General features: G+C 43.9%; 3 protein-coding genes across 4 annotated transcripts; 2 read left to right on the top strand and 1 right to left on the bottom strand.

Moving 5' to 3' along the window:
- Nucleotides 1–2,802: 2,802 nt before the first annotated feature.
- On the top strand, nucleotides 2,803–13,024 carry LOC103020063 (glycine receptor alpha 4). The gene is given in 8 exon segments (XM_007198491.3): nucleotides 2,803–2,873; nucleotides 6,801–6,931; nucleotides 7,217–7,284; nucleotides 7,914–8,137; nucleotides 8,265–8,347; nucleotides 10,078–10,218; nucleotides 12,715–12,987; nucleotides 12,990–13,024. Coding segments are annotated over 8 exon segments (1,026 nt in total).
- Nucleotides 13,025–25,000: 11,976 nt separating this feature from the next.
- On the bottom strand, nucleotides 25,001–48,808 carry TMEM31 (transmembrane protein 31). The gene is given in 3 exon segments (XM_007185130.3): nucleotides 25,001–25,439; nucleotides 26,002–26,126; nucleotides 48,651–48,808. Coding segments are annotated over 2 exon segments (507 nt in total). The 5' UTR covers nucleotides 26,104–26,126; nucleotides 48,651–48,808; the 3' UTR covers nucleotides 25,001–25,034.
- MORF4L2 (mortality factor 4 like 2) lies at nucleotides 47,893–60,635 on the top strand. Of its 2 annotated transcripts, none has more exons than XM_057538195.1 (4): nucleotides 47,893–47,967; nucleotides 50,718–50,806; nucleotides 57,431–57,534; nucleotides 59,082–60,635. In XM_057538195.1, exon 4 carries the CDS (start codon nucleotides 59,106–59,108, stop codon nucleotides 59,970–59,972), a length of 867 nt encoding a protein of 288 aa, XP_057394178.1. In that variant the 5' UTR covers nucleotides 47,893–47,967; nucleotides 50,718–50,806; nucleotides 57,431–57,534; nucleotides 59,082–59,105; the 3' UTR covers nucleotides 59,973–60,635. The 2 variants fall into 2 exon arrangements, with proteins under 2 accessions (XP_057394178.1, XP_057394177.1); XM_057538194.1 differs by lacking the exon at nucleotides 47,893–47,967 and adding an exon at nucleotides 49,148–49,293.
- Nucleotides 60,636–71,903: the final 11,268 nt, after the last annotated feature.

The following is a 71,903-nucleotide window of genomic DNA, read 5'->3' on the forward strand; positions in this document are numbered from 1 at the left end:
GGACACACAGGGGGCGAGACCTGAGACAATGGATCAGTCCCCAGGGGCCTGTGCCTTCCATTAGCCTAGAATCCCAGATGACTGAAGGCGACGCCTCAGGACTAAGGGGCAAGAGAATGAAAACTGTTTTCTCATTTCCCTTTATTACCATTCCTTCATGCCGGCTCTCTCGCTCTGTGTCAGACTCATCATTCTCATTTGACAGAGAAAGATGCAGAGGCACTGGCTTGGGGAAGTATCTCTGGGTGTCCAGAATGCATCTTAACAGATGTTCACTAGTTGCCTGGAATGTGCCAAGCTCTGGGCTGGGCCCTGGGGTTTGGGTGGCTCACGTGTCTCTGCCCTCAGGAAGCTTGAGAGGTCTGTAGCCGGAAGAGAGTCAAGTAAGCGGGCGGTTTTAACGGAGTGTGATGGTGCTGTGAAGGGGAAGGCGAAGGTCCTGTAGGAACACATTGGAGGGTCTCCTAACCCAGATCTGAGGGGTGACAGGGGCAGTTCAAGAAGTCTTCCTTGAGAGGCGGACAACAAAACTTAGTCCAGAAGGATAAGAGTGGAGGGAAGAGTACTCTGGCAGAGGGAACAACTTGTGAAACAACGTGGAAGCTGGAGAGACAGGGATCTCGAGATGCATCAGCTGAGGAGCAGAGTGACCAGGTCATGCAGCGCCTTGAACTTCAACTTGAAAGCAATAGGGAAGAGTTGAGGAAGGGGAAGTGACAAAATCAAGCTTGTCAGAGGGAGTGAGTTAAACAGGATCAAGTGCTTCTGCTGCCCGCCCCCCTTAGTGCCCTAGCCTGCAGCTCTGCCCTGAGAGGTGCTGTAAGGCTTGGTTCCTGCCCACGGAGTGGGGATTGTGATGCTTACAGAAAACACGGAGGGAGGGTAAGCAGGTGAAAGAGCTGCTAAAGATATTTTCAGGAAAATTAGTACTTTGTATTTTGTACTTACTGACCATATAAGCATGATTTCAGGCTTATAATGTTTCCAGACCCAATTCCAAAAGCCCAGCTCCGCCATCAACATTTCAGTGCGTAATCTTTAAAATTATCTTCTTTCCCCTTCATTGGTGGTTTAAAAATTCCTCTTCTTTAATAATAACACAACCACAAGGGAGATGCAGCACAAGTTCTACCCATCATTGCCTCTAAGTGGGTCCCTTTGAAGAGCTTGCAATCCCCACACACCCTTCTCTGGTGGGGCTGAGGGGCCGCAGTCAGCGCTGGAATTGACCCCTATAAAGTGGCACCAACCCCTCCCCTGAGTACACACTCAAGAACTCAGACGAGCTGTTGTGAGAATTTCCACTGCAGAATAAATGAAAACATTTTGCTTCTCACGTCGTAATTTAAAAAGAGAGAGTGAGAAAATGGAGATGATGGGAAGTTGAGAGAGAAAACAGGAATGGAGAGAAAGTGAGGGTGAAAGAAGAGGGGGAGACAGACACAGAAGGTGAGACCCGGAAAAGAAACAGGAAGGGAGATTAGAGAAGAAGAGAGTAAAGATGAAGGAAAGCTTCAGGGAGAGAGGGAGGGAGGCACTCGCGGAAGTCCCTGAGGGGTTCAGGTGGTGCTTGAGCAAGTTTGGGGAAAGGTGGACAGGAAAAGAGCTGCTCAAGCACCTGGATGCTATAAGCAAATGGGCAGAAGCAAGGGGATGGGGACCGGCCCACCCTCCCTGCCTCTCTACTCCATCCTGGGCTTCGGGGTTGCTGGGTCATTGCTCTTGGCCCCCTTGACTCCTCTGAAGCTTGCAAAGCCTGCTGTGTGCCAGGCCTGCCCTGCCCCTGCCAGGGACACCTATTCCTCCTCACAGCCTAGCCAGGCTGGGGAAAGGGGGTTTCAGAGAGCCCCCCAAGCTCAGCAGAGATGAGCTAAGGGAGGTAAGCAGGCAGGAAAGAGGATGCACAACTACAAGGATGAAGATGGGTCATGCAGACAGACAGATGGACAGACTGATAGGCAGGCAGACATAGGAGAACTCTGAAGTTCCTCTGCCTTATCTATCCCTTGTGTCTCCACCCAGAGGGTTGAGGAAAAGCCACCCCTGCCCTCTGCCTCCTCCTCATCTCCTCTCAGCCCTGAAGCTGTCAGCTGGAGGAAACCCAGTGGCTCCGCCTAAACCCTCTCAGGTTTTTTTCCCCCTTACAAAAATCATTAAGCCTTTAGAGTTCGGCCACAGCTTGGCTCCAGGCTAAAAGGGGAACTGCTGGGGAGGTTGGGGAATCAGGGCAGCCTGCATGCACTCCTCCAGCTGGACAGTTAGAAGCTAGACAGAACACCTCCGGCCCTCTCCAGGCTGCAGCGGCAGCCCAAGCTCCTCCCCAGCACACAGGCTCACTCGGAACCCCACTCCAGCTGCTGGCGACTGTGCCTTTAAATTGCTGCTTTCAGAGGGTGCATCTCAGGGGGAGGTGGGAGGGAGGGAAACATCTTCCTACAGTCTCCCTCTTCCCTCCCCTCCAAGACTCTCCAGGGTTTAGAGAGTGATTGCTGCCTAAAAAGAATCTCCTTCAGCACCCCAGCAGGCAGGGCTGAGGCCCTCCGGAGACCCAGGCGAGCCAGAGCAGGAGCAGGTTATCTGTGTCAGGATCACTTCCAGGGGAATAGTTCTGGCCCCTGACTGGTAAGGACGGGACAGAGAAGAGAGAAGAGGAGAGAGCGTGCAACTCCTAGCCCGGCCCTCCTTGGGTTCCTTGCAAGTGGCCCAAGTAGGAAGAAGGCTCTGTACTTTCGGCGTTCCCACCCGGATACCCCCTCTCACCTCGGCAGCCAGGCTGAGAAAGGACTCCAGGGTCCCCGCAGAATGACAACTCTTGTTCCAGCAACCCTCTCCTTCCTTCTCCTCTGGACCCTGCCAGGGCAGGTCCTCCTCAGGTGAGCTGAGTGGGGGTGAGAAGGAGATGCATGCAAATACCGGCCGGGGGTAGCAGGGGCTCTGGCACAGTTTCCTTGAAGTTTACAAAAAGCCCACAGTCTGGAAGGCTGCAGGGCAGGACACAACCTCCCCCAATCAGATCCCAGGAGACTTTCATAAAGGCTGTCAAAGCTCCAGAGCAGGTGGGAAGGCTTCTGCATGGGTGAGACTTTCCTGGGCCAGGGTAGGGGCTAGGGAGTGAGCCCCGGGACAGAAGCCATCTGTCCTGCCATGCAACCCTATATCTCCCTACCAGCTTGGCCACACATTCCCCAGATCCTTAAAAATGACACCAACATCTGCCAGCTGCTCACCCAAGAGATTTCAAGGAGCAAGGATTTTCCCAAAACCATATCAGAATGATTTTGGCTGACCAAACCTTGGCCCTCTGCAGTCACCTTACCCTGCCCGGGGGGAACCTGGCAGCTCACTGTCCCTGGAGGGGCACTAAGTGGCCATCATTTCCTGGGCTTGGGGGCAAGACACGCTTTGGGCTCCTTGTAAATGGCCTCCCACCCATTCTCACTTTCTCATTAGACCAGGAGCCATTCTAGGTGGATAGGGTGAGCTGAGGAGGAAAGATGGCTGTGCCTTGGGTTGAACTGGTCAGAAGAATGCCTCCCAAGGTGGAGGCAGGTGAGTGCCACCGCAGTATCGTCCTCCTCCTCTTCATTCAAGGAGCACGCCAAGATCTGCTTGCCTCTCAGGAGCCTCCTGCCTCACTGCTGGCGGACACATTAGGGGGCAATCAGGCAGGGATGCAGTGGCTGGGGGGGGGGGGCAGTGATAAACTTCTTCAGAGTGAAAAGCAGCCCGAAGTGCAATGGCAGCTCAGCTGGAGTTGATAGGAGGATGCAGGCAGAAGGGGGCACCCAGCTGATGCTTGCTGGCCCTGCTGGAGGGGAAGTTGCCTCAAGGCCCAAGCTTTGGTGGCAGCATTCCCACTTGAGTGATTAGAGCAAGGCAGGCCCTTAGGAAATCTTTAACACTTTTTTTTTAATTGTTTTATTTATTTATTTATGGCTGTGTTGGGTCTTCGTTTCTGTGCTAGGGCTTTCTCTAGTTGCAGCAAGTGGGGGCCACTCTTCATCGCGGTGCGCGGGCCTCTCACTATCGCGGCCTCTCTTGTTGCGGAGCACAGGCTCCAGACGCACAGGCTCAGTAGTTGTGACTCACGGGCCCAGCCGCTCCGCGGTATGTGGGATCCTCCCAGACCAGGGCTCGAACCCGTGTCCCCTGCATTGGCAGGCAGATTCTCAACCACTGCGCCACCAGGGAAGCCCAGGAAATCTTGAGACCAAATCCTTCATTGTATTTACGGAAACTGAGGTCTAGAGAGGGCAAGTGACCTGGCCAAGGTCACTTAAGTACCCAGTAGCAGAATCAGCGTTCTCCCCTTACCCCACCCCAGGGCCTTCCATGAGAAAGATTTTCAGCTCTGGAACCTCCCTAGTCCTGCCAGTGTTTGGAACTTTCCAGGAATGAAAGGGAGCAAGGAGAGGCCGCACACAGTGACTCTGCTTTCAGGTCCGCAGACAAGGTAACCCTGGAAAAGGGGGGCTGTCACTGCAGTTGGGGCCCAAGACAGCTGAGCCCACAGCCAGTCCCAGGGTCCTGGGGCTGGAGTTAGCGGGAGAGGTGACATGAGAGTGAGGCTGAGGACGGTGGCAAGGGTCTGGCTGCTCCACCTGCAGGGCCACGTGGCCTCCCGGCAGGCAGGTGACAAGCGGCCAGCAGCAGCACCTGGCCAGTGTGGACGCCCCGTGGTGAAGCCATGGACTTCTGCTTGCACCAGCACCAGCACCCGCCTCCTTGGGTTTTCAGAGCCTGCTTAGGCCACCTGCTCTGGCCACCCCCGCTCGGGGCCAAGGTGGCCTCTGTTCCCAGGGTAAGAGCTTCCTCCTGCTCACGGGATTCAAGGAAGCAAGACTCTAAGGGTCAGGGTGCGGCTGCCACTGACCTTCCCCCACTCTGGTTCCTTGGCAGACCGCCCTGGGCTGCTTGCATCATGGTATTGCGGTAGATGGACTTAGTTTTGAAGTCAGTAGCTCTGGGTTGGAATCTCGGCTTTACCATTTAGGAACCGTATGATCATGAACAAGTCACTCCATTTTGCACTCCTCAACTATAGCTGGAGGATAACAAGAGTGATTATTGAGAGGACTGATGTGAGAACTATACTAGATAAAGCGTTCAGCATGGTGCCTCAGCTATTTGTATTATTCTATCAGTCACCGGCAGGTCCATAGATTCACTGGGAAAGAGGAGCTCGCTGGTTCAAAGGAGACTCAGACCCAGAAGGACAGCAGTCACCCCACCTCCCAGCCCCAGCATTGCAGCAGCAGTAGTGGCAGCAGGGGAGCTGGCTCTGGTGATGACGGCAGGATGGAGCAGGAGCCACAGGACCCAGCCAGGAGTCCAGCCTGAGCTCAGTGTGAGCCCCACGCCTGCCCTCAAGCCCTTGCTGAGCTCCTGGTCCCTGGTCTAGCTATTGGCTGGTAAGCAGACAAGCAGGCATATGGAAGGAACTTTGCTGCTCTTAGAGGGAAACTTGTCAGGGGAGAAGGGGGCTGGCCTCTAGGCTAGGCCAAAGCACACTGGCCCCCTCCTCAAAATGAAGCTCTTAGGAAGAAAGGATGGGAGTTGACCTTCACAGCATGGCCACTTTACTGGGAGGCTTTCCCATGCTCCTAGAGCCCTGCTTTCCTGCCTATTTTATTGCCAAGGTGAGATTACCTGCCTGCAACTGCCACAACCCTGAACTGAGGTTCAGCTCAGAATATAGCTTCCTGCTGGGGCAAACACCAGAAGCCAAGCTGCCCTCTCCAGAAGCTGGGTCCTAGCCCCTGAGGAATCAGCATGAAGGCCAAGCAACTAAAACCAACTCTCAGGGGTGTAAATTGCCCTTGAGCCCTTCCCACCCTTGGCTAGGCCAGATGTGCAAAGCAGTGCCACAGCCACATTATTTCTGTCACTCTTGTTTGAGTATGTTCAAGGCACCTTCAGAAAGAGAATACTGGATGAGGCCTCAGCCTTGGGTTCAAGTCCTTGTCCTGGGCCCTGTGTCACTCACCAGCTGTGAGACTTTGGGCAAGTCACTTTTCTTTTGGACGGTTGATCTATCTATCTATCTATCTATCTATCTATCTATCTATCTATCCGTTTAATAGATTCCACATATGAGATCATATGGTATTTGTCTTTCTCTGTCTGATTTATTTCATTTAGCATAATACCCTCCAAGTCCATCCATGTTGCTGCAAATGGCATTATTTCATTCTTTTCTATAGCTGAGTAGTATTCCATTGTATATATACACCACATCTTCTTTATCTATTCATCCATTGATGGACACTTGGGTGATTTCCGTGTCTTGGCCATTGCAAATAATGCTGCTATGAACATGGGGGGGGGTGCAGATATTTCTTCAACATAGTGATCTCGTTTCCTTTGGATAAATACCCAGAAGTAGAATTGCTAGATCATAAGGTAGTTCAACTTTTAATATTTTGAGGGAACTCCACATTGTTTTCCACAGTGGCTGCACCAATTTACAGTCTCACAGATTACTCCTTTGGAAGCCTCAGTTTTCTCACCTATAAGATGGAAATAACAGTTTTCACCCCCATCACGCTGAGAATTTTGAGGGCAAAAAGATCTAATGTATGTGAAAGCAATCTTCTAGGACTAACTATTGAGCTGCTGTGTTGGCTTATGGGTTTCTGTACTTCTCATTTTGCAAGTGGGCACCTAGAAACCCATCTCCTAATCCTCCTGCCTGATGGAGAGACCAGCCAAAGTGGGGAGGGAACAAGGAAGGAGAGGGTCTGTGATAAAGGCAGAATACAACTGATCTCAGTTATTAATTCTTTATCTCTCCTGTCCAGGGTGGCCTTGGCAAAAGAAGAAGTCAAATCTGGGACCAAGGTGTCCCAGCCCATGTCCCCCTCTGATTTCCTGGACAAGCTTATGGGGCGAACATCTGGATATGATGCCAGGATTCGGCCCAATTTTAAAGGTAAGAAGCATTCATCCTACAAAAAACCCCTCCCTCCCCACTTCTTTTGGGGACATATTGCAGAGCTAGCCCCCATTGCCTACCTCAGGGCCAGGAGGCTGGAGGTACAGGGCTGGCTCTCACAGCTCAGAAGGAGCGTCCCCTCCCCATCATCCATGGGCCTGTGTGCCAGGCACTGCCTTCTCCCAGCAGTACCCTGGCCTCAAGCTCAGGGAGGGAGTCTTGGAAACTTCTCCCAGATTCCGGGAATGCCCTGCCCATATGGCTGTGCTTTGCTACCCTTAGGCCCACCTGTGAACGTGACCTGCAACATCTTCATCAACAGTTTCAGCTCCATCACCGAGACTACCATGGTAAAGCATCGCCCTGCTCCCGCTTCCACTCTAGTGTGAATGGGTGAAGCCCACCAGATAGCAAGACTTTCCTCCCTCTGCCATCCTCTCCCTGTTTCAGGGTCATGGCTAAAGCCATGGGATATCCAAAGTCGGTCACTGGGAGTTTATCTTTCCCCAGCCCAGGGTTTTAGTGGCTAAAGGCAGACTAGCCTAAGCAGCAGATGGTCCAGTTTGGAAGGTAGCTTGATGCATAGCACAGGCTTGGAAATCAGATAAACTTGCATTCAAACCCTGACTCTACCATCTCTTAAGCAGGTTACTCAAATCTCTCTTTGTCTCAGTTTCGTCATCTGTAAAATGGGGATCATAACAGCACCCTCCTCTCAGGGTTGACATGAGATTTAAGTGAGATGATGCATATGAAGAAAGCACTTAGCAGAGAGCCTGGCACATAGTAAGTACTTAATAAATGTCTTTTCCCTTCCCTTCTTTGCCATATCAGCCCAAAGCAGGTTCCTTCTCCAGTGGAAAATGCCCACTGCCCCTGAGATGTGCTCCCAGCATTTCCTCCTCATGGCCCTCCTGCCCAGGTAGGCTTGCTAGGCCCCTGCAATAGCACTGCCTCTGATGGGCCCATCTCTGTTCAGGACTACCGGGTGAACGTCTTCTTGCGGCAGCAGTGGAACGACCCACGCCTGGCCTACCGAGAATATCCTGATGACTCGCTGGACCTCGATCCCTCCATGCTGGACTCGATTTGGAAGCCAGACCTGTTCTTTGCCAATGAGAAAGGGGCCAATTTCCACGAGGTGACCACAGACAACAAGTTGCTGCGCATCTTCAAGAATGGAAACGTGCTCTACAGCATCAGGTGCAGCTGGCGTACAGCCAGGAGAGCTTGGGGCAAGGGGTAGAGGCTGAGGGGTGGGCGGAGGGTTCCCTGTGCTGTACTGAGCCCCAGTAAGCCGGCCTAACTTCTTTCTTACTGTCCCTGCCAGGCTGACTCTCATTTTATCCTGCCCAATGGACCTGAAGAACTTCCCCATGGATATCCAGACCTGCACGATGCAGTTGGAGAGCTGTAAGTGTCCCTAGAGAGTCACAGAGTGAGGCCTGAGATACCAGCTAGTTAACCCCATGCCATAATATTCCAGACAGGAGAAGGGCAGCCCAGACTGGGGATGGACTTCCCCAAGCACACACAGTGAGCTCTTGGCACCGGTGAGACTAGAAGCCAGGGCTTGCTAACACTCAGCCCGGTGTGCTTTTCCATCCCCTCGCTATTGACAGGTCTGGCTGCCCCACAGGGCCGGGGGAATGGGAAGGCTCCAGCCTTACATACAAATGTGCTTATGCTGGATGTGGAGGGTCATTTGAGGGGTACCTCCTCTGTCCAGATATAATTTCCCTCTCACAGTGCCTGAAGTAATTCTACCTTTACTTCCCATGAGTTAAGACATTCAAGATGCCTATAAAAATCCAGAGTTGGCAGGGAAGGGGGGAGTCTTTGAACCCTGATTCCTTGTGAACACATAATTTTTTTAACTGAAGTATAGTTACAATGTTGTGTTAATTTCAGGTGTACAGCAAAATAATTCGGATATATATATATATATATATGTTCTTTTTCAGATCATTTTCCATTATAGGCTATTACAAGATACTGAATATAGTTCCCTGTGCTATACAGTAGGTCCTTGTTGTTTATCTATTTTACATATAGTAGTGTGTACAGATAGCTTTTGTAGAGAGGTGGGAGAGGACAGTTCTAGGCATAGGACAGTACCCAGGATAGCAAGGTCAGCCAAGGGCTACCAAGGGCAGGGGTGCCAGCCTGCAGAGGCTGCCCCAAGTGCAGAGAAGCTAAAGGATAACAAGGCTGGACCATCGCCCATGTCCATTCCTTTGCTATCTCCTGGGCAAGTGAGACTGTGGCATCAGGAGATATCCATTTGATCCTCAAAGAAGAAGTCTTGTCAGGCTGTTTCCAACATATAATAACAGTAATGGATAGAATATGTCCTATGTGGTCAGCTTTTTAGAGTTCATAAACCACCTTCACATCCAGGTCCTCATTACCCCCTCTGAAAAGTAGGTGGAGCATCTTACAGAAGGGGAAGCGACTTGCCCAAAGTCACAAAGCTACTCTGGGCCAAGGCCCTACACTGGACATCCGTGAGCCTTGGTGTTTCTGCTCCCATTTCTACCCGACGTGTGAGTATAGTCATCTATGTGGCAAGAGCCTTCGCGAACTGCTAGCTATCTGTGAGCAACTTGGCATTTTCAATGTTAGCTCTCAATTTGCCCCAGGTCAGGACTCTGGCTGGGAGTCTGTGGTATGCACATTGTCCCATGCATGACTGGCAAGGTATAAATAGCTCTTTCCTCCCTGGAGTGAGGTGGCAGAAGCCCCAGCTCTGAGGCTGGCTCAGCTCAAGACATGTGGTCGGTACACATGCTTACTCCCCTGGGTTTGAGATGGGGCAGGAGGTTCCCAGCTGGTTTCCTTGACATCTTTCCAAGCCTTTTGACGTGCTTTCTAGGTCTGCCAGAATAATTTCTCTTTGGGCCTTTCTAAAGCTTGAGAACTAGGTAGGAGAGGAATCTGGAATCTTTCTGATTTACCCACTTAGGCTGGGCCCATGAGGCAATTGACCCTCTTCCGAATGGTTTTCCTTTCCAAGATAAGCATGAAACTCCTAAAACCCAGGCCTTATTCCTCATTTGTTCTTTCCTGCCAGTTCTAACCCTCTCCCTACCCCTGTCCAACCACCACACTCTGCAGTCCTCTGCCATCTCTGTCACTTTCAGTTGGCTACACCATGAATGACCTCGTGTTTGAGTGGCTGGAAGATGCTCTTGCTGTCCAAGTGGCTGAGGGGTTGACTCTGCCCCAGTTTGTCTTGCGGGATGAGAAGGATCTAGGCTATTGTACCAAGCGCTACAACACAGGTAAAAACCCAAGATCTTTACTGGCTGTGGGCCACAAGAGGGCCTCCAGATGGGAGGGAAAGGGGCAAGGCAGCTGGCCTCTACTGAAGGTCCAATCTGTACCAGATGTGGTGCTAAGTGCTTCATATGTCTTATCTCATTATGGTAGGGGTGATCAGCCCCATTTCTCAGAAAGAGAAAACTGAGGTGCTAAGAAGTTGAATCAGTTGTCCAAGTCACACAGCTAGTAAATGGCTGATTTAGAATTCAAATCCAGATCTGTCTAATGCCAAAGCCCTTGTTCTTGTCCCTATCACACGCTGCAGAACAAATGGTCCTGTGCCAGTGAGTGGCAGGAGTGTTCCACCTGTCCTGGGGCCAACTTCATGTGGAAAGTGGGGAATCTACATCTGGGAGTAGTCAATGAGTACACTGAACCAGGAGAGAACAGAATTCAGGTCACCAGCTGGCTTACCGTCCACACCTACTACCACTGTCCCCACTGCCCAACTCTCATGAACTGGCTTGGTTTCCCAGGTGTGAAAAGCGTGCCAGGAAATGGAGAGGAGCTGGTTTTCCAGCCTGAGCGTCTGCCCCCTGCAGCTTCCCTAATCGCTGCTGGCTCCTCATTTCCCCCGGCAATTTGGCTGTGAAGAGCTATGACCCTGAGATAGAGGCCACAAGCTGAAGAGGGGAGATCTTTAGTCTGGAAGCTAAATTTGTTTCCCAACCTGTTGATCCAGGAATTCCACTGCCTGGAATTTATTATAAGGAAATATTCCAAAATATCATATTGACTTTAGACCCCAAGAGGCTTCCTGGGTCACGGTTTATACTAGCAAAATCTTGGAACTGCTCTAAATAGCCACCAATAGGGTGGAAGTTAAGTAAATTACATAGCGCATCTGCTTAGTGGGATATTATCCAGACGTTTAAAAGAACGCTTGCAAGGTGCTTATATTAACATGGGAAACTTCAAGTGGAAAAGGCTAAGATTCAAAGTTGTATACACAGAATGATTCTATTGTGATGAAAGAAACAAACCAAAAGCATGTGTTTAAAAACTCTGGAAGGAAATAGCACTAAGCGTTTCTAAAGCAGTATGATACAACAGATAAGAGCAAGAACTCGAGTCAGATAGAGCTGAGTTTGAATTCTGGCTGCACCATTTACTAGTTGGGTGCCCTTGAGCAACATAACTTAATCTCTTTGAGCCTCAGTATCCCTGTCTGTAAAATGGGAAATAATAATTTTACCTGCCCCAAAGAGTTGCTATGCGATTTAAATGAGATAAACTATATAAAGTCAGGGCACTTAGTAGGGGCTTGACAAATGTCAGCTTATGAATATTATTATTCTTTCTCTACTTCGCACTTTCGTTCTGTGCTAAACAAGTGTTAATTTTGTCATTGAAAACAAAACTGCTATCACCAAAAAAAAAAGGAAGGAAGGAAGGAAAGAAAGGAAAGAAAATATGGATACCTAGCCAAAACATGTCATGGCAAGAAGCCCAGGGTGGGTGGACTCAGGGAAGAGTAGGAGATCACAGCATCACACGGCATGTCAAAGCCACAATCAGTCATTGATGAAATCACTAATCTTGAGGCATCAGACATAAAATAATAATATACACATCCTCTGCTTTTTGCTTTGGTTATCCTAAGCGTCTGCTGCCAGAAGCTCTGAGCTTGTGTTTTCTTAGTCTTGGGGAGTGGAAAGCAGGCTAAAGTGAAGATGGCTGGCAGAGGAGGCGAGCATTGGTACACGTGCCTAGGGCCAATGCACTTTTTGTGGGTGGAATAGAATGCTGCTGCCAGATGCTTTCTGGGAACCCGCTGCCTGCTGTCCAGAGCTGGTCTCTGTTAGACATTGTTTCCAGATGTTTGCTATCCTGCTCTTCTGACTTGCTTAAGACACAGGCAGTGTTTATCTCAGTGAATCGTTGCCGGAGAGCTTCAAGGGTCCCAGCACACACAATCTAGGCTGCTGAGATTTGAGTGGAGTCTAAGCTCGTTTTGTTAATCATGATAATAGTACCAGCTACCTAGTGCTCAACACCTCAAATACATTATCTCATTTAATTCCTACAACTGCCCCATGATGGAATTGATATTGTTGTTACTCTATTTTACAGGCAAGGAAACTGAAGCTTTAAACGCTTAGGTGTTTTGCCTGAGGTCACACAGCTAGTGAGTGGAAGGTTCAGGATTCAAAGCCATACAGTCTGGCTCTGGAGCCCTCCCACCCTTAATCCTCTTGCAGTGCTGTCACGGGGAAGGCCTTCTGCTGGCAACTAAAGTGCTGGGAGCAAGAGGTCAAGTCCCCAATGGCTTCTCTGAGAGTTTCCTCAAAACATGCATCTGGTGCTCCCTGGGGCCATTTCGAAAGGCTCATTTTTTGGCCCAGGTTAGGTGCCCAGAGGCTGGCCCACAGAAATAGGGCTGCCCTAGTCCTGCCTCTCAGGCTCAGCTGCAGGCTGGGGACCTGGGGCCTGATACCTCACCTCTTTCCTTGCAGGGAAATTCACCTGCATCGAGGTAAAGTTTCACCTGGAACGACAGATGGGCTACTATCTGATTCAGATGTATATCCCCAGCCTACTCATCGTCATCCTGTCCTGGGTCTCCTTCTGGATCAACATGGATGCTGCCCCTGCCCGGGTGGGCCTGGGCATCACCACTGTGCTCACCATGACAACTCAGAGCTCCGGCTCCCGGGCCTCTTTGCCTAAGGTGAAGAGACATGCAAGGGAACTTGCTTGCCATAGAGTTCCCCATTTCCCATTCATCCCCTGTTCCCTCCTGCTGACTATTTTCCTTGGATTTAAGGTAGGGAAGAGCCATCGAGCAAGAGCAGGTGGCCTGCATTCTCTTCCCCCAGAACATACCGCTAACAACATTGCTAACAGTGTGGAGGCTTGGGTTGCAGATGCTGTCTGGCTGGGGAACGAGTAGAGACAGTGCTGACTTACTTTGACTTTCATCAGGAAATACTAGCATGTCCAAGATTAAAAGACCCTTAGCAAGTAGAAAGTCCCACTCCCTCACGGTACAGATGAGGGCATTACAGCCCAGAGAGATAGAATGACTTTCTCAAGGTCATGCTTCACAAGAAACAATCAAACAATCCGACATCTGTTTCTTGCTATGTCGGAAATCGGATACTATTACAAAGAACTCTAGAGACAATGTCCCTTCTTTTGGGGTGAGAAAACTTTGAGGTAGCAAATAGCAATTAAAGTCAGTAGACTTTGATCACCTAAGGCCTGGTGATATTTTGATTACACAGAGAGATTTGTGCTGCTGGAACTGGGCCTAGGTTCTCCCTGCCTCATGTCTTCATGTGCAGAATTTAGAGGTTGTCACCTCAATGTCCTTACAGTCAGCAAGGCTCTGAGAAAATCAGGGAGCAAACTCATTCATTCATTCAATAAATATTTACTGAGCACGTACTATGTACCAGGCACTGTACTAGGCCACGGAGAAATAATAGGAAACCAAAACAACACAGCTTTTGCAGATCTTCCAGCGAATATATTCCCTCTTGCTCTGTATTGATAGAAACCAGGCCCTGTGATTGCCCATCTCCCAGTGTTTATTTTTAAGAAGATTTTTACTGGGGACTTAAACAGGGGGTAATCCAGACACCCAGAGTGAATTTACAAATTTGCTATATGGTGGGGAGGTGGGGGTGGGGGTAATAGTGGTTAAGAGTAAGAGAATAGAGTCAGGTAGATTTTGATTTAAGTCCCTGCCTTGTCATTTACTAATGGTGATCTTAGGTAAATTCCTTAACATCTCAGTCTCCTCACCTGTAACATGGAAATATTACCTCTTCCATAGGGTTATTGCAAGTAATAAATAAGATAATGTATTAACACAGAGAACAGTGTTTGGTACATAATAACCGCTCAATAAATGTTAACTATTGTTACAATTATTAGGGGTCTAGGTAGAAAGAACTGGGTGGTAGACCTAGGCCTAAAGCAGCTGGTGATGTTTCCAATTATTTTTGAGTCACCAGGAAACCTTTGAGGTGGTCCTAAGCCCTCTAGGGATAAATAGTGACAAAATTCAGATTAGGATCTAATGTCCTAGGGGACGTTGTCAGAGATCACTTCCTATACAAGCATACTTCGTTTTATTGCACTTCGCTTTATTGCACTTCGCAGATACTGCGTTTTTTAACGACTTGAAGGTTTGTGGCAACCTTGCGTTGTCAGATGATGGTTAGCATTTTTTTAGCAAAAAGTATTTTTTAATTAAGGTATATACATTGTTTTTTTAGACATAATGGTATTACACACTTACTAGAGACTACAGTGTAGTGTAAACATAGCTTTTATATGCACTGGGAAACCAAAAGATTTATGTGATTCGCTTTACTGCAATATCTGCTTTATTGCAGTTATCTGGAACCGAACCCACAATATCTCCGAGGTAGGCCTGTAAATGTATTTTCTAAATGGACACGGATATTGAAGAGGCTCTGAGAGGCAGACTGGGCTTAGGCGAGGGCTTCAGGGCCAGGTGGGGCTTCGGTAGTGGCCTTGTATGAAAGCCAGAGGCAGAAAAGTAGTTCAGACCTAAGAACCCTGCCCTTGTTTATTGCCACTGCCACACAAGAAGGAGATTCTCCTCTATCTCAGGGAAGTGCTGCAATTTATGCCTTATTCTTGCTGAGAGAACTTCTTCCTCCAATCCCCTCCTGTGAGCAAACACAATCCACCTGCTCCCAGGAATCACTTTGTTTTCTCTTATGGAAAAAATGGACTTTGTTGGAGGATTGTTTGATTTGGTTTGATTTGGGGTGGGGGTTGCAGTATTTGATGCCTTATCAGATTTTGATGACCTTTTCTTTTTACGTATATATATTTTTATTGAAGTATAGTTGATTTACAATGTTGTGTCAATCTCTGCTGTACAGCAAAGTGACTCAGTTATACACATAGAGGCATCCTTTTTTCATATTCTTTTCCATTATGGTTTATCACAGGATATTGAATGTAGTTCCCTGTGCTATACAGTACGACCTTGTTGTTTATCCATTCTATATATACCAGTTTGCATCTGCTAATCCCAAACTCCCAGTCCTTCCCCACCCCCTCCCCTTTGGCAACCACAAGTCTGTTCTCTATGTTGGGGACCGTTTCTTGGCCTCATTGGCCAATAAGCAAAATACATAGGCATGCACCCCGAACTAAATAGCTTCATTGGCCAGCCCCACAGAGCAAGGGACTAAGTCAGGGAACTTCCGCTCACTCTTGAGTTTGTGCAACATTAGATTTTATAGGAGCCCCAAGGAAAAAGGTGGGGCCAGGTCAGGGGCTTCTGAAAGCCACAGCAATTCCACCCCCAGTACAACTCTAGTGTCCAGGATGAGAGCAGCAGAGGCTCGCTTTGTAAGGGGACTCAGCTGGGATGGCCATTCCCCATGCTCCCGGAAGCCACTCCTTCTTTGCGTTTATGAGGGCTAGGGCTCTCAAAGACACCCATGGCTGTCTCTTTGCCAGGTTCTTGATCTACACAACTGCAGGTGGCTCAGTGCATAATGGAAGGGTTAAATGGAAGTTTCTACCAGAGACTGACAGATTAGACCTAAAGTTGCAGTGGGGAGGAGGGACCCAATTCTTTCAAAATCTTGTAATCTAAATGGCTCACAGCTCTTGGGGCAAGTAGTAACAAGGAGGGCCAAGAGAGCAAACAGAAGCCAGCAGAGACGAATACAAACCATCCATCCATTCATTAATTCAAAATATACTTACTATGTGCCAGGCACTCAACTAGGAACAGTGAACACGATGGAAACAGTCCCTGCCACTGAAGAGCTCACAGTCTAGTGAAGGAAATAGCCAGATATATTTGATGGATGCTAAGAAGGTGTAGGTAACCTGAGCACATACAGTAGGGGCAACCAACCCAGACTAGGATGAATAGGGAAGACTTCTCAGAGGATATGGTATCTGAAGTGAACGTTTAAGTAAAAGTTATCGAGGTAAAGGAGAGATACAGAGAGAGATTATCTCCTTGGGAGACAACTGAAATTGATCATCATGGCAGGGTCATAGATTGCAAGGGGCGAGACAAGGCTGAAGTAGTAGGCAAGGGCTAGATGTCATGCTAAGGGGAGCATTGACTGTATCGGAAGGATAATGGAGAACGACTGAAGAGTTGTAAGCAGAGGAGTGATATGATCAGACTTACATTTTCAAAACAAAATTCTGGCTGCTATTTGGAGAACAGATTGGAGGTGGCAAGTGTAGATGCAGGGAGACCGTTTAGGGAAACTGTTGCACTCCTTCAGATGAGCCAGGATGGCAAGTGGATGGATTCCACAGATATTTAAGGCATATTGTTGACACATGTATTGTTAACAAGATTTTCTTCCTGCTGCTTAAGGTGTCCTTTTCTTTTGATGGTCCAAAGTCCTTCGTGGACCTCCCTTGTCATTATCTCACTACAGATTTCTGTAGCACTTAACATCCCTGGGGGCACAGTGGGACTGGGAGATGGTGAATGAAATAGGATGACCTTTTAGTAGGTGGCAAAGTGGAAACACCAAGGGATGCTTAATCAGGGTTGCCTAGCAACCCACCACTACCATCTCAGTGGACCTGACTTAAAAGGAAAAGAGCAGGGTTTCGGGGCTTCCCTGGTGGCGCAGTGGTTGAGAATCTGCCTGCTGGTGCAGGGGACACGGGTTCGAGCCCTGGTCTGGGAAGATCCCACATGCCGCGGGGCGGCTGGGCCCGTGAGCCACAACTACTGAGCCTGCGCGTCTGGAGCCTGTGCCCCGCAACGGGGGGGGCCACGATAGTGAAAGGCCCGCGCACCGCGATGAAGAGCGGTCCCCGCACCGCGATGAAGAGTGGCCCCCACTTGCCGTAACCAGAGAAAGCCCTCGCACGAACCGAAGACCCAACACAGCCAAAAATAAATAAATAAATAAATAAAGTAGCTATAAAATTAAAAAAAAAAAAAAAAAAAAGAGCAGGGTTTCTCAACCTTTCTTTTTTTAACACATACACACTGTATTTTATTTTTACAAGAGATAAACTGACACCAAGCATTGTAAATGGATGACCACAACAAAAGCAACAATGATTGCAATTACCAAACACGAAACACACTCATACTATGTCATAATATTGACATACAGTCCAGTAATCCTCCACTGTAACAGCTGCTTTACTTTGCAGTGAAAATTGATTTGTATATTTTTTGCCTCTGAGTCCTTGTGGGATTTTTTTTTTATTCAAACAGAAAGTCACAAAAAATATAATCATCCTCATCAGTTCACTCAGTCCCATGTAATTAATTTTTTTTTATCTTGATCTTTTGTTAGCACCTTTATGAATTCATCAGTTTTCCATTAGAGTTCTGAAAATGCTTATTCATTCAGTTCAGCAGTACAGTCAGTTACCAGAAACCTGTACTTGTCAGAGTTTTTTCCATGAATTTCTTGAAGATGAAACCCTTTTATAGGAACATATTTGCAAAAGCATCAGCGTACACCCAGAACTGTCTGTAAATGACAAAAGACTTAAAAATGACCACGGTTAAAGATTTGATGAAACTTCATAATAATGCAATTGACAAGGAAATTTAGTTATTTCTGAGATATACATTTTAAAGTAATAACTAGGATTATGACTTATAACATTATACCAGAACATATAAGATTTTTAGAAATTTCATGTAATGTCTGAAACATTTATATTAACATATTTCCATACAAATAAACCAAAGAAAGTTTAGTATTGGTTGTTGTTTGTTTGTTTGTTTGTTTGTTTTTCTATACTGTAGGTTCTTATTAGTCATCAATTTTATACACATCAGTGTATACATGTCAATCTCAATCGCCCAATTCAGCACACCACCATCCCCACCCCACCGCGGTTTTCCCCCCTTGGTGTCCATACGTTTGTTCTCTACATCTGTGTCTCAAATTTTGCCCTGCAAACCGGTTCATCTGTACAATTTTTCTAGGTTCCACATACATGCGTTAATATACGATATTTGTTTTTCTCTTCCTGACTTACTTCACTCTGTATGACAGTCTCTAGGTCCATCCACGTCTCAACAAATGACTCAATTTCGTTCCTTTTTATGGCTGAGTAATATTCCATAGTATATATGTACCACAACTTCTTTATCCATTCGTCTGTCGATGGGCATTTAGGTTGCTTCCATGACCTGGCTATTGTAAATAGTGCTACAATGAACATTGGGGTGCATGTGTCTTTTTGAATTATGGTTTTCTCTGGGTATATGCCCAGTAGTGGGATTGCTGGATCATATGGTAATTCTATTTTTAGTTTTTTAAGGAACCTCCATACTGTTCTCCATAGCGGCTGTATCAATTTACATTCCCACCAACAGTGCAAGAGGGTTCCCTTTTCTCCACACCCTCTCCAGCATTTGTTGTTTGTAGATTTTCTGATGATGCCCATTCTAACTGGTGTGAGGTGATACCTCATTGTAGTTTTGATTTGCAATTCTCTAATAATTAGTGATGTTGAGCAGCTATTCATGTGCTTCTTGGCCATCTGTATGTCTTCTTTGGAGAATTGTCTATTTAGGTCTTCTGCCCATTTTTGGATTGGGTTGTTTGTTTCTTTAATATTGAGCTGCATGAGCTGTTTATATATTTTGGAGATTAATCCTTTGTCCGTTGATTCGTTTGCAAATATTTTCTACCATTCTGAGGGTTGTCTTTTCATCTTGTTTATGGTTTCCTTTGCTGTGCAAAAGTTTTGAAGTTTCATTAGGTCCCATTTGTTTATTTTTGTTTTTATTTCCATTACTCTAGGAGGTGGATCAAAAAAGATCTTGCTGTGATTTATGTCAAAAAGTGTTCTTCCTATGTTTTCCTCTAAGAGTTTTATAGTGTCCGGTCTTACATTTAGGTCTCGAATCCATTTTGAGTTTATTTTTGTGTATGGTGTTAGGGAGTGTTCTAATTTCATTCTTTTACATGTAGCTGTCCAGTTTTCCCAGCACCACTTATTGAAGAGACTGTCTTTTCTCCATTGTATATCTTTGCCTCCTTTGTCATAGATTAGTTGACCATAGGTGTGTGGGTTTATCTCTGGGCTTTCTATCCTGTTCCATTGATCGATGTTTCTGTTTTTGTGCCAGTACCAAATTGTCTTGATTACTGTAGTTTTGTAGTATAGTCTGAAGTCAGGGAGTCTGATTCCTCCAGCTCCGTTTTTTTCCCCTCAAGACTGCTTTGGCTATTCGGGGTCTTTTGTGTCTCCATACAAATTTTAAGATGATTTGTTCTAGTTCCGTAAAAAATGCCATTGGTAATTTGATAGGGATTGTGTTGAATCTGTAGATTGCTTTGGGTAGTATAGTCATTTTCACAATATTGATTCTTCCAATCCAATAACATGGTATATCTCTCCATCTGTTGGTATCATCTTTAATTTCTTTCATAAGTGTCTTATAGTTTTCTGCATACAGGTCTTTTGTTTCCCTAGGTACGTTTACTCCTAGGTGTTTTATTCTTTTTGTTGCAATGGTAAATGGGAGTGTTTCCTTAATTTCTCTTTCAGATTTTTCATCATTTGTGTATAGGAATGCCATAGATTTCTGTGCATTAATTTTGTATCCTGCAACTTTACCAAATTCATTGATTAGCTCTAGTAGTTTTCTGGTGGCATTCTTAGGATTCTCCATGTATAGTATCATGTCATCTGCAAACAGAGACAGCTTTACTTTTTCTTTTCCAACTTGTATTCCTTTTATTTCTTTTTCTTCTCTGATTGCCATGGCTAGGACTTCCAGAACTATGTTGGATAATAGTGGAGAGAGTGGACATCCTTGTCTCATTCCTGATCTTAGAGGAAATGCTTTCTGTTTTTCACCATTGAGAATGATGTTTGCTGTGGGTTTGTTGTATATGGCCTTTATTATGTTGAGGTAGGTTCCCTCTATGCCCACTTTCTGGAGAGTTTTTATCATAAATGGGTGTTGAATTTTGTCAAAAGCTTTTTCTGCATCTATTGAGATGATCATATGGTTTTTGTTTTTTTTTTAACATCTTTATTGGAGTATAATTGGATCATATGGTTTTTATTCTTCAATTTGTTAATATGGTGTATCACATTGATTGATTTGCGTATATTGAAGAATCCTTGCATACCTGGGATAAATCCCACTTGATCATGGTAAATGATCCTTTTAATGTGTTGTTGGATTCTGTTTGCTAGTATTTTGTTGAGGATTTTTGCATCTATATTCATCAGTGATATTGGTCTGTAATTATCTCTTTTTGTAGCATCTTTGTCTGGTTTTGGTATCAGGGTGATGATGGCCTCATAGAATGAGTTTTGGAGTGTTCCTTCCTCTGCAATTTTTGGAAGAGTTTGAGAAGGATGGGTGTTAGCTCTTCTCTAAATGTTTGATTGAATTCACCTGTGAAGCCATCTGGTCCTGGACTTTTGTTTGTTGGAAGATTTTCAATCACAGTTTCAATTTCATTACTTGTGATTGGTCTGTTCATATTTTCTGTTTCTTCTTGGTTCAGTCTTGGAAGGTTATACCTTTCTAAGAATTTGTCCATTTCTTCCAGGTTGTCCATTTTATTGGCATAGTGTTGCTTGTAGTAGTCTCTTAGGATGCTTTGTATTTCTGCAGTGTCTGTTGTAACTTCTCCTTTTTCATTTCTAATTTTATTGATTTGAGTCCTCTCCTTTTTCTTCATGAGTCTGGCTAATGGTTATCAATTTTGTTTATCTTCTCCAAGAACAAGCTTTTAGTTTTATTGATCTTTGCTATTGTTTTCTTTGTTTCTATTTCATTTATTTCTGATCTGATCTTTTTAATTTCTTTCTTTCTGCTAACTTTGGGTTTTGTTTGTTCTTCTTTCTCTAGTTCCTTTAGGTGTAAGGTTAGATTGTTTACTTGAGATTTTTCTTGTTTCTTGAGGTAGGCTTGTATAGCTATAAACTTCCCTCTTAGAACTGCTTTTGCTGCATCCCGTAGGTTTTGGATCATTGTGTTTTCATTGTCATTTGGCTCTAGGTATTTTTTGCTTTCCTCTTTGATTTCTTCAGTGATCTCTTGGTTGTTTAGTAACATACTGTTTAGCCTCCATGTGTTTGTGTTTTTTTTACGTTTTTTTCCCTGTAATTCATTTCTAATCTCATAGCGTTGTGGTCAGAAAAGATGCTTGATATGATTTCAATTTTCTTAAATTTACTGAGGCTTGATTTGTGACCCAAGATGTGATCTATCCTAGAGAATGTTCTGTGCGCACTTGAGAAGAAAGTGTAATCTGCTGTTTTTGGATGGAATGTCTTATGAATATCAATTAAATCAATCTGGTCTATTGTGTTATTTAAAGCTTCTGTTTCCTTATTTATTTTCACTTTGGATGATCTGTCCATTGGTGTAAGTGAGGTGTTAAAGTCCCCCACTATTATTGTGTTACTGTCGATTTCCTCTTTTAGAGCTGTTAGCAGTTTCCTTATGTATCGAGGTGTTCCTATGTTGGGTGCATATATATTTATACTTGTTATATCTTCTTCTTGGATTGATCCCTTGATCATTATGTAGTGTCCTTCCTTGTCTCTTGTAACATTCTTTATTTTAAAGTCTATTTTATCTGATATGAGTATAGCTACTCCAGCTTTCTTTTGATTTCCATTTGCATGGAATATCTTTTCCCATCCCCTCACTTTCAGTCTGTATGTGTCCCTAGGTCTGAAGTGGGTCTCTTGTAGACAGCATATATATGGGTCTTGTTTTTGTATGCATTGAGCAAGCCTGTGTCTTTTGGTTGGAGCATTTAATCCATTCACGTTTAAGGTAATTATCGATATGTATGTTCCTATGACCATTTTCTTAATTGTTTTGGGTTTGTTTTTGTAGGTCCTTTTCTTCTCTTGTGTTTCCCACTTAGAGAAGTTCCTTTAGCATTTGTTGTAGAGCTGGTTTGGTGGTGCTGAATTCTCTTAGCTTTTGCTTGTCTGTAAAGCTTTTGATTTCTCCATCGAATCTGAATGAGATCCTTGCTGGGTAGAGTAATCTTGGTTGTAAGTTCTTCCCTTTCATCACTTTAAGTATATCATGGCACTCCCTTCTGGATTGTAGAGTTTCTGCTGAGAAATCAGCTGTTAACTTTATCGGAGTTCCCTTGTATGTTATTTGTCGTTTTTCCCTTGCTGCTTTCAATAATTTTTCTTTGTCTTTAATTTTTGCCACTTTGATTACTATGTGTCTCAGCATGTTTCTCCTTGGGTTTATCCTGTATGGGACTCGTTGCGCTTCCTGGACTTGGGTGGCTATTTCCTTTCCCATGTTAGGGAAGTTTTCGACTATAATCTCTTCAAGTATTTTCTCTGGCCCTTTCTCTCTCTCTTCTCCTTCTGGGACCCCTATAATGTGAATGTTGTTGTGTTTAATGTTGTCCCAGAGGTCTCTTAGGCTGTCTTCATTTCTTTTCATTCTTTTTTCTTTAGTCTGTTCTGCAGCAGTGAATTCCACCATTCTGTCTTCCAGGTCACTTATCCCTTCTTCTGCCTCAGTTATTCTGCTATTGATTCCTTCTAGTGTAGTTTTCATTTCAGTTATTGTACTGTTCATCCCTGTTTGTTTGTTCTTTAATTCTTCTAGGTCTTTGTTAAACATTTCTTGCATCTGCTTGATCTTTGTCTCCATTCTTTTCCCGAGGTCCTGGATCATCTTCACTATCATTATTCTGAATTCTTTTTCTGGAAGGTCGCCTATCTCCACTTCATTTAGTTGTTTTTCTGGGGTTTTATCTTGTTCCTTCATCTGGTACATAGCCCTCTGCCTTTTCATCTTGTCTATCTTTCTATGAATGTGGTTTTTGTTCCACAGGCTGCAGGATTGTAGTTCTTGCTTCTGCTGTCTGCCCTCTGGTGGATGAGGCTATCTAAGGCTTGTTTAAGTTTCCTGATGGGAAGGACTGGTGGTGGGTAGAGCTGACTGTTGCTCTGGTGGGCAGAGCTCAGTAAAACTTTAATCCGCTTGACTGTTGATGGGTGGGGCTGGGTTCCCTCCCTGTTGGTTGTTTTGCCTGAGGCAACCCAACACTGGAGCCTACCTGGGCTCTTTGGTGGGACTAATGACAGACTCTGGGAGGGCTCACGCCAAGGAGTACCTCCCAGAACCTCTGCTGCCAGTGTCCTTGTCCCCACAGTGAGCCACAGTGCCCCCCACCCCCGCCTCTGCAGGAGACCCTCCAACACTAGCAGGTAGGTCTGGTTCAGTCTCCCCTGGGGTCACTGCTCCTTCCCCTGGGTCCCGATGCACACACTACTTTGTGTGTGCCCTCCAAGAGTGGAGTCTCTGTTTTCCCCAGTCCTGTCGAAGTCCTGCAATCAATTCCCACTAGGCTTCAAAGTCTGATTCTCTAGGAATTCCTCCTCCCGTTGCCAGACCCCCAGGTTGGGAAGCCTGACGTGGGGCTCAGAACCTTCACTCCAGTGGGTGGACTTCTGTGGTATAAGTGTTCTCCAGTCTGTGAGTCACCCACCCAGCACTTATGGGATTTGATTTTACTGTGGTTGCTCCCCTCCTACCATCTCATTGTGGCTTCTCCTTTGTCTTTGGATGTGGGGTATCTTTTTTGGTGAGTTCCAGTGTCTTCCTAGGGTTTCTCAATCTTAGCACTATCATCATTTTGGGTGAGATAATTTTTCTTTGATGTGTGGGTTGAGGGGTGTGTCCTGTGCACTGTAGGATATTTAGCAGTTTCCCTGGCCTTTACCCACTAGATGCCAGTTGCCAGCACCACCCCAAAGTTGTGCAACCAAAAATGTCTCCAAACATTTTGAAAGGCCCCTGGTGGGGTGGGGGTGGGGAGAGTCAGCCCTGGTTAAGAACCACAGAGGTGGAAGATTTCTCTAGTGAGGCCTGCTCCTTACCTGGAGCCTGCAGCAAACTCACTGTCCAACATAGCAGAGGTTGGTGAAAAAAGTTGCCTGTCATTAATCCTACTCCTGCTGGGGAGCCCCATAAGGTGAGCTCAGCTGCTCAAAACTATGTAGGGAGGTGATCTGATTGAGGAAGTGAAAGGCCTTCATAAACCTGAGCTCTGGTCTCCCTTCTGGTCCCACCCAGCCACAACCCTGTTTCAGGAGAAGTGAGCATTCACTCTTCACAAGGGAAATGAGAGAGAAAAGTACAGTCATCCCTCAGTACCAGTGGGGGATTGCTTCCAGGACCCCCTGCAGATACCAAAATCAGCAGATGCTCAAGTCCCTTACATTTGGCCCTCCGTATTCTCAAATGCAGAACCTATGAATACAGAGGGCTGACTGTACTTAAAGGCTACCAAGGCAGGTAGTAGAGGAGAGCACTAAGGAATGGATAGGTGGAAGCCAGCAGTGCCTTGAAATGAGAGAAGCATCCATAGCAGGTGGTGGATTGTACACTCCATTGGGATCCCTGCCGTGTTCTGCTCTTCATTTTAAGACATGAGGCCCTCACTCACCACTCAGTTCAAATCCCCACCAGGGTCTCTTAAGAAGAACAGCAGGAAAAAATCACAAGGTCAAAGAAGAATAGAGTTGGAGGAAGGAAAGGAAGGACCTCCTAGCCTGATATTGAGACTACAGCCTAGGTAAAGGGCAGCATCACTGAATTGAAAGCCCAGGATCCCCAAGCCCAACTGCTATCTTCTCATTGGGTAATCTTGGCTAAGACTTTTCCCCTCTAGGCCTCCAATGTCCTCATGTGTCTCACATGGGAATAACGCACCCCACCCAATTACCACCACAGCTGTGATGACCCTAGGAAAGAACAGAAGGCAAACAAATACAGCATTCATGTTCATTGCTTTTTATTGAAAGAAAAGAATCAGAAGAAGACAAGAATGAAAAGAATAATAAGAAGCAGAAGCAGAAGTACGGAAAGAAGAAAGAAAGAAAGGAAAAGAAGTGTAGGGAGGAAAGGCAGATGGAAGTGGAGGGTGGAGAGGGCAGTGAGGTGAAGGATGATGGGTAGCCCGATCTCTTTGACATGGGCCTTCAGATAATGGGACATATCATGGGAAGCTTCTTTAAAAACCAGAAGAAATTCAGGATAAAACTGAAGAACAGCAGGCAGTTGATATGGGTTGGCAACTCACTGGATAGGCCATGGAAGGACTCCTGGAAAGTTGACTGTTCCATTGGTGGATGTTGCAGGTGTCCTATGTGAAGGCAATCGACATCTGGATGGCTGTGTGCCTCCTCTTTGTGTTCGCTGCCCTGTTGGAGTACGCTGCTGTCAATTTTGTCTCCCGTCAGCATAAGGAATTCATGCGACTTCGAAGAAGGCAGAGGCGCCAACGCATGGTGAGTATAACTAGGGAGGGGTCCACTTCCTTTCTCCTTTGGACTCCTTCCTCCCTACTACTCTTCCCACAAACCAAGACTTGACCTAGGCTGCAAGGACTAGACAGGCAATCAGGACCCTGGATTCTAGTCCCAAGCTGGTCACAAATAAGCTAAGTACTTTAACCTCTTTGATTCCATTTCTTTTTCTGTCCAGTGGGACATTAATTCCTGTGGGGCAGTCTAGCAGACTGATTAAGAGCATGGGCATAGTAAGCCCTGAAAAAATGTTAGCCAGTATTAGAACCTTGTCAAGTTAGTTAACATGAGATTGCTTTGAGAATAAGTAGTGGTTGCTCCTGACTCTCCTCCCACCCAGGAGGAAGGTACCCCAAGTTGTCATATACTGTTTGGTGGTTAAGAATTCAGATCAGGCATTGTTGCCTTTCTAGGGGAGCATTATAAAAGGGTCCCCATAACTAAACTGGAATTGAAAAACCACCACTTGCCTCTTCTGGCTGTTGGATTTCTTCACCTTGATCTTCATTGGGCGCATCAGAGTTGTTGGGCATGAGCTGTTGTTCTTCCTCGCTCTTGTTTGTTAACCCCATTTCTTCTACAGTAGAGTGATCACCTGGGGAAATAGAGTAGGGGTCTTGTCATCATGACAACAGAGGCAGTTCTTCCTCCCCACCATTGCCCAGACCATAGGTGCTAGGTACGTTGCCATGACAAGAGAGGTGCCTGGGCCACTCTCATAGAAGCCAGTGCCCAATTATGAGCAAAGCTAAAAGCCTTTGCTGAGCTACATACTGGCCACTTAATCATCAGACACACAGAGCTCTGGCCTGTCTTGAGCTCTGACTCCTTGTTTTCTGCCTTATCTGGAGGCTCCAAAGCCAAGGGGCAGGCACATATGACCTCTGGGGGGAGAGGAAACAATGTTCTATCTAAGCCCACTGGCTCTAGCCTGTCGGGGCCACTCTAGCACTAAGGTTCTTCTCTCTTCCTAACATCCCACCTCCCACTTCAGCTGCTCCTGGAGTACCCTTACCATATGTCTGCACTAAAATTATCCTCCGGGATTTCATGTTCCTTGCTAAGGTCCCTTTCTGCTGAGGGCAGGGCTCCTGCCTCATCTAGTGGTTTGTCGGAATTTATCAATTCTTGCCTGGCTTCAGTCCTTGAGCTGTGTCCTGGGAAACACGCCCTCTAGTGGATTGATCCATAACTACATCTCCTTGAGTAGGACCGATTCTTCAAGAGACCTAAAAGCCTTCGTATCCGATGCTGAGACTTAGAAAAACTATATGGACTTGGCAGAAGGGCAAGAAAAGTAGATGCACCCTTTTCTAAGCTAACTGTCCCCACCTCCTTTTTAGCTGTGTCAAGCCTGCCCGCAGGTACCAAAATCTTATCTTTATAGGGGTTTTGATCTTGATGCCTTCTCAATGCCTACCTTGGGAAAGAAGAGCAGGCTGCCAACCAGTCCCAGAGTCCTTTTGCCAGCTAGATTGCCTGTGTGGGTGTCCCAGCAACAGAAGACTGCTGCAGTTACTGTAGAGCTACTCCAGGTTGACACTAGTCCCGCCCCCTTCCCTGCACCTCTCCAACCTCCAACTGCCCACAGCCTCTCCCCTCCTGGTCATGTACAGGGTGATCCTGATCTCATAATGAAATCTGTCATAACCAGTGCTCAATAATTTTAAAGTTATAACATCAGCCTGGGCCCTGCTTAGGCACCTGGATCCTGCCTCAAAGTGGACTGGGCTTATGATTAATGTAAATAAAACCTGAAAACCAAAACCTGTGCCATTAGTCCTGCACCTTTTTGAGTTTCCTAAAGCCACTGCCATCCTAGAAGAAATGTAGCAGAATCCTAGAGGTCACTGAGCAGGCTGAAAAAGTTGATGCAGGGTTAATGCATTTCTAGAACCTCTCTCTGGGCCCTGCTGTTCCAGCTAGAGGGGCAGTTTTTAGTCTTGAGAGGAGCCCTCTTAAGGGAGAGAGAGAATCCATATGATCTTCAGGGATCCCTTAGTCAAGAGCAAGTTAGGAGTATTCTAGAAGCCAGCCAGCTGTTCATCCAGCTCCAGACTTCATTCTGTTCTTCTCGAATCTCTCCTCAACCACCCATCTCCACAGCATGGTGATCTCCTTCCATGTCACGGTCTAAAATATTGGGCTGGCCAAAAAGTTCGTTCGGGTTTTTGGGCAACCCAATAGCTCAATTTTTTTCCCCAGACATTTCCACTTTGTCTTCCCAGCTAGTCTAGAAACCCCACAGGGAAGAGTCTGTCTCTCCTTTTTTATAATCTCAACAGGCCCTGGAACCAGGTTCTAGACACAGCAGCCACAGAATCTACTCCACCAACCTTTGCAGGCTGATTGGCAAGGGCTCTCTTTCAAGATGGAGAGAGAAAAAGCCTTACCATTATCAATAGAATAACTTGAAAAATGGAAGAAATTTCAAAATACTGCCAAATCCTCTCAGGCGCTTGATCCCAGAACCCTGCTTGCCTCTTTCCATCCCCCAGGACCCTCCCCCATTCTCCAATTTCCTCTCTCACTTCAATATATATCACTCAATATCTATCCCTCCTTCCCATCTCCACACCTCATCTCCCACACCGTGCATTCCCGCCCCAGCTTGGTTTTGGAATATCTTTCCTCTCTAGCTCCCCAGCCCTCCTCCCCTATATATATCTGCCACAGAAATGTTCTATTTCAACAGCCATGGAAGCCACAAAGTGGAGTTTAAGCCTCCGTTGCCCCTTCCAAACACACACACACACACACACACACACACACACACACACCTTCAGAATTTGGCCTAAATAGGTAATACCCAAATCCAGGACCCCCACCCTTGAATTTTAGGCCACTCATGTTTGCTCCCCCAACTACAAGTGGTACAACATGTTAAAATTAAAAAGAGCCAAGGGTGACATTCTATTGGCCATATTTTCTCTCCTGTGTGAAATAGCTTTTTCCAGCTGAGGAATATTTCCCAATAATTCCCTTTAGATTTACTGTGATTGGAGAAAAGGGAAAATAATTAGATCTATAGAAACAGAAAGAGCAGTTGGATTCAACTTTCTCTTTCAGAGCTTTTTGCAAACAGATATATTCCATGCTTATATCCTCTGGCTGGAGAACTGAGAGGATCAGGATGAGCAGCAGGGAACAGGGAGTCTGAGGGACTCTGAACTGGAAAGCAAAAGGAAAAATCATTTTATTTACCCCCTCATTTTTCACTTATGTGGGAGATATTTTGTTTGCCTCTGGTTCTTCATCTGTAAAATGGGTCCAGCACAACCTCTCTGGTAGAAACAGTGTGAAAATGAATTACAGAATACAGATGAGGTGAGCCAAGGCCTATGGTGACAGGTTATGTAAAGAACTTTGAGGAGAGAACTGAGGCTGCCTCACCACAACTCAGGGTCAAAGCACCACCACAGGAGTGAATTGCCTCTGGCCTACACATGTACAACTCTCTCCACAGAGACTGGCAAAATCGAGGATTGAATAGCAAGACTCTCTGGTGGGCAGACTTAGAGAGACCCTTCCCTATGCCAAAGGTGCCACTCTTTCTAAAGGCCGAAGGGCATCACGCCCTTGTGCAGGGGTGGGGCAAGGAGTAATTGCTTTTTCTGCCAAGTACTCTGTAGCTAAGATTCTCTTCTGAGTAGACTCTTCAGTATGAGATCCTGAGAGGAGGCTGGCTTCATGAGAACAAAGACATTTCCTGTCCTGTACTCTGAGGCATGTGGTTCATCAGTCCATTCATTCATTCAACTAATGTCTACTGGGTGCCTATTGGATGCCAGCTCTGTGCTAGGTACTGGGGACACAGCAGTGAGCAAGACCGATGCCCTTTCCCACGTCTGTACTATGAGCCCACAGGAAGCAGAGAAAGAGGTGGGATCTGTTGATAAATCTCTGACCTGAGCTTGTCTGCCTCTGATGCCCAGTGACAGGCTAGGCCTTCTAGTGCTGTCATAATCAAGGCTCACTGGGACCCACCACACCAACGTCTCATCAATGAAAGCACTTTTCAGTGGGTTACTATAGCTACAGAGATCTCATTATAAACATCCTATGATGTCCTTCTAACTGCATAGCATGTGTAAAATCTACTTTTATCTACATTTTATGTATATCGGTCACATCCATTCAACATACATGTGCCTTATTCTGTTTTAGTACTGAAAGTCCCTAGTCTCAGGAAGCCCTCAGCCCTGGACAAACTGAGAAGATAGTTGGCACCATCCCACAAGGGGGCACTTCACTTCAGGTTATTTCTTACATAGCTGAAGCTTTTACTCCTGTAAACATCAATACTTTACAAAATTATAACCATCTTTGAATGAAGTATTTCTAGGTTTTGGTATATACTTACCTGTCCTCTGTGTAATTTCCAGGCTGTGAACCACCACTTCTGATGGTGGTATGTCCTTTAGAAGTAGCCAAAATTGGGCAGGTTTGGGTTATATAGAAACCAAGAGTAAATAGGCTCTGAGTGGGGCCCTGAAAGGCTCTTATATGAGTAAAGTTCTCTCTGTTGATCACTCAGGGACTTTGGTTCTCTCTCTCTCTTTCTCTCACTCTCTCTCTCTCTCTCTCTCCTTTTCCCTCTCCTTCTCCCTCTCCATCTCTCTCTAGATCTCTATCTATCTATCTTTGTGGCCTTACCTTCTGGCTCTCAGCTGTGTTATAGCTACTTAAGGCTGTCAGCTGTCATTTATTAGACAAACTTTGTGTAGTCTGCTACATTGCTTAATGCTTATATAAAAATTTACCTCTTCAGTGTTAATGTGTTCATCAGAATGCATATATTGTACATGAATGGAATGTGTATTGGGTAATAAATGTTACCCTAGTAGCACACGTATCTGCAAGAGCATGATCAGCTTTACAATAATTCAGATAGCCCACTAGGTTATTTGAAACTTTTGGAATTTTCAGCTTTAAGTCGTGATAAACATTTTTTTAAAGATACTATGTGCAAGCAGAATTAATTTTGCAGCTTTTGGAAGTCATTAAAGTCAAATTTCCAAGTCTAAATATCTCAGCTGTGCTTTCTAAAGGTTTCATTGTTCTGTTTATTCTGTTTATTACCAGTCAGAGATAACTTGACATTGAGATGTCCTTCTCGCTGTGAGGTGGCACTTCACTGGGTTTTAGATGGCTCTAAATGATGTTATGCATTTTAAAAAGGCTGCTCGGGGCTTATCTGTGAATGGAATCATAACATATACCATCCATACCACGTATAGCTGCTTAACATACATCTATCTCGTGAGTAGTTTTGTGGCCATAAAAAAACATGCAATGGGCCTGTGTACCCAGCCACCCTGTCTGCACAGCACCACCTGAGATATTTGTGTGGCCTGGTCTCTATTACTCTGCCTTAGAGCTGTGACCTCAAATTCTGCCTTTTCTTCCACGTAATTCCAGGAGGAAGATATCACCCGAGAAAGTCGCCTTTATTTCCATGGCTATGGCCTGGGCCACTGCCTGCAGGCAAGGGATGGAGGTCCAATGGAAGGTTCTGGCATTTATAGCCCCCAACCTCCAGCCCCTCTTCTAAGAGAAGGAGAAAACATGCGGAAACTCTACGTGGACCAGGCCAAGAGGATTGACACCATCTCCCGGGTTGTCTTCCCTTTCACTTTCCTCATCTTCAACATCTTCTACTGGGTTGTGTATAAAGTGCTATGGTCAGAAGATATCCACCAGGCACTGTGAATAGGAGCTAAAGAGTCCAGCTGTTGGCTTCCTGCTTCCTCCTGGGTGGGCTTTCCCCCTGCATTAGATTCCATCAAGGGCTTGAACAGTTCCTTCCTGATCTCCCACTCAGAACTTCAACAGCCAATCCCCAAGCTATGTGGGTCTACAATGCAGGAGGCCAATGGTGGCTTTACTTAGAAAGATGGCTTACCTACCCTAATTCATATTTTCTCCATACTATCCCATTTCTCATGAGAGTAAGGTTTGGCCATGTTCTTGGGGCCAGGATGACCTTCTTCCCTGACTGGAGCTTCTCTGTTTTTCAGTTCTCTGGTGGAGACTATTCAGACCACTGCTACTAGATTCTGGCATTTGTCATCTTAATCTGCACGAATCTTTGCCCTGCCACCTCCCACCCAGAGCCTGACCTTTACTGTGCCCTCTGTACCTTCTACCACAGGCTCAAATAGGGAGTCTTTCCCATCCACAAGTGCTGCCCTGTGTGACCCAGTCAGGTTTCCTTGACTGTGGGAGGAAGGCCAGGGGATAGATTCCCCACCGCTCAGCAAGGTTGGAACAGTCATCGGCTGCACTGGGGTAGGGCATTGCTATATGACCCAACAGAGAGGTCTTCAAGCTTCCTTGGAAGCTCAACACTGTCAGAATGAGGTCAGAAATCTTGGACTCTCAGAGAGACCACCCTTCCACATCTACGTGAATTTCCTGGTCTCAGAAATATTTGTTTTATTCCCTAACTAACTAACACGGCAGCAGGGTGTGTTTGCCTGCTATGGAGTGTAAAAAGAGAAAAATGCTTAGTCTTCAAGAAAGTTACTCAGCGATGCTAGAAACCTTTTAAGAAAAGTGAGATCCAAAGCAGTAGGACCTAGGAGGAGTACAATACAGAAACTATCCTCAGAGAGTCTTCTGTTAGCTGTGCTTTTATTTGTTTCTTCTTTTTCTCCAAAGTCTCTTTATTTCCCAGGACCCCTCATTCCCAACTTGCTCCTTTTAGTAAGCAAATAATAGTGCCATGTAACCTTGTCTGGGATAAAGTGGGCTTCAAGGTTCCTAAAGGAGGGAGGAACTAGGTATATAGAGGGCCCCTATTCTGGACAAATATTGACTTGGCCAATCTCAGGATGGAGTTGTAGAAGTTAGAAAAACATAAGTTGGAGTTATTTCTTAATCCTTCTCTTGCTTCCTTTCTACTTCCACAGTGAGGAGGGGAAGCAGTCAGTTGAAGCTACAAGAAATGTCAGAATAGAGAGGGTGTGAAGGGCTCATCTCAGGCCTGACATACCACTGGGACATGGGGAAGCATGGGCCTGGTACTCTGAGTCCTTTGAAATGACCCACTGTGAAGAACTGAAAAAGGGAAGATTAAAGTGCTGAGCTAAACAACTGGAAGACAGACGTGATCAAATGATCTCTAACATCTTGACTTTTTCTCTGGACCTACAATAATTAACTATGTGAGTCTAATCTCTCTCTCTCTCTCATCTTCCTCCTTTCCCCTCCCTCCTTTACTCCCTTTCTCAAAACGGTGTTCAAAATGGAAAGTCAATAAATCCAATGACCAAAGCAAATCCTATAGTCAAACCAAGAGCTCAGCTTCTTTCCCCCTTTTTTCCTGTTGAGCTTGGCTGCTCTTTCCTGTTCACTAAGATACTCTTCTTGTCTCTTGGCTTTGAGGAGAGCATTCTGGGCTGATCAGGGTAGCTGGACCAGAAATTAATCTTATTGAAAATATTAATTATGACTCTGGTGGCCAAGGAGATTCAAAGCTAAAGGACTGGCTAAAGAAAGGAGATTAAATTGAGAGGGCAAAGAATCCCTGTTTTCCCATTTCTGCCCAGGTAGTGCCAATCAATGAGAGGCCACAAGCAATAACCCTTTGAAAGGAGCAGAGAGTATCTCTTTGATACTCTCTATGGTTGGGCTGGGGTGTCAGGCTGCTGCAGCCCGAAGGCGGGGGTAGCGGGGGGGGGGTGGACTATGGAGATGAGCTTATTGCACAGAGCTCTACTTGTTATAGATCTTGTCCAGATGGGCCAACTGCACAAATCTGCCCTGTTGGAAGTCTCAAGAACAATGCTTTGGAGACAGCTACAGCACTGAGCAATAGAGCCTGCCCAACTGGGACTCAGCTCAGGGCATCAGCTGGTGCTGGGAGCCAAAGAAGCCAAAGTACCAGCCAACATAATAGCCCAAAGGAGTTCACAAAGCTACTCAGAAGCAATGCCAGGTGGAAGGTACTCTCCCTCCCCATCGGAGCTGGCAAGTGGAGAAGGGAGACACAGGGTGTCAGAATTCGGTGCAAATAGCTTTCATTTTCCTCACCCTTCCCACACAAGTTTGGGGGCGGGGAGGGATGCGGGTCTCACTAGAAGTGTTTGACACCTAGCAATCCATTCCAATCATGGAATTCTTGAACTTGGACCCTTCTTACAGTGAGTTGTCAGGAGGCAATATAAGAGACTCATTTGGAGGTCATTTCCATCTACCGTCATTCTGATAGTACCCACCGCTAGAGATCCACACTGCTTTCTCCCTGGATCACGTATGAAATGATTTTAAGTTTTAAAACAGCATATTTTCTAAAGGGGAAAAAACTTCCTACATAAATAAAGTGTTTTGGTGTTTTCATTAATTCTTAATATTTAATGTCAGTTAAATATTTTATACATATGTTTTTCCAGAGAAAGGGCTTTATTTCTTCAGTTGTTGAGGCTATCAGCGCCTTCATCTTCTCTTCAGTTTGCTCTGCTCTTTGGAGAGCCAGTGGTCTGTCTTCCTCTTTCCTCTCAATCCACTAGCAGGGCCACTTGCTCTCCCAAATTTCACAGTCATACTTTTTTAAATTTTCTATGTTGAAGAAAGGTAGTGAATAAAATTTATTCCTTTTACTTTCTACCATAAGCCTCTTTCCCCACCTGTCACCAAAGAATTGACACTCTTCTAGCTGAAATGTTGACTGTTAACATTATTTTTCCTTTTCACTGAGCCATGCAAATATCCCAACTTAGTCCAGAACATATCACCTCCTAGGAATCTTTATATGTGTCCCCACTTGCCTCTCTCCATTCTCAGTTTACTATTATCAATGTTGTAATTATTATTAATATCTTGTCATTTCAGGCTGTCAAAATCTTAAATTCAAATTCACTATGTTGGGATTAAAGATCTTCCTAGGCTGCTTTGCTGGTGAAAAACAAATCAGCCGGGGCTTCCCTGGTGGCGCAGTGGTTGAGAATCCGCCTGCCAATGCAGGGGACACAGGTTCGAGCCCTGGTCTGGGAAGATCCCACATGCCGCGGAGCAACTAGGCCCGTGAGCCACAATTGCTGAGCCTGCGTGTCTGGAGCCTGTGCTCCGCAACAAGAGAGGCCGCGATAGTGAGAGGCCTGCGCACCGCGATGAAGAGTGGCCCCCACTTGCCGCAACTAGAGAAAGCCCTCGCACAGAAACGAAGACACAACACAGCCAAAAATAAATAAATAAATAAAAAAAATAAAAAAAAAAAAACAAATCAGCCAAACATGGGAACCACCAAGGGGTTAGGAACCCAGCTAGTATTATCCCTTGCTCAATGGAAGAAATGTAGAACAAGCTCTTTGAGGGCAGGGACTGCATCTTACACAACTTTCTAACCCACACAGATCCTGGTACATAGCAATGCTCAGTATGTATATGTAGAACGAAAGCATGACTTTTCATATGACCTATTATATACCACATTTCTATTCATTTGCTTTCCATTAACCTGTTGACCACAGAAAAATAGACTTGGAAGGGAACTTATAAAATCAAATAAAATTTACACACACGTGTGTATGCACACACACATAACCAAGCTGGTCCTTGGGTATAACAGAACCAAAGTTCAGAAGACATCAAAACCTGGTAAATTGCATTACTGAATAAAGAATGATGGCGATCTGAATAAACATTAATAATATTCTAAATAGGAAGACCAGTATCAAGCTATATTTCAAAACCAATCACCAAATGAAAACTCTGGTAGTGACAAGAGAGTACAGGAGCAGGGATTCTGGCAGTACAACCATCTGCCTCTCCCTGCTCCATATGCTGTCCCACCAGAGAGCCAGTCATCCCTGAAGGGATAGCAATTAGGCTGTTCTTTCCCACCTCACATTCCTTGCTTCATTATACTTCACATCTAGGATAGCATTTATTTACAGTCTACAAACTTGGACTGGTGGCATCAGAACAGCTTGTTATCAAATCTTAGGCCAGGAGGAGGAAGGACGTCTGAGCCAGGGGCTTTCTTGCTCACAGAGCATTCTCTTCATGGAAGAACAAAGTACTACTGCTGTCATAAAGCCACCTGAAAAAGTCACATGAGAACTCAGCTATTGCTGCCCCACCTGAGTAGCTCTGTTTTTCTCAGTCTCTCCTTTCACCATGACGCTTTCTACAAATGCCCTGGCTGCATTATACTGTGTACATTACCAAGGAAGTACATGCTCTCGCTATCAGCTCCCTGGAATAAGGGCAATTTTTACTATGACTTAAGTTCAGGGAACATTTTGCCTTACAGAGCTGGATCTAGAAAAATGTGCACATATTGTCTATTTTAATAGCTACCATTCATGACAGTGTAGTGATTAAGAGCGTGGCTTTGGTACCAGACAGATCCTGGGCTTACATTACAACTCACTAGATATGGGTTCTTGGACAAATGGCTTCATCTCCTTCAGCACCAGTTTCCTCCTCTAAGGGGTCATTTGAAGGCTCTGAAAGATCCAGCACACAACAACTATGTGGCCTTGAGTAAATCATTGAATGTTTCTCTGATTCAATTTTCACGTCTGTTCAATGAAGGCGATAACAGTACCTACCTCATAGGGTTGTTGTGGGAATTATATGTGTTAATGTAGATAAAGTGCTTAACTCAGTGCCTGGCACGTAGTAACTGCTCAACGAAGATTAGCTATTATATGACCAGACCAATCATCGTAGTCTGTCAAGACTTTTAGCACATGGACCTGGTTGGAACTTCAGATTGCCATTTTGTGTGTCTCATCTTGCTGGGTCCACACTCACAAAAAAGGTCAAGTGAAAATCACCTCTCTTTTATATTTTCAGTCTCTCTGCTGTAACTGGGTTCTTCCTGCTGGCATATAACATGCTTATAAACTATGTAACCATGGCAAGTGGCTGAATCTCTCGGAACCTCAGCTTTTTCAGAGAGAGAGAAGGAGAAGAAGAAGGAGGAGGAGGAGGAGGAAGAGGAAGAGGAGAAGGAGGAGAGGGGGAGAGGGAGGAACAAAAGGGGAGGAGAGAGGAGAGAGGGAAAGTCTCTCCCATTCAAAATGAAAAATAAAAGTAAAAACTACCCTCTATTTGACCCTGAAGTTCTCTCTAGCTGTTGATTTATTGCCCTCCTTCCATTCATCATCAAGTTTCTTAAAGGGATGTCCTTATTAGACATTTACACACCTCACAGCTACCATTTACTCCTTAACACACTGCAGTCTATCCTCTGCCTTCTGCCCCCTCATTCCATCTCATGTTCCTCACACCACCTTCCTATTTGCTGTATCAGGTCAACATTTTTCTGTCCTAATCTTTCATAACTTCCTGTAACATCTGTCGGAGCTGTCACACCTTCTTTGAAATTTTCTTCTCCCTTGGCTTTAATTGTCCAGTTTCCTCTCTCAGCCCTCTGGTCATTGCTTCTTGCTGTTCCCATTCTCCAGTATTTCATCTTTGGCTGTTTGCATGCCTACTGCTTGGCTGTTCTCAACTATTTCCGTGGCTGTGATAACCTGTATGCTGATGATTCTCAAATTTCTATCTTCAGTTCCGAATCTCCACAGCTCTAGTCCTATTTTCCAATTCTCTGTGGAACATTCCAACCTGGGTGCCCACAAGGACCTCAAACTCAACATGTCAAGAGCCAAGCAGCTCACAATCTCCTTCAAACTTCCTCCTCCATTCTTCCCAATCTTCATGAGTGGCACTTCCACCTACCCAGTCACCTAAGCCAGAAACCTGGGAGTCAGCCTTGACAAGTCCTTCTTCCACGACCCTCAGATCAAATCAATCACCAAGTCCTGCTGAGTCTACCTTTCAAATATTTCTGAAATCTGTCCCTCCTTTTCTATCCTCCCGGATCTCATTTTGGCTCAGCTTTTGATTCCAGTATGATTTCCTATCCTCCACACTAGTGCCAATTTGACCTTTCTAAAACAGAAATCTTTGGGAAACTCTTCCTTGCTTTTCATCCTTCAATAGCTCCCTATTATCTTCAGGAAAGAGGCCACATTCCTTAAACTGACCTCCAAGAGATTTTCTGCTCTGGCCCCAGCCAGCGCCTCCAGCTTCTTCTCTCGTCACTCCCTCACCCGCCTAAATGCAAGCTGCATTTGACCAAGCTGATCCCTGAACCCAATGACTCATCCTGTCTAATGCTCTGTGCCTTTGCACATGCTGTTCCATAGTCTTTAAATGCCCTCTTCTGACCTCTTCCACCTGAGGTACTCCTACTCATCCATCAAGACTCTAACCAGATATCACACTTTCACTCAAACTCTGGTGACAACTCCAACATCCAGACAGATTTGGGTTCTCCAATAATGCCTTGTACATAGCTCTATATTTGTACTTGAGAGATTATATAGTTTTTTTTTGTTTCCCTCACACACAAATATGAGTTTTAAGTAAAGAATTATAATGTATTTATCTTTCAATTCCTCATACCAAGCTCACAGCATGAAATGAATTAGTTTTTGCTAGATAATTTTTTAAGTAGTGAGCACTTAAATTTTTTAAATTAAAAACATTTTTAAAATTTTTCAACCACTCAATTGCAGCATTAGTTCTCACCAACTATACTTACTTTGCAAGGGTTGTGTCATGAAGGACTATACTATCAAGGTAAAAAGCATCCTTGTAATATTTTCCTTTTCAAAGCACTTAAGTGGTATGTCATCCTCAGAGCAAAGCTTTTAGGTAAAATAACTATGTATTCATGCAAGAGATGAGGAAATGAGGCTCAAAGATACCAAGTGACTTACCCAAGTCTCTCAACGAGTTAGTGACAAAGCCAAAACCCTATTTCTCAGTTTTCCTGATTCTCAGTTTAATGTCTTATTTACTGGGCCAGGAATTTTAAAAGTCAGCTTCAAGGAGTCCTAGAACAGGTAACCACCTCCTCTCCTCCCCTCACATACACACTGTTTGCACATTCAGTAAAAGTAACTCTACTTTCAGCTGATATACCTACTTCACCATAATACTTCATTTGGGGTAGGAGTGGGGGGAAAGAGAGTTTACTGCTGCTTTTATAATTTGGAGGGAAAAAACTGCATTATCTAAATACAAATTTCAGAGGTAATCCATTTAACAAGTCAATGGGTGTTACAACTGTATTATTTGGATACTAATATAGAAAGACCTTGTGTTTTAAAAATAAGCCAAAATGAAGGGCAGTCATGACAAAGGAATCTAACATTTGGGCATCTTTCTGACTCTAAGCTCCTCCTCAAATTATCAACTTACAGAAGTCCTGAATTCTTATCAGCCTCTCTCCCCTTATACTTACTAACAATGCCTTGTTGACTGATCTGTCTTATCAGTCCTCAATTTAACACTAATCGTTAACTACTTCAGGCAGTGAGAATCATTGTTATAAATACAGCCTTGACTATCAGGAGGGCAAGAATGCTTGGGAACTTTGGTCACAGCAGCACATTTGCTATCTTGACTGCATTTACCACTATTCCCACACAGAGAAACAAACAATTGGCTCTTTTAGAAAACTAATCTCTCATGGGACTTTCCCATAAGGCAACTGGGTCAATGGATTACAATGTCTTAGAATTCTAGATGCCGGCACAATAGAGCTGGAAGGGCCTTCCCAGATCATTTTGTCTTGTCTGCTCATCAGACAACATGGGGGGGACACTGAGGGCCTGATAGGATAAAGTCCAGGCCCTAAGTGTAACTAACTCCCCTTTTTTTTTTCAAATTAGTTGAAGCTGTTAAGGGAAAGGATGGAATAGAAAGTGAGGGACCAAAGTGTATCATAATTTATTAGCTCCAGAGACTCATTTCTGAGACTGCTCTGACAAGTTGACTACAGCAGATTCAAGGCCAAATGGAATCTGTAGCTGAGGAAACTGTCCCTGTGATACCATTCAGTCCCCAACCTCTGCCATGTTAATCCATTTGCTGATACCCACATTAGATGTCCGAAGTCCCCATAGAAAGAGGATAGCACAAATCTTGCCAACACTTAGGATGGTACAGGTGTAAAATGGTGATGCCAAGCTCCAAATTCTACAAACTCAGGGTATCCTTGTCCAGGGTTCTTTTGTGAATTTATTTGTGAAGCCCTTAGTCTTACACTTCTTTTACCCTTTCCCTAATGGAAACATACCTATTATCACCCATTTGATTAGCCTAAGCTTCAAGCTGTCCTTTAAGGAAGGAAATAATGTGACTTTTCACTAACACATCATTATCCTTCTTTGAAAAATACTCCATTGACTTTGGAGTTAACCTTTCCTGTCCCATCTCTTAGAATTTCAAATTTCAGATGTATGAACCCTATTCACATAAGGCCACCTAACAGAGTAATGAGTCATGGAAATTAATCTCATTCATGTCTATCTGCTACTTATATATTCCTCTCTCTCTGATACCCTGGTGGTGGATTCATTTTCAGGGTAAAGGATTCAAGGGAGAGAGAAAGGGTAAAAACTAATGAATATATCTTCAAAACTTCATTGGCACTATGTTTGATGTTATCCCTCAAGCAAGAGATAACCAGTTAGGCCTGTAGCTACAAAACAGTATCTATTGCTTCCCTTTACTCTCCCTTGGGGTGGGGTCAGGGGCAGGAGTGCACTGCCTCTCTGACATCCCCATTTGTTATGTTCCTAACCACCTGGGAACCAAATCTAAGATGAGAAGGAACCATCCCCTGGCATTAACCTCTACCCCAGGCTGAAGGTGGGTGCTTTATGATGACCTTTGGAAGGTTTCTTGGAGCCACATTTTTGTTTCAGCTCACTTCAGGGGGCAGGCCAGCTCCTCAATTTTTATTGGGAAATCTAATTGCTCTTCCTGTGATTCCTTGAGTTCCTTCACTCTGTTTCACTCAAGGGGTGTACACTGTAGGCCCGTTTGCCTTATTAGGTACAACCTCATAAGGCTGAAGAATGGCTACTACCTGACTGCCCTTCCAGACATTCTTCACCCTGCTACTTAGCCTCCTCCTGGAAGGGTGAAAATCTAGTGCGGATTGGCATCCATTCTTTGTGTCTCACTGAGTCCCCAGTTTCGCAGAGGACTAACCCCTGAGATTCAGCTCCTTTGCAGGCTCTTAGTGCCCTAAAAAATCTCCCAAATTGAGCCCAGGTAAGGCAAAGTTCTTCACTCAACAATTTGAGCGTATCAACTGAGTGATCAGTATGAGAGGTTCACTCAACTGTGAACCCCATTAAGGTAGGAATAAGGCCTTCTTCACCTGTAGCTAAGAGCACAGTGTTTGAAACAACCGAGATGGGCAATAAATGCCAGCCCAATGAACAATCACACCTGTGAAAGTAAGTGCATTTGGCCCTACTGCTAAATCTCTCCGGTTGGAAGGACCAAAGAGTAAGTTTTCTTGTGTTTTTGGAGGAGGGAGTGGTGTAGGGGAGCAGGTAAGGAGGGAATATGAGTCCACAAGATAATTGGGAGGATAGGGTTCAGGGTAAGCTGAGGTTGGAGTTGGGTATTGTTAGTTTGAACTGGCTTTTTATTTGTTTTGTTTTCTTCAAGTCAGTGTTGGACTTCCCTGGTGGTCCAGTGTTAAGACTTCATGCTCCCAACGTAGGGGGCAAAGGTTCAATCCCTGGCTGGGGAACTAAGACTCCACATGCTGCATGGCACGGCCTTAAAAAAAAAAAAGTCAGTGTTGTCTAATGATTTCTTCATCCCATAATCAAAAGCACTGAAAGTTTTTTAAACTTTGCCCATAGATGTGAGAACAATCTCTTCAGCTGGCTTTCATCTATGAATATTGCCTCATCCCCCTTGGATTCATTCATAAATTTTTGTGGAGCACCCACCACAATATGCCAGGCACTGTACTAACTACGAGGGCAACACAGTGAAGAAGAAACTTAGCCTCTGCCCTCAGAGGGCTTATATTCTGGTGCAGGAGACAAACTGTAGTAAGTTAGTGGAGAATAGTAAAAGGGAAAAAGTATTATGAAAATATATAAGAGGGAGAATTGACCTGATTATGGTAGAAGCTGGGGAAGAGGTGTCATGGAATGCTTCCCTGAGACAGAGACATTTAAGATATGACCTGAGGGGAAAGTGAGAGGGAGGGAAGCAGGAAGGACATAAGAGGAGGGAAAAGAGAACAAAGGGAGTTTTTAAAAGGAAAAAAATGAAAGAGATTTGCATTTTGCCAAGAACGTTCTGAGTCACAGTGTGGGAAACAAATTGTAGGGAGACAAGAGTAGGACATGACATGAAGATGGCAACAGAAAAAGGGGAATGTAGTGGGTCCAAGGGGAACATAAAGCAAGGGCACTTCACCTGGTCCTGAAGGTCAAAGAAAGCCTCTGTGAAGAAGTGACATTGCAGGTGAGACCTGAAGGCTGGGTTAGGCATGGTGAGGAGCTGGAGGGGGTGAGGAGTTGAAGAGAATCTCCATCACAATAATCTTCTGCTTTAGCCAAAGCAGTCCTTTTTGCTAATGCTTTGGTCTCAACCTAGAACGCCAAGTGCCTTTTCTTTCTAGTCAAATCCTGTCTATCTTTCTAGGCCCTCTCAAATCCCACCTTTTCTGATCACACCCAGATATGGCTTCTCTTGCTTCTAAACTCCTATTCCATGTTTGTCACTTAGCGTTTAAAGATACACTATTCAGTGTTGTTATTTAACTTTACACATAACCACAAACTCTTTGTAAGCTCCTTAAACTTATGAACTGTCTTCGATTACTTTGGCATCACCCAGGGTACCTAGCTCAGTGATGAGCACATAAGGTACTCACTGAATGAATGAATGAATGAATGAGGCACTAGAGCCCCTGCAGGCCTCCTTTAGTAATTCACTATTATCTGTGAAGCTGACAAGGAAAAGGTTTTCTTTCCCTACAAGATTTCTGCTACTTGCATCCAAAGACCTAAGATTCGAAATCAACAGCTCCTTCCCACTGGTCACTGCTTCTCACCCCCCTTCCAATCCTGCCCCCTCTCCCACCACCACCTTCTATTGTTTCTTCTGTCTTCTGGTTGTCAGCCAGGATGAGAAAATGGTCTAGCTGTCCTCAGAGACTTACACCAGCCTGGACTGCTCTGCAGTGCCATGAAGGGCCAGGACTTTTGTTTACAGCTGGGACCATGGTGAGGCGGTGAGCACAGCTGACAGCCCCACGCTGGAGCAAACATCAATCTTCTTCTGTCCTCTCAGCCAAGTTTCACAGACCAGCTCTATTGAAAACTGGCTGCACCCGCCTGGGTCTCACTGACGTCCCACCCACAACTCTGGCCTGGGAGCTGCTGGGTGAATCTTGGCTTTGTACCTTTTAGGCACTGCCCTTGCTCTCTTCTCTGGCCCCAGCCTCTAATCATGCTACCTCAACTTTAGGGCTTTGAAAGAACTTGTCCTCCTAGGTCCCCACACTCCACAGTGCCCCACCTCTCCAACCATATCTTCTGACTCCCACCAGTGCACCAACACCCTTGCTTGCTCAGTCGAAGTAAAAACACAACAACAACAAAAAAGAACCAAACCACCCAGTTTTCAAAGTGTACTTTTATTGAGCCTGCCTTTCCAAGCTGAGCAGACAAGGTTCCAGGCCCTTGGACGCTCGCGTGCGTATGTAATCTTTGCCTTCAGACGGCTTTCCCACTTGTTTTAAAACCTGCAAATCAGATGGGGCCTGGAGCCTTCAAAGACTATCCTTTGAGATCCCAAGTGAGGGCCTCTTTGCCACATATTCTGCTCCCTGGTCTCCTCCTTCCCTAGCACCTTTGCCCTCTCCAGCACTCACCTGGGGTGAGAATGAAGCAGCTTCTCTTGCCCCCAGGTTCTCTTTGCCTGTGTTTCTCTGCCTACTGGCTAACAGTCTTCACCAATTAGCTGAGGCCTGTTTCCTGGTTTTCACCCTCTCCCCACTCCCAAAGGCCCGAGGGAGATGATTCACTTCTCTCACTTGCAGTAGCTCATTATAGCAACACTTCTTCAGGGATCCGGTAGAGAGGGACTGCAGACCGGAGGAGTCTCCCCTTCTAGGAGACCTTCTCAGGATTTCCAGCACAGAGGCTTTTTCAATCTAAAATACCCCCCCTCCCCATATTTTTACATGGTACCTTCCTACTAAATGTTATCACCCAAGCCCTTGGTTAACAGAAGAGAATCCCATGTGTGTTCTCCTTCCCAGGACTGATGAAGCACTTTTAATTTTTCTTTTTTTTTGTCTTTTTTAACTGTTTTATTATGGAAACCTTCAAAAAAAAACACAAAAGTAGGATGACTAGTATAATGAACCCCCATGTGCCCATCATTAAACTTCGACAATTTAAAGACACAGCACTTTAAGTGCTACTGGCTTGTCCTCTTTAATACGACAGCTGAAATTTTCAAAAGGCATAGCTTTTATCATTCCCAGTAAAATGGGGACTGTGAGTGCAGGTTATAAGCACGAACACAGTTATCTCTGAAAAAGGGCTCAAGGCATCCTCTCGAGGCAATGCTCAGATTGTAGGAGTCAGTATACACTGGGGGAAATCAGTCCTCATCTCTGTTGGTCGATGTGTACTACGGATGAGTTGACATGATGATTCCAAGTGAGGTGTGTGGTTCACAAAGCCACACATTTTGGTGAATCGCATGCTAAACTACTGACTCAGGAAGGGAAAACCAAGGGATTGTGTGCAAGTCTGGCGTCCCAAGGCCACTCGAGGACTACACTGATTAGATTCAGGTTCTCAGTCATTTGAAGTAACCTCTTTCTGCCACATGGATGGGTCAGTTGGAGCAGGGCGGGGGTTGATTACAGAAGAGGAGAGGAGCTAGAAGAGAATAGATACCCCTAAAAGGATAAAACTTTCCCATGACTAGTTCCATCATTGGCCCTGTCTATCATGGGCTAGCAAACTAGACTGATCCAGACTAATTTGCTGAACTTGTTTTATGAAATCCCTATAGAACAAGGCAGGTACAAATAGATAGAAAAAACATTGTTATTAAAGAAATACCATTTTGCTTAGCCTTGAAATATTAGGTTTTTAAAAAACTTTTAAATTAACCAAGCATTCTTTTAAAAAGCATCCAATAAGCTAGTCAGAACCAAATGAAAAAATATCAAATTAACCTTAAAATGGAGCAATTTCATCTACTACCCAGAAGCCATGGGAAGATACTGGTGTCCCTCTCCACCCTCCAGAAGACACTGACCACTACCTTCCAGACCTAGCCACGAGGTAAGACAAGCAAGGCCAGCAGATACTGTTGGGCAGGGCAGGTTGTACCCTGCACAAGGGTACCCAACTGAGAGGGAACAAGTGGAGGCTGAAATTCATTCTTCAACTGCCCTGGTGGAGCTCCAATACCCCTGAGAAAGAAAACATTTTTCTCATTGTTCCACTAGAGTGGACACATCTCTGCAATTTGTCTGCCCCCAGGTGGCACATGTTTCTAATTAGCACAAAGGCATCATATGAGCAAATGGTGGCCTTGAAAATTAACTTAGAGATCTTAGAGCCATCAGGTGTTCTGTGAAGGCTGCGACCATAAATAGCCTGTTTGGCCTTGGGCCTTGAAACCAAACATTGACCAAAGCTATATTTCCCTTCCAGTTGACACAGATTGTGAAGACACTGATTCAGCTGTAAAATAAAATGGAAGAAGAGTAACTCACATTTTCTGAGGATCTAATAAGAGTCAGGAGTCTGCTGAAGCTTCATCCCACTAGTAAGTGGAATGGGGCAGGAGAGTATTCACATTTGAGAGGGTTCCATGGCATAATGGGAAAAAACATGGGCTCTGAAGTCACAGAGAAGTCTGAATCTTTGGTCTGCTGTTTACTAGTTGGCAACTTGAGTAAATATTTAACTTCTCTGGGCTTCAGTGAGGAGTCACTAAGATAACTGATGTAAAGAGCTGAGCATAGTGCTGCCTGACACATAGGAGGCATTCAGTTCCTATGTCTTTTTCTGCTACTACCCTGACTCCAAATTTAATTCACATTATTCACACCCGTGGCCTTAGGACCTCACTCAGTAGAGCATAAGGACAGGTCTACCAGACAGAATATTGGAGGGAGAGTCAGGAGACGTGGGTCCCAATGCCAGATATATCCACTGTTATATAGTATATTGGGTAAGTTACTCCCCTCTCCGGACCCCATCAATAAAACAGGAGAATATACCTAGCTCTGACGCTGAAAGGCAAGAGCAGAGGAAATTACTTTTCTTGGGCACCTGCCATGAAATATACACTAAGCTAGGCCCTTTTACATACCTTATATACACTAAATCAGCACTGTCCCATAAAACTTTCTGATGGTGGGAATGTTCTATATTTGTTGATATCTAATTTGGTACTAACACTAGCCATAAGTAGCTACTGAGCCCTTGAAATGCAGTTAGTGCAACTGAGGAACTAAATTTTTAATTTTACTTAAATTTAACTAATTCAAATTTAAATACCTATGTGTCTAGTGGTTACTGTATTGGATACTGCAGCTCTAAGATTATGAAGCAGGAATATTTGTTCCCATTTACTATATGTTGAAACTGAGGCTCAGAAAAATTAAAGAACTTGCTGAAAGTCACATAAATAGTAAATAACTAAATCAGATTCAAAACAAGGAGTAGAAAGTTTAGCAGGGTAGTACTGTCAGATACACCAGGAATTACCTAGGCTCTACTACTTACAAGTTACATAACCAAAGAGAAATAATTATAGTCTCTAGAACTCACTTTCATCATCTATAAGATAAGGATAATTATCACCTAATTTATAGGCTTATTGTTTAGATTAATGGGTTAGAGCTATATATAGAGTGTCGCTTTCAACAACTGTCTTTCCTCACCGTCCTTTTTCCTCCCCCACACATAGAAGAGGTTTAGACATAAACTAAAAAAGATAACTGTAGGGTAGAGAGCATGTGGGAAATATAAAAGCAAGAAAGGAAACACGAGCTTTCATGTGATATTTTACTATAGAATGGAGATGAGAGAAGGTATGAAATCATCAAAATACTTCCATTTATTTGGTTTGCTTCCCTGCCCTCTTCTTGATGCTCTAGTCAACGTTAGCCAAGGCAGGGAACAAGGTGTCTGTGATGCATTTTGAGGCCCAGAAAGACAAGCTACTGTGGCTGAACAACACAGTACTGTCAAAGGCTTGGGCTCGAAGGACAGGTAAAGTCCAATTCTGGTTCCCAAACTTTTGTATGCACTGAGAAAATATTAGGCACCTCTTCACAATAGTTTTTAATCTGTGAAATGGGACAGATAACACGCAGGGGGTCTCAATAAAACATATACAGCATTTATTATTTTGCTTTACATTCTGTAGTACCCTCTAGTGGAGTGTACAAAAATAAGCATTGTATTTCTGCCCTCCAAAGCAGTGCTTTTAACTTCAGTGTGCATTCGGATCACCAGAACAGTTTGTTATAACAGATAGCCAAACCCTACCTACTCCTAGAATTTCTGATTAATTAGGTTGGAGGTGAGAATCTAAATTTCTGACAACTTCCCAAAAGGTGATAACGATGCTATTGGTGCGTCTGGGAAACACTCTGAGAACTTCTGCTCTAAATCCTGCCCTTTCCGGGTGTGTGCTTGTGTGTGTTCATGAGCACACACGTGCATGCATGCACACATGTATAAGATCTATAACTGAAAAAGGTATAACTTTTGTTGTTTGATGTTCATTTATTAGTATGCATCTAATAAGGATTTTGTGAAGAATAAAAGAATATCCATGTGAATGATATGACACAGCATCTAAAATATAGAGAGCATGAAAAAAACTGAGGATCACAGAACATTAATCCCAGGTTCTCAGAACTAGTAAGTGTGGAATGGGGTTTAAAATTAGGCCTCTGACTCCAAAAACATAATAGTTTAACAGTACCACTACAGAAAATAGGGTGAAAACACACATATCTAATCATAATTTCAAAAGTAAAGAGATCAGTTTTCAATACCAGGGTCCAAGTCCATTAAAGAGAAACGTCTTTACTGACAAAACAGCCATCTATATTTTTCCTTTGGGGGGGGCGGCATTTGAAGAGAAGATCTTAACCCCACAGAAAGGGTTAGAATCTCATCAGCATTAGTGCCTGGGGTCATTTATCATTTCTGACCGCCCCCCCACCCGCAAAAGGCAAGTAGGAAAGAAGAGAGAGATGGGGGGAGGATTTTTTTAAGGAGGAAAGAAGGAAAGAAATGAGGTAAAACATTTGAATCAAGGGCCATAGTCCCCTGCCTTGTGGGGCTAGTAACAGAAGTTAATTTGATTTTTCCCTAGCAATGAAAGATATATATGATCTCTATAGATTGGAGAGTTCAACAAATCAGAAAAGGGGGGGATCCCATAATTCCAGGGACCAAACAGCCAATCCTTTGCTGGAATTTGGCGGCATCTAGTGGCAAACTCAATAGGTATAAACCTCACCCACAGAACTTTCTGGAAAATTAAGAGTGCGTACTTGCCTGAAGAGCACTCTGCCTGGAGATCAGGACAAAAAGGTAAGAGAGCCTCAGCCCCCACAGAAATTCGGAGTCCCTAGTGGAGGGGAAGTCGGTCGTATATAGATATTCTCAGCAGAAAATTGTTTGTGCCAGGAGAATTGGAAGCAACTTGAGGAGGGGAGGGCGGAGGGAGCGGGGGTTGGGGGGGAAGGCTATTAGGGAACACCAATAAGCTGCTTCTTGGAATTGCTACTATGAGAATGGGAGGGTTTGGCTCTTCACCGCTGGAGGGCTACGGTTTAGAACAGGATTTTGACGTGGAGAAAGACGTGGGAAGAAAGTGTATTTTTAGGCTCTAAAATTAAATCGATAGGGGACACCGAAATATTTCTAGCTAAGACCTTTTATCTCAATTACGGTCGCCTTGCCTTAATTACTTAATTTTCCTTTTCCTGAGAATAATTTTCAAACATACACAAAAGTAGAAAACTATCCGTAGAGCGCGCGCACCTACGCGCGCACACACGCACATGCACCCGCTTCGGGACACACACCGGCCCCAACGCTAGGGGCGCACGCCTGCGCACACCAGCTACCTCCAGCGCCACGAGGCCTGGCGTTCACGCACACGCCAACCCCAAGGCCACGTGGGCTCGCCTACGCGCAGACGCCGTGACACTGCGCGCCCGCAGCGCTCCCCCGCACCCCAACTCGCACACACATCAAAACCCCCACTCTACCTTATTTTTTTTTCCTCCAAGAGTTGTGCAACAGGTTCGGGGGCGTGGCCCCAGATTTGACCTAGCGCTTCCCCACTCGCGGGAACCTTAGCTCATTTCCGCCCATCCTGTTTCCGCAGGCCACGTAGACACTTCCTTTCCCAGTGGAAAAAAAACCCATAATGCCTCCCTGCAGGAAAAAAAAAAAAAAAAAAAACCTCTGGTCTGGGGAACTCTGGGTCGTGAAAGTAGGCCACGTGAACACCCTGCCCTATAGACTTATGACCCAACTGCTGTCGCGCTTTTGGAGGGCGGGCTAAGAACCTAAGAGGGCGAACATCATTGGCCAGAGCCCGCACTAAAGGAGGAAGGTGATTGGTTTGCTTCAAGCCTTAACCGTGAAGAAGCAGGCTGCTAGCACCCGCCTTTACTGCGGCGAAGTGTCATTGTTGACGTGGTGGGCTTCGTCCAATCATTTGGTTATAGAACATTCTAAAACTTAGACAAGACGATTGTGATTGGCTGGAGGGCATAAACCCGCCTCCAGGGTGACGTGTCTGCCTATGGATATCGGTTGCCAGAGAAACCTGGCTTTACTATGGCGGTTGGAGGGTCGGCAGTGATCACACGTCGGCTGCTGGAAAGAGCTGGATTCTCGTTTCAGGTTTCGGGGTGGGGGTGGGGAGAAAGGGTTGACGATTTCCTCTTATCGTCGCGTATATAGGCAAGATTAACTAATGGCTTTACAATCGGGCAGAGCTAGATTCAAATTCCTACTCGCCAACGCCCAGCTTGGGCTGGCTGCTGTTCTTTCTGCGTCTCGGTTTCCATGTTTGTAAAGTGGTGATAATAATAGTATCTACCTCAGAGACGTGTGCCTCCGAGGCGTGTGCTGTATATTAGTGCGTGTAATATACGAAAGCGAGGTAATGTAGTGCGTATAATAACTTAATACGAAGCCTGGCTCCGGAAGATATTAGCTATTATTGTGGAGAGAAAAACCCGGGTAATAGAATGAGAAAGAGCATAAAATTATGTAAAGTCGTTCATTACAGTGCTTTTCCTGCCCATCACCCCCTTCCCTAGAAGAAATTCGAGATATAAGAGAGACGTATCAATCTTTACCGATGAAATAATTTATTTGGGAATTACCTCAAAATAGCGGGGATTGGAATTTTCCATATTGAAAAGTTAAAAAAAAAAAGCGGCGTGGGGGTGGGGAGAGATGGAGAATGAGAGCGAGCTGGAGGTGAACCGCATGCGAGGAGTAGGCCTTGTTTGGATCCTGATTCGGACACACCAACTATAAAAAAAAAAATGTTTAACACGCATCGGGAAATTTTGAAGGACGGATTCGATATTTGATGTTTTTTAAGGAATTAATGACGATGTTTTAGACGTTGTAATGGTATTGTGGTTATGTTTTCAAATTGTCTTTAGCTTGTAGAGATAATATACGAAAATATGGATTAAATAATAAAATGTCTCAGATTGGCTTCAAAATACGTTGATGTCTAGGATTTGCTTCAAAATAAGCTCAGCGGTAGGGGGAAGTGGGGAGGGGTATAGATGAAACAAAATTGGCCCTAAGTTAATCGTTTAAGCTGAGTGATAGCCATATGGGATTCCTTATATTATTCTGTCTACCTTGGTATATGTTTGAAATTTTCCATAATAAAATACAGAAAGTCAGCTCTTCAGTGAGCTTGAAAAAAACGGAGTGGGGGGGAGCAGTGGGTGGGGTTATAGATAAAACAAGATGGCCTTCAGTTGGTAATTGTTGAAGCTGGATTATACATTCGCATAGGTTTATAATATTATTCCCCCTACATTTTTATCCATTTGAAATTATCCTTAATAAAAAGTACTTTAAAAAAGCAAAAACAAATTACTTTATCAAAAATCAGGGTAAATGTACAATAAGGTAAATTTGAAAATGTAACCACAAGAAAGGAAAAAAACACTTGTACATTATTTATCAGCTTTGGTGTCCTTTGTGTGTGATAAAACGCATTGATGGAAAAGAAAACGTTCATCTCATATCTTTTTATTTTATGTCCTTTCCTGTCCCCTTGTTTGACCTTCTAGGCTACCGTCAGAAAAGCTAAGTTTGCTGAATAGTGAGGATCAGAAGATCTGATCCTGATTGCAGAACATCCCTGATTACAGAATCTTGGGTAAGTGCCTCCCTTCTCCTGGCCTCAGTTTGCAAACAAGATAATTCCACATAACCTTCCTAACTGTCCAGGAATATTTTGAGGATTAATAAGCGCCTGTCTAGGAAAGCACTCTACATTCTAAGAAGGGAAGGATGGAGCTAAGTCCATTTGTGCTTCCAGTATAGAAAGTGCCTAAACAACAGAGGGCTGTATAATTTTACATTCCTTGATAAAAGATACTGTAACTGATCCCCTATAGTTAGCTCCATACATCCTTTTTTTTTTTTTTTTTACTTTGTGGCATCCCATATGCAGCATAATTTAGTGGTTAAGAGCAAATACTGACTTCCTGAATATAAATCCTGGCTCTGCCACTTATTGTGTGATCCTGGGCAAGATACTTACTCGCTTTGTCTCTAAATTTCCTCATATGTGAAATAAAGATAATAACAGTTCCTACTTCATCGGATTGTTGAGGGAATTACATGTAAAATTACAGGACATTGTTTGGCACATATAAGTGTTTGAGTTAATAATTATGACTCTTAGTCCTTCTGCTTCATCCTGTTTTACACACACATGCACATGTGCACACACATGTTAATAAAAGCAGTAGATACCTTTTTGGAGTTGTAAATAATAATAATAATACTGTTGGTTTCTCTCCTGATTTTCCAGAAGCAGCAGTTACTACTAGAACTGAATTCTGAAATTATAACTTCTGACTTACCCTAACAATCTAGAAAGATATTGAGTATGTTGATCATGTTTATTTATAAGGGAATTTCCAGGAGCTATAATTTTAACTAGCAAATCATAACCATATTCAGTCTGCTAACAGCTTTGATATCATTCCTCTTTCGTCTCAGACTCAAAAAATATCTGTTAAACATAAAGGAAGTGTTCCAAGATCCAGAATTGATATAAATGTAACTGACATGGTGTATATGCATTTAAAGGTTTATTCCAACAAACTGTTGGAGATATTGTTCACACTCACTTGTGACACATTCATACACAAAAATGTCAGCATTTGGAGTCTGTATTCCTGAATGGCCCATCATTTGCATGAGGAGATGAAGGAAGGTTTTTCAGTCTCTTGACAGCTTTATTTTCCCATGGAGTCACGATATTTTCCTTTTTACTTTTTTTTCTTCTGAAAACTAGGTTGCAGAGAAGGGCACTGCCCTGGTGGGAAAGATGCAACAGATGGGTAGGCACAGAACCCCTTTACAGGAGGCCATTTGGAGAATGATTAAAGGTGAAAGGGAGGGAGGTGTACTGTTAGGCCAGTAGCAGCTCAGAGAAGACAAGGGTCAAGGTAGCCTGAAATGGAGAAAGCCTCAAGGAGGAAAAGGACCTTGACCAGGGCCTCTGAGGATGGGCAGAACCTAGAAGGGGGGAAGGAAACCAGTTCAAATGGAATGCCTACAAAGTATACGACATACAATGATAATTAACTGAAAAGTCTAGCTGTGTGTTAGAACCATGGATAAGAATACATCAGAAAATCATTATGAATTTTAAATATGTGTATTTTAATATAAATCTTTAGTCACATAATTGATCATGTGAATCAGTCTCCTTGTAATGTAAAAAGCTAAAATATGACAGTAGGCCCAGGTTTCCTTTTCTCATACCTCCAATTCTCTTAGTCTCCCCAGAGTTAACCACTATTATCAGTTCTGTTTCCTTCGAGATCTCTAATTATGTACCTGTTTAAAAAACGTATATGGATACATATAAAATATTGTTTTGTGTTTTCTTTTACATAAATATGGTGTCACATTATAGGTATTGTTTTGCAACTTGCTATTTTTATTCAACAGATTGTCTTGATATCTTCACATCCATTCATAGAGTTCTGATTCCATTCACAGTGGCATTCCTTTAACTAGCATTATAGTCCATGTAATGGATAAACCACATTTTGTTTTGCCAAATCACTATTGATAATCCTCTAGGTTGACTCCAGTGTTTTGCTGTTTCAAATTATACTGCATCAAACATCCTTGGAACCCATTTACAAGTGTTATTCCAGGGCAATATTTATATCTTTAAACTATGATGATTAAACCAGTGTTGATACTGGTGTGAGAACAGACATCACCGTGACAGAACAGATGACCTAGTAACAGTGATACCTTTAAAAATTGAATAATCAAAAATCATTGGGAAGAGAGTACCTTAAAAGACCCACAGACCTCTAGGAATTTAGAATGTTATAAATCAGCAATTCAAATCAGTGGGGAAAGGATAGGCTCTAATAATTAATACTAGGAAAAATTAGCTGTATATTTGGAAGAAACTATAAAAATACTGAGAAATAATATAGGAAGTCATTTAGAATATTGATTTGGGAGCATTTTCCCCCGGCATGACATGCCAAAGTTCACAAAGGAAAAGGTTGACACATTCGTGTTTCTTATACACACAGAGAGACCCACTTAGAAGAAAAATGACAGTTTGGAAAAAATATTTCCAACATACCAAAAAACCTTAGTATTTAATTATTAGAAGTCAATAAAAGAGGCAAAACAACCTAGTAGAAACGAGGACAAAATATTTACATAAGAAAAAGATACATATGAATGTCTGAAGATATGCTCAGTATCACACAAATGCAAATAAAAACATCTTACTACATACTAGTTTGGACCCCCCAATTTTTTTTCCAAAAAGATGTTTATCCAGTGTTGCTGAAGGTGTGGGTAAATGAACTTTAACTTTTTTGCTGGGAGTACAAATTAAAACAGCTCTTTACAAATTAATTTGCCTGTATGTCATCAAAGTTGTAAATAAGCAAATCCTTTGCGCAGTTCCACTGCTGAGAATGTCCTGAATACTTACCTAACATGCTAATATGTCTGTACACTGATGTCTGTTACAGCATTTCTATAATAATGAAGTATTGGAAACAACCTAAATGTTCATTTATAAGGGGCTGGTTAAATTATATTATGTGGAGATTATAGAATGATGCGGATATTAAAAAGAATGAGCTAGGTATGTGTGGATATAGATGGCCGTGATAAAGTGAGAAAAGGTGGGGAGCAATATGTATCTCACATTTGTCAAGACAAATCAAGTAAATGCATGATACATATTCACAATATGAACAGACACATTTAGTTTTAAAGGTAGGTTTTTGTGTGAATGTGTACATAAAAAGATTTGAAAGCATACACACTCGTTCTGGGATTGAGGTGGGGAGGGGAGAATGCCCACATCTTTATGTATTCTGGTATTTACAATTACGTAAAGGAACTATTACTCAAATGCTACCACAAAATTAATTACTCAGGCGGGAGGAATATATATTTTCAGTTCACAATTTAAATAATTTCTGGGTGGATTAAGGAATTAAAATATAAACAAATCCATTAAAATGTCATCTTAATCTTTAAGCTTAATGGAAGGAAAAACCACATATTTCATCATACAAATCTTAATCTTATCAGACACTAAACTAGGGGAAATATTTGCCCAATATGATAATTGATAAACAACTGTAAATGTTAAACTCATTAAGAACCAACTCAAAATGAATGGGCAGAGGACAAGTAAAATATAACTGGCCAGGAAACACATTTTTTAAATGTCAAAACCACTAATAAAAAATAGAAGCTGAGTAGATACACCCGTTTTCCTTATCAGATTTACAGTGCTGGATAGACGGTGCCGACCAGAGTTGTGAGGTTGAAAATTGGTACAACTTGTGGGGAAAGTAATTTGGCAACAAACATATTACCTCTCAACCTACTAAATCTGCATCTGGGTATCTTAAAGGAATAATGAGGGCAAAAGATATTTTACTTACAGGATAGATTGAGGGGGAGGGTCACTTTCCAGAAAGGGGGTGGTTAAGTAAATTACAGTATGCCCATTTGGTGGATCTACAGCTCTCAAGATGTATGCAGATTATAACCTTACTAACATGGGGAAATGATCCGTTGTAATAGCAAGTTTTTTTAAGTGAAAATCTGATTTAATACCAGGATGAGGTTACCTCCAAGTATTTACACAGAAATTGAAGATAGAAAACTAAGGCAAACATACGGATGTGTTTTCTCAATATCTGGCATACCCTAGAGCTGACCTGTAGGGAACAAGTTGGAAAAATATTTGATGACTGTCGTCCCTAATTTGTGCTTCCATTTTCCCCATGTGTTGAATCACCTCCTCACTGATTCACTAATGTATACCATACCCACCAGGGACCTAAGTGCTACTGCAAAAAGCACAAGATACATATTACACAAGGCCTATGGCAAATGGAGGTTAATGATGTAGTTCCATAAGCAAAACTAACACATGAAACATTTAAATACTAAGCTGTGGAGTACTAACGGCTTCATATGACACTGGCGATGGGAGTGAAAGGTGGGCTAGAGTAGTTAGGAAATTTAAAGAGGAAATGGGACTTTCGTGATATTTAGATGAGGGAGATGAAGGGAGGAAGCATGATTGGAGTTAAGAGTGGGTATACAAAGCCAGTAAACGATGTTAATAAAGTCAGAAACTGGCAGATTTGAAGTTTAAAACAGCTCAAAGCAATATATAGTGCTAACGTTTTTAATGAGGAATATGCACAGCACGTCTGCCACCAAGCCGTGGAGTAATGTAAGCTTCTAGGAAGGGAGGTACAAAGTACAGTGACCCTAATGAAACTCCATAAATTTGTATTACAGGTAGGAGCCAGACATCAAAAGGATGGGTCTTCCCTCTGATGTTTGGCTTCCTACTCCAGGTAGTAATAGTTGATTGATCTGTAGGATACTCAGATGAAAATAAAGGTACTGAGACAATTCTTAGAAAGGCTGCTTCCCTGGCTTTATTCAGTCTGGGCAAAAATCTTGACTCGTGTGGGTATTTTTCTGTACCATGTCAGGTATTTCATTCAACTTGGGACTTTATATGAAAAATAGAATTTGTAGAGAATGATGGAACTCACCCACTTAATGAGAGCCAGGTAGAATTCCTTGTTGTAATTTTCTTGTGCATAAATACATGTAATCAATGCCAAGGATATACAGTAGGTTCAGGGATCATTCTCAAGTTCCTCACTAAGGAATTGCTGATGACCAGTGTGACTTCCAAAAGAGTTCCTATGCAGCCTGGCTCTACTTCTGTGTGTTTTACAGTCTGGTTGGCACTGGGTCATTCTGCTTTCTTTAGTTTGTATTTTAACTATACCCTTGTTTTGTGGAAGGTCTGCCCATTATTAGCCCCCAGGTAGGCTTTCTGGATTTCACCTATATAACTTAACTAAATTCTCTGATATCCACACATACTGTGTCCCCTCTGTCCCAGTCACAATAATTTTTTTTAGAAACACTTTGTAAGCTTGGTAGCTTACAATATAATGCCATGAAACACTGGCCACTCTGATCCTTCACAGGATGTGTCTATATATCCCTCTCAGCCAGAAAGTTTCTGATTCCCACAGGGTCAGTGTCTGTATTCACAGATCTTGATGCTCTCTGAGGAGCACCTTTGCTCTGATTTCTGCTGAGAGCTTTGTGTTCTGTCAGAGGATATCATTTGCTTAGTGATAGAAGCCAGGCCTCTCTCGCCAATAACTGGCTTCCCTGATTCACAGCTCTAGTTTTCTGGCATTTCTCACCTCATTTCCTCTTCACGGATTCCCTGACACCTGCCCACATAATCTTAGGGGCTAGCGATTGGCAAAAGGGCTTTTTTTCTGTGGGTTAAAATTGTAGTTACCAGAGAAACCTGGTTTAAGGCTTGCCCACCATCATATCTCGTTCTTTCCCCGAGGTTACCCTGGCTTTAATGGTGTGGTGTTTATTCATCTAGTTACTTTCCTATGTATTTTTTTAAAAATATTTATTTATTTATTTGGCTGCGCTGGGTCTTAGTTGTGGCGTGCGGGATCTAGTTCACTGACCAGGGATCGAACCCGGGCCCCCTGCATTGGAAACACGGAGTCTTAACCACTGGACCACCAGGGAATTCCCAACTTTCCTATGTATTTTTATACACATCAGTTTAAAACATAGAAATTGGACCTCACTGTTCATAAAAACTGTCTAAAATATTGTTATTTCTCCACTTGTGCTATCTCTGGGATCCTCTTGTACACATTATTATGCAACTTGCCTATTTACCTAATAGTGTATAATTGAACATCTTTGCATGTCAGTACATGAATCTCTGCTTAATTCATTTGAGTGTTCTTCCATGGTGTGCATACATAATAATTTCTATTACCATTTCCCTGTTGAAGAATATTTGTTTCCAGTTCTTCAGTATTACAAACACCACTGCAGTGAACATCCTTGTATCCATGTTCACATATGCAGGTATTCCTGCAAGGTACTGTGCTAGCTGTTCAGCCACATCGTATTTATGAAATTCTTAACAAGAACCTGTGAAGGCTGGGGGTAATTTGCTACATTCCATAGATGAAAAAACAGGCTAAGAGAGCTTACATATCTTGCCCAGAGCCTCACAACCCATAAATGGCAGAGCCTTATTGAAGTAGAAGTATGTCTAACAGCAGAACTCATGTATTTTCTTTGATATCACAATTGTAAACCGCATGTTTTTAAATTAGATTTTTTTCCCAGTATTTCAGAAAAGTTTATCTTCATTGCTGATGTCTGCTTTCCTTTCTAGGTTGTGTCTCCCACCTCATCTCTCCAGACATCCCAGAAGATCTGTAAGATTCCATCTGGGAAAACACTAGGAGTTTTTGGAAGGGAAAGAAGGAAGAGGATTACGTAAGTCAAAGGACTTGTTTAATCTGTCATACCATAAGAATCACAGAACACTGTTTTTTCATCTTTATCTCACTAACCCTCTCTGCTGCATTTTACAGTGTAGATTATCTCTTTTCCTTCTTGAAACTCTCAACTACTTTGGCTTCCAAAATAACATTCTTCTAATTCTCATACGGCTGCTCTGACCTTTTTGTTTTATTTGTTCTCTCTCTCTCTCTCTCTCTCTCCCTCTCCTCACCCCTTAAATACCATTCTTTCTTAGGTTTTTCCAGGTTTTTCTGTACTTGGTTCAGTTTTTCTTCTACTACCAGCTATATGAGGATTACTCTCAAATCTCCATTTCTGGTTTTGACCTCTCACCTAAGCTTTGAAGTCATTTGTTTAACTCCATACCTCACACTTACTACATCTAGTACTGAACTTCTTTCCTCTCTAATCCATTTCCTTCTCCTCTAGATGCAGTCTCATTTGGTGATAATACTATGACCTAATCACCCATTCTCAAAACCCTGGCAGTCATCACTGACTTTATCCCTCACCAATTTATTATCTCCTCCAACAAACTATTGCTGAAAGTGGTGTTCGGTAGCATTTCTTGTTTGCTCCGAAAATATTCTGTGCCTATAACTATCACTTTACTAACCTTGTTGTTTTATAATTGTCACTTTAGATATTCGAATCCCTAGCGCCTAGCATAGTACATGTCCAGAAGCAGATAAGCAGTAATGTATGATGACTAACTGAATGGATGAGGTTAGGGTGGGATTCCTGGGGTTAGGTTGGGTGCAGGGGTCATTCTGTATCCTTGTCTGCCTTGTACCCACCATCTCCCCAACTTGTGTGACTCCCTTCTCGTCTACCCGCCTCTGTAAATACTCCGCTTCCCCCCAATCAAACTTGGTGTGTGTTCTCCCAAAAAAAAAAAAATAAGATCGGGTGCTCCTATTATTTTATTGCTGATTCCAAACTAACCATTAAAAATTAGTGCTTTTATTAATTCATTAATTACTCAGGCTTAAAACTGTGGAGGCACCTTTGACTCCTCCCTCTCCTTCATTTACCAAGTTCTATATTCAGTTTCTCTTGACTCTGTCATCAGCTTAGTTCAGGCCTACTGGACTTACAGAAAAACCTTTGCTGTTACTCATTTTGCCTCCAGCCACCTAAGTTAATCTTTCTTGTTTCTTTCATCTTGTCATTTTCCTGTTCAGAAGTCTTGAATTTCAGTTCCACTGCCTTTTGTAGTTTAATTCATTCTTTCGCTAAAATTATATTCCTGTCTTTTGAGTGGCATTGAAAAGCTAATTTATGGGCAGGTCTGATGAGTGATTGGGTGGGCTGAGAGTAGTGGGTGGGTGGTAGTGAGGATCAAAGAGAGAGAAGAGGTAGTAAGTCACTTACAATTAATTGGTTGGCCCTGAAATAGGATTTGAAATCCAAATTCCAAGAGAGTAGCGTGTGTTGTGCTTTGATAGGTTTTTAGGAAGCACGGGTGTGTTAAAGTTCGCCATAGAAAACAACCAAGTAAAATACATTATATATTACAGTGGTTGGAATAAAAACAGGGTTGAATGAGTTCCAGAAAGCAGGGTTCTCAAACTCGTGGACAACAATCTGCAGACGAAGACAACTTCAAAAAACCAACTAGAAGCAACATGCAGAGAAGTAAGATGAGAGGGGCCTCCTCGGGAAAGAAGACAGCTGGTCCCCAGCAGAAGAATCTGGAAGCAGCACTCCCAGGCAGATGGGGGGGTCGCTCTGCAGAGAACCCCCCTTCAGGGTCCGTGAGGAAGACAAGAAAGAACAAACAGAAGACCCCTGGCAACGGAGATGGTGGCAGCACCAGCGAAGCACCTCAGCCACCTCGGAAGAAAAGGGCCCGGGCAGACCCCACCGTTGAAAGTGAGGAGGCATTTAAGAATAGAATGGAAGTTAAAGTGAAGATTCCAGAAGAATTAAAACCATGGCTTGTTGAGGACTGGGACTTAGTTACCAGGCAGAAACAGCTGTTTCAACTCCCTGCTAAGAAAAATGTAGATGCCATTCTGGAAGAGTATGCTAATTGCAAGAAATCGCAGGGAAATGTTGATAATAAGGAGTATGCAGTTAATGAAGTTGTGGCAGGAATAAAAGAGTATTTCAATGTGATGTTGGGCACTCAGCTGCTCTACAAATTTGAGAGGCCCCAGTATGCCGAAATCCTCCTGGCTCACCCTGATGCGCCCATGTCCCAGGTTTACGGGGCACCACACCTACTGAGATTATTTGTAAGAATTGGAGCGATGTTGGCATACACGCCCCTTGATGAGAAGAGCCTTGCGTTACTGTTGGGCTATTTGCATGATTTCCTAAAATATCTGGCAAAGAATGCTGCGTCTCTCTTTACTGCCAGTGATTATAAAGTGGCTTCTGCTGAGTACCACCGCAAAGCCCTGTGAGGGTCTACTGACCACTCACTGTTATGTCTGGTATCTGTAAACACTCTTTTTGTTCTTAGTCTTTTTCTTGTATAATTGATGTTCTTTAAAATTGTTAATGTATAACAGGGCTTATGTTTCAGTTTGTTTTCTGTTTTGTTCTAAACAGAAAATAAAAGGAGTGCAAGCTCCTTTTCTCATTTCAAAGTTGCTACCAGTGTACGCAGTAATTAGACAAAGAAGAAACATTCAGTAGAACATTTTATTGCCTAGTTGACAACATTGCTTGAATGCTGGTGGTTCTATCCCTTTGACACTACACAGTTTTCTAATATGTGTTAATGCTACGTGAAAAAAATGCCCTGATTCCTAGTGCCAAAGGTTCAACTTAATGTATATACCCGAAAACCCATGCATTTGTGCTCTTTTTTTTATGGTGCTTGAAGTAAAACAGCCCATCCTCTGCAAGTCCATCTATGTTGTTCCTTAGGCATTCTATCTTTGCTCAAATTGTTGAAGGATGGTGGTTTGTTTCATGGTTTTTGTATTTGAGTCTAATGCACGTTCTAACATGATAGAGGCAATGCATTATTGTGTAGCCACGGTTTTCTGGAGAAGTTGATATTTTAGGAATTGTATTTCAGATCTTAAATAAAATTTGTTTCTAAATTTCAAAGCAAGAAATTTGCAGTGTGCCTTTAATGTTACTGAGGCTGAGAAGTCAGCAGGCTCAGGAAAGATCTAGGTGGTATTAAAGGAGAGAGTTCTGACCCCTAGTGAAAGAATTCCTTTTATTGGGTGGGGCAGCCAGGTGTGTACCCTGCCCGGCCAGTCTCCCTCCTCTCCCCTCTGTGAGGCTTCTCAGGGTGGGATTGCTTTCTAGTGCTGCCTGTAAGAGCCACTTTTGTTGCCGATGCTCCTTGCCTCTGTGAGTTGGGCTGGTATAATAGGATATTTAATGGGTACTATAACAGCCCCTTATACTTATGCAGACCTTTGCTCTTTCCCACCAGGGGAAGCATGGGCAGCCACCTTCAGTATTGTATCAGAAATACTTGTAGATTTGGGGCCAAGGATGGCAGCTTTCCCAGCTCCAGCATTGATGCCATGTTCCCTATGCTTTTATAATCCCTTGGACATAAGATTGAGAATCCTAGAGTAGGGTATCTGTGGAGAAGAGGGATGGTGTTGGACGCCTATGATTATAAATCCATCTTACATGAAAATTCCCTAGTCAAACCAAGTTTTGCTTCATGACAGTGTTTTTTTACTTCTTTAGTGAAAAAAATATTCCATGGTTACTGCAGAAATTTTGGAAAATACACTAAAAACAAATATGAGAATAAGAATCACATATAATGCTACTGGATCCGTCAGGGTCCCAGCAGGAAATAAATGAGACCCAAAATGGATGGTTTGAGAAGTTCAATAGAGAATTTTTTCCCAAGTTGTCAGCAGAGGAGTCACCCACAGACTGGGTGACTTAAACAACAAAAATTTATATTCTCATAGTTTTGGAGGCCAGAAGTCTTAAGATCAGGGTGTTGGCAGGGTTGGTTTCTTCTGAGGCCTCTCTCCTTGACTTGTAGATGGCTGCCTTCTCCCTGTGACTTCACATGGTCTTTTCCTCTGTACCTATCTGTGTCCTCCTAATCTCTTCTTATAAGACCAGTCATATTGGATTAGGGCCCACCCTAATGATCTCATTTTAACTTAGTTACCTCTATAAAGACTCTATCTCCAGATACAGTCACATTCTGAGGTACTGGGGGGAAGGGGGTAGGACTTTAACATGAATTTGGAGGTGACTCAATTCAGCCTGTAACAGAGTGTTACTACATCTAGACAAAGAAAAGTAGGAGAGGAGAGAACAGGGTGAGGGGAGGGAGCGGGAGGAGGGAGTGTGGGAGACTGTGGAGTAGGGGTGAGAGGAAGGAGCAGGGTGAGGGGAGAAAATAGGAGTAGTGGGAGGGGGAGGGGAGGGGGAAATTACTGGAATGGTAGACAGCTGTGTGGAAAGGGCCACCTGACAGCAGCTGGAATCTTTAGGATGCAGTTAGCTCACAGAAACCTCAAAGTAGGCAGAATCCAGGAAGAGGGGCTGAGGTGGTGTACCTGACCTCACTCTTCCCTGCTTTTTATCTCCTGCTGGGTATTTCCCTTTGGCCATATGGGAAACCAAAGGGAAAAGAAGACCTTTGATATATCTATATTGGTAAGCTTGGGGGACACAGCAGGGAGGAAAAGTAGATTGGTGGGGGTAGAGCAAATGAGATTTCTAGCACACACATACCTGAAATAACCATTATTCACACTTTGCCATATATTCTTAGAATTATTATGTCCTCTTTGGGACCTAGGGCGTTGGCCAACTAGCGGGATTCTTAACAAGGCCATTTATCCATTGAACTGGAGGCCTAGTAAACAAATGGATGTTAGCTCACATGCTTGAACATGTTAGAAATATCACATTTTAAAACATCACATTTCTAAAAATCACATTGCCTCTAAATGAACATAAATATGACCCTGAGATCCAACCGTAGCATGTTGGTGGGATAGCCACTTCAGTTATTATTGAGGATCCCCCATCTTTATTACTTGTACAAACATTCTATGGTCGCATCAAAGCCTGAGGAGGTCCCCACTGACATCAGATGTCTGTCCACACTGGTTAGGAATGAGGTGCTCCTTTACTGAATTGGCCCAGTATCTTCAGATCCCTTGTCCCTGCTGCTTCCGTCAACCCTCTGGGTAGGGGGATCTTTAGTAAGACTAGGTGCCCAGCTTCTCTGAGCCCACCACAGAGTCTTCCTTGGGGCTAATATGGAAAAACATGTCTCCGCTACTGGAAGGACCCATAAACCCTGACCTCTTTTCTCTTGCTGCCTTCAAATGCCCTCCATTCCCATCTAGGGAAACCGTGTTTGATTTTGTCAAGGCATATAGTCCTTTTCAAAATATAAAAGCCACTGGCTTCAAGCAGCTTTCACCTCCAGCTCTGCTATAAACCTCCCTCTCATGGATCTCTGCGGAAAATGGGAGGAGAGAAAAAATATAAGAACACGATATACATGTTAATATCTCAATGACTAATAATTCAGTATTTTCCAGTTAGGTTCACAGGTAGTTTCTTTCTATTTTAGCTGATTTCTTCTTGTGTCATTTTTTAAAAGCAACACCTTAGGAATATTCAGGAGAGGCCTAAAGTGCTTTGTTAGGACCTAAACCAGGCCATCCTATTGATTAAAAAAAAGAAGGCAATTACAATAAGTATATCCAAATTATTACCCAAATCTCTGTTGATTTAGCAAGTTTCTATATTCTTAAACTACACAGGTGATGTAGTTTCATCTAGCCATCTAAATGACTAAAGGCTTCCCTTCTGAAACTGAAGGGTGGTTTTGAGAATATATTTACCGCATCAGATTCAGCACCTAGCTAACATGATGGTTCCATAATAAATGCTATTATAATTGTTATTTATTATTTTCAGCAACATCATTAACAAGAAAAATAAGTCATTTTCCATTCAGGAGAATGTATGTGGATTTCACAACGGAAGCAGGTTGTGAAATAACTCTCATGACACCCATAAAACACCTAGAAAGTAAAGGTAGCCATTAAATATAAGCCTTATCTTGCCTAAGACAATTTTCTGGTACAGAATAAACATTCAAAAATGATAATCCTCTCTCCTCTTTCACTTCCCAAAAGAAAAGGGTGAATAATATATTTCTAAGATCCGTGGTTCTCAACCTGAGGTCCCCAGACTCTTAAGGGTTTTTAAAGATACCATTAAGAATTGAAGAGCTCTCTTCTCTTCGGGTCTTCCCTCTTCTTTCTTTTTTTCCTAATTCATTATGAAGTAACACCTAGCTGAGCTTTTTCTAGAATCAAAGGAGATAATATATTTTAAAATACATCATGAATTGTGAATTATAATAATAATAATGGTTAACAGTTTGCTTGCTTATAGAAATGCCAGTTATCAGAAGCTGTATATATATATATATTTTGAAAGACCTTTCAAAATGTAGAAGTCTAAATAAGGAGGAGCACAGAAGTTGGAGATAGTTTAGATTTTGTTTAAAAATATAAAGTTAGAATTCCCTGGCAGTCCAGTAGTTGGGACTCTGTACTTTCGCTGCCAAGGGCCTGGGTTCCATCCCTGGTCAGGGAAAAAAGATCCTGCAAGTCGTGCAGCACAGCCAAAATAAATAAATAAAAATTTAAAAAGTTAGATAATCAATTTAGAAAAATCTTAGGACAAGCACTAAAAGATTAAAAATAGAGGGGGCTTCCCTGGTGATGCAGTGGTTAAGACTCTGCCTGCCAATGCAGGGGACACGGGTTTGAGCCCTGGTCCGGGGAAGATCCCACATGCCGCGGAGCAACTAAGCCCGTGCGCCACAACTACAGATCCTGTGAGCCACAACTACTGAGCCCGCGTGCCAGAACTACTGAAGCCCGTGCACCTAGAGCCCGTGCTCTGCAACAGGAGAAGCCACCGCAATGAGAAGCTCACGCACTGCAAGGAAGAGTAGCCCCAGCTCGCTGCAGCTAGAGAAAGCCCGCGTGCAGTGACAAAGACCCAACGCAGCCAAAAATAAATAAATTAAATAAATAAATTAAAAAAAAATAGAATGTGTAAATACCAAAATTCCAAAGAAAACTCCATTGGTCCAGCAGAAGGCAGGAAAGGAGAGGAGGGGAAGGATGCAAAGAGCAAACATTATAAACAGAAAACACAAATTAGGAAGGTAGAAATAAATGTAGCTACAGTATGCCAATAATCAAAATAAAGATACACGGATTAAACTCAACAGGAATAAAACCTCAGATTGGATTTATTTTCCAGGCACAGAATCCAGTTCCATGCTTTTTCTCAGAGATGCTCTTAAAATTATCCAGGAAAATTCAAAATAAAAAGATGGAAAAATATATACCAGGCAAATACTAGTCAAAAGAAAGCTAGTGTAGCAAAAGTTTTTCCCAGGCCCCATGGCTTTGTAGCTCACTCCAAAGAGCTCTCCAGTCACTTTAAATCACAAATTGAGCCTCATTTCAGTGATTAGAACCCCTAGTCCCAAATAATAAAGGAGCCTTTGAACTCGATTCAGAGTTAAACCTCTCCTCCCTTAGCTAGCACCAACTTCTGGTGGGCCTCCCACTTTGTGGGGAAGGGATGTGCTGGGTTTCTTCTCTTTCCCTATCCTCCCCATTCTCTAGCCCATCAGATTTCTTATGCTAGAGTCAGATCCCATTTCACTGTGCCTCCAAACTCCAGGAGCTACATATCAAGCTTCAGGGGGTCCAGTTAAAGCCTTGGGGTGAAGGGCAAAGCACCGGAACTCTTCCCCCTTGGAAGCCCACTCCAAAGAAATCCTCAAAAAAATTCTTTCTCCATATCTCCTCTCTCTTAATCCTTTTAATCCTTTTAAGTTTTAGAGCTGCTTGGTTATTTCCTTTGAAAACGTGGCTTTAGAATTTCGTATCTATTATATCTTGGTTGCTCATGAGAAAACTCAAATTTAACATCCTGTCATGCAAATTTAAACCAATAAATCCCCCAGTCCTGGAAGGTCACCATCTTAAAGTTTAAAAAATTTTAAAAGGTAGGGTATGGGCTTTGGAGTATAACAAAACCTAGGTTAGAATATAAACTCTATAATTTACTAGATTAAGGGCCTTGGAAAATACACCTAACCTCTCGGAGTTGTTTCTTCTTCATGTAAGGGAAATACTGCTACCTACCTCACAGGACTGTTATGGGGATTAAAGAGAGAATCAACCCAAAACACCAAACACTGCATCTGGCCCTTAGTGAGCACTCATGAAAATGTTAGTTCCCTTCCCACCCTGCCTCTTCCCTTCCTTGAAAAACATGCTTGTGACACACTCTACCATAAAGAGTATTTGGTAAATGTAACAACAAGAAGAGGAATCACAGGTATGGTCTTCAGTGCCATTTCTGTATTCCAGAATAAGTTGTCTGATGGATACAATATAGGAAAAGGGACAATATTATCATACCATTCTCACTTTGGGAGTTACCCACCCAATGGAGTTGAAGGTAGGAGTCACAATCATCATGCCATTTAACTGGTTCATGTGTTTTCCTAAACCTTAATTTTAGCTTCTAGGTTAAAAATCAATAAAACATATGTACTTAGAGCTGTAGAACCGTAAGACTGAGAGTTCCAGACCCAAACTCATCAATAGCTACAGGACCTGGTAAGATCCTTCCCCTCTTCTGCCTTCATCTACCAAAGGTGGTAAAATAGCTGATATTATTTAATATGTGTGAGATACTAAGTGGTCTGTATAAAAATCATTCATATAAACCTCACAACAATCCTAAGAGGAAGTAATGTGATTATCTCAGTTTTAGAAAAGGGGCACAGAGGCCAAGGACACACAGCTAAAAGTAATAGACCTGGGACTTGAACCCAGTTAGTCAGGCTCTTAACTACTATACTACCCTGCCTCTCTGAAAAACAGTACAGCTATTGAGAAATGTGAAACGTGAGCTCTCATCTGTGAAAGTACCCTGAGCCTAGGTACCAGTTCAGGCCTTCCTAGAAGCAAATGCCAAGACAAGATTAGGCAACATTAGAGATTTATTGGGGGATCACTTATGAAAAATAAAAGAGGAAGGACCTGGAAGACATGGGGAAAGCCTTCAGACTGTGATGCACACCTCACACCTGTGAAAGAAGAGAGGGAAGGCAGGCAGACTAGGCAGGAAGAGCCTCAGACTGTGGTGCAATAAGAAAGTCTGGGGACTTCCCTGGTGGCGCAGTGGTTAAGAATCTGCCCACCAATGCAGGGGACACGGGTTCAAGCCCTGATCCGGGAAGATCCCACATGCCGCAGAGCAACTAAGCCCATGTGCCACAACTACTGAGCCTGTGCTCTAGAGCCCATGAGCCACAACTACTGAACCCACGTGCCACAACTACTGAAGTCCGTAAGCCTAGAGCCCGTGCACTGCAACAAGAGAAGCCACCGCAACAAGAGAAGCTACCACAATGAGAAGCCCACATGCCACAACAAATAGGCCCTGCTCACCGCAACTAGAGGAAGCCCGTGCGTCGCAATGAAGACCCAACACAGCCATAAATCAATCAATCAATCAATCAATCAAATAAATTTTAAAAAAAAGAATGTCTGCACCAGGCCAGTGGGGAGGACAGGCAAAGATTAAGGGAATGCAAAGAGCAGAAACGGCCTGGCTCTGGCTGCCCAACTGTGCTCAGTTAGGGTATGGGAGCAATCTGGGTAAAATGTGGCCTTAGCGTGAATGTCAGGGGAGATCTAAAGGTTCTTCTGAGGAAATATCTGAGCTATGTGACTCCATGGCCACCACAGACCCGGTGACTTTTTCCTGGCAGTCATCCACATACCTTCTGGCGCCTGAGTGTTCTGCAAGAACCCTGAACCTGATCCCTCTACCCTGCCTCACCAGAGGGGCTCCCACTCCCAGGCACTGTCTCCCAAGGGCTTGGGCATCCTGCTTAGCAGACAGCTCTCTCCAGGGTCCTGGACCCTCAATGCTTTCTGCTCTGGAGTTGGCCAGGCAAGTAGCTTCTTGGACACGTGATGGGGATATCAGCCTTCTGTGTGGGCAGGGAAGTGGTGAGGGGGCCAGAGAACCAGGCTCTGGATGCTGCTGACCCTCCACCATCAACGCCTCCAAAACATCTTCACACCAATCCACAGCCTGACTGCCCTGACCTCCAAGTCGTGGGCTAGGCCTGCAGTGCCTAGGGGTGTTCACACAGGAGGTGCCACCCCTTTTCTCCTGAGCTGTGAGACCACATGCCTTTGAAGCTCCCTTTACCTGGGGGCTCCCGTGCCTCTGGGCCTGGGCTGACGCAGACCTCAGGAGCGCCGCACCAGGCACACACAGACCTAAAGTCACCGCAGAACCACTCAAACAGGCCAGGGCACATCTGAGGCCCTTCTGGGAATCTGAGCAACGTGAGTGGGAGAGGGATGGGTGAGGTCGTGTCTGAGGTCTAACCCCATTTCAGGGGGGCTACTTCACTGGACTCTGACAGAAGGGCCAGCCCCTTCTGCTTCAGCCCCAAGTTACCTGGTCAGGCCCAGCCAGGTCAGACATCTGTTTGCTCAAAGACTGTCCCGACCAATGTTTCCACTTGGGAACCCTTGGGCTTTATCTCCTCCCCTATAACAGGTTCCCCAAAAGAGACGGGGAAAAGGAAAGAGAGGCAAAGTGCTCTGACCTGCAATGGGACAGCCGTTGTCCTCCTGGTGTGTATGTCCAGGACAGCCTGGCCTTTAGCCTAGAAGAGTCTGGTGCCTGCTGCAGGCTGGAGCAGAGAAACCAAAGTCAGACCACCCTGGAGAGTGTGTCTTGGGGGAGCCTTTCCACATCCTGCCCCAGTGTCATGCCTCAGAGCACCCAGGGGGCTGGATTCATTCCATCCTATAAAGCTGGCAAGTGAGTTGCTGGACCCTCATCACTCCAGCCAGAATCCAGCCCAATCAGCATCCATCAGGCTACCATAACCTTAAAGAATGGTCTGAAGATTCCCCCAAAATAACACCACTGAGAAAACAAAAAGCCAAGGGTACATTCATTCTTACTTTGCTCCATAGAAACTTAATTATACTTGTCACTTTTTCTTTACAATTTTCAATTTTTCGTTTTAGTCCTTTAGAAAGGCACTCCCCCTGGAATTTTTATGAATATTTTCCTTTAGTTTATTTTTCTCACTTTATAGTATATACTGCCTCTGCACACACAAAAAAACTATGCTTCCTAGTCCCATAGCACCCTCAGCCCCTTGCCATTAGGTGAGGCTATGTTACTAGTTTTGGCCAGTCAGCTGTGCAGAGCAGTGACTTATGTTACTTCTAGACTACAGTGACTTTAGAAGAATAAGAGATTCTATGACACTCTCCCTTTGCCACAGTGACCAGCGATGTTCCAGGCTGTGGAGCCTCTGTCAGCTGGGGTCCCTGACAGATAGGAAGCAGAGCCCCCTCACCCCTGACCTTCACCAACATTTGTTGGGCACTTATTGCGTGCTAAAACTAAACCCTTACTATGTTAAGCCGCTGAAGTTTGGGGGTTGTTACCCCAGCATAATCTTAGCCTAACCTGACAAACAGCGATGGCTCTCAAAGTTTAGGATGCAATAGAATCACCTGTGAAACGTTAAAATACATATTTTGTGACAAAAAATATATTGGGGGACAGACATGGATTAGTGATGATAGGAGAGAACTACTCAGTTATCGGCTGATTTGACAAATCCTTTTGAATTTTATACTTTTTAATTTTTTTAACCTTATAATAGTATTTGTTACCCAGGTGCTTGGAAAAACAGAAGACGCAAACAAAAAGGAAAAATTAAAAATCCAGAACTCCACACAGATATTGCTAACCTTCTAGTGTGGCATGTTAGGAATTTTCTTTTGAAAAAAGTCCATGTTTTCCCTACAAGAGAGGAATGGAAAAAAGAATGCACAGCACTCCTTTCAAGAGCTCCGTCAGCTCCCCTAATCAGACACACACACGCACACGCGCGCGCGCACACACACACACACACAGGCACGCACGCGCGCGCGCGCGCGCGCGCGGCAGGACAAGAGTGTGGGGAATGCAGTCCTGAAAAGGATTCGCTTCCATGTCTGCCCGCCCCCGCCCCTGAGGGCTACAGGCACCAGCCACTCTCGCACCCATCTGCAGGGATCCGGGGTGCTTACCTCTCTCCATCTTTCCCTCGACCCGCCCACATCCTCCGCAATAGGATGCTTGCACCCACGCAGGGTTCCCGCCCACCTCCCCAGCATTCCCCATTGCCCACCATTTACTGAATCAAAATGGATAGAAGGCGTGGATGTGGGGTGAAAACTGCAGAACGGGGTCCGCTTCCCACCCCACCCCCCACGCCCCTTTCCTTTCCAGTGGTTTGCAGGTGGCTCCCACCTGCACTTCCACTTCCAGGGAACCCTGGTGTTTTCCTCCTCCTCCTCTTTTTCTGGGCCAGAGGCCAGCCTGCTTTCAATGCAGTAGGGAGCTGGTACTCAAACATGACCGCCGCCCCCTTCCCAGATCCCTCCCCCAAGCCCACCATTTTTTTTGCCCCAAAATGGACCGGAACAGGGGCAGGAAAGGAGCATAGGCAATGCAGTCCTGGACCCGCAATGGTGTTCGCCCTCGCCTTCGGATAGCCTCTGCTCTTTCAAACCTGCTCAGATCCCCGGCAGGTGGTAGTCACTTCCTCTGGTCTAGTGTCCAGAAGAGCGCCCGCCTGCCTCCAAGGTAAGAGGGAGATGGTGCTCAGGCGGGGGAAAGAGGAGTCAGACTACACAGTGACTGAAGTTCACGTCAGCCCTTTGTCCAGCGAGGCCCATGTTAACAGTGAGTTCAGTTCCCCAATTAACTCTCCCAACAGCACTGCAGCAGGAGCCAGGTTGTTCCTGCCCCGCCCCACTTGACAATCTTTTCAGTCTTGGCCAGAAACTGGAGAAGTGTATCATCTCCTTGGAATTTCTATGCGCCTTTCTCAGATTATCAGAGAGGATCAGCCCCTGAAGGTTAGTCGACCCGTGTCTCCTTCTCCCGCCCCCCCTGCTCCCTAGATTCTCCACCTCCCCTCCCCCAAGACCCGAAGGTCTACCATTTCCCTTGCAGTCCTGTCCAGGCACTGAAATGGGGTTCAGGAAGTAAGGATCGGAGTGAGAGAGAGATTTTTTACTAGTTCTTTTTAACATTTGTCAGTTCTGTGCCTTGTAGTTATTATTATCATTACCGTTATTACTATCAGCCTATGTCCTTTTTACCATTAGAAAATAGAAAAGAGCTATCTATTGTCATTTGGGAAGCAAGAGGTAGATTCACGTGTGTGTGTGGGAATAAGCAAACAACCCAGCCACCTGTTTTCCCTGCTCAGTGTTAATACAAATATAGATCCTTTAGGCAGCTACGTTTTTGGAAGTTTGAAATGTACAGAGCAGCTGGAGGCTCCTCTTGGGAGGGGCCCCTGTGTGTGTGTGTTTGGGGGGCTGGTCCATGAAGTCAGCCTCTGAGGTCACATAATTTCATAATACCAACTTGGAATTTCAGATTTTAAAAGCTGGTCACATGTCCTGGTCTTCAAGATTATTATTAATTTAACCTCCACAGTTGCTCTGTTTCCCAGTTCTCTACCACATCCACATCCCTATTAACCCTTTCCAATTGGAACCAAAATTTCATACTGCTTCTTACCATCTCAGGGACAGATCTAGGTTGTGAGGCCTGAAACTTAAGATTCAGGGGACCCTCTTTAAGAAAAAGGACACTAAAAATTTATGGGTAATGCAGGCAATTAGGTGCCAAAGTTAATATTTATTTATAATGAGAAATCACAAGAAATTATGAAATTTGAACAGCTGGCATATACAAAACATCCCAATTTCCATACAAACAATATTTTTATTAATTACTGCCTGGCACACCTCTATGATATTTTCCCTACAATTTTTTTTTATTATAAACTCTTTGATCCTCTCTTCATATGCCTGTGTAATATTTTTCCTAGAGAAAATGTAAAGATAATTCAGTCTTTCCTTTGCATGGTTAATCAATTTATTATTATTACTGTTGTTGATAAAAGTTTCAGCTTTACAACTCATTCTTGGTGATGGGTGAATTTTTAGTAGTATCAAATTTGAGTAAACTGCTGTCTAACTCTGTCAAGTTTCTTTCTTATATGGGCTTAAGATTTAGGTTTTCTTGTGCAGATTCTTATCTTAAATAGTCTTAATAATGACACTTACAAACCAGTTTGATGTCAGTGTCCTGAAGAGGAGCAGAATTTGCCACCCCAAAATATGCCTCCTGGGCATAAAGATTATTTTAGACTGATTATTTTTAAGAAACCCAGACCTAATGAAACAAGAGGGAAGGGGGCAGGGCACAACCTTTAAAAG

The sequence above is a fragment of the Balaenoptera acutorostrata genome, chromosome X (assembly GCF_949987535.1).
Source record: "Balaenoptera acutorostrata chromosome X, mBalAcu1.1, whole genome shotgun sequence".
NCBI lineage: Eukaryota > Metazoa > Chordata > Mammalia > Artiodactyla > Balaenopteridae > Balaenoptera > Balaenoptera acutorostrata.

What these genes read in the sequence shown, in the direction of transcription:
- MORF4L2 (XM_057538195.1), top strand. Translation starts at nt 59,106, where the DNA reads ATGAGTTCCAGAAAGCAGGGTTCTCAAACTCGTGGACAACAATCTGCA.